Source organism: Saccopteryx leptura, chromosome 5, assembly GCF_036850995.1.
Source record: "Saccopteryx leptura isolate mSacLep1 chromosome 5, mSacLep1_pri_phased_curated, whole genome shotgun sequence".
NCBI lineage: Eukaryota > Metazoa > Chordata > Mammalia > Chiroptera > Emballonuridae > Saccopteryx > Saccopteryx leptura.
Window position 1 is genome coordinate 93,865,120 of NC_089507.1, and position 72,089 is coordinate 93,937,208.

General features: G+C 42.6%; 1 protein-coding gene and 1 long non-coding RNA gene across 3 annotated transcripts; one reads left to right on the top strand and one right to left on the bottom strand.

Annotated features, from left to right (window-relative positions):
• Positions 1 to 17,534: 17,534 nt before the first annotated feature.
• LOC136405514 (uncharacterized) lies at positions 17,535 to 24,493 on the top strand. The gene is made up of 3 exons (XR_010751531.1): positions 17,535 to 18,190; positions 20,768 to 20,970; positions 24,367 to 24,493. It is a non-coding gene; the product is annotated as an uncharacterized lncRNA (long non-coding RNA).
• PITX2 (paired like homeodomain 2) lies at positions 23,756 to 43,302 on the bottom strand. Of its 2 annotated transcripts, XM_066384997.1 has the most exons (4): positions 43,046 to 43,302; positions 39,198 to 39,253; positions 27,478 to 27,683; positions 23,756 to 25,020 (listed from the first exon to the last, which is right to left on the bottom strand). In XM_066384997.1, exons 2-4 carry the CDS (start codon positions 39,241 to 39,243, stop codon positions 24,457 to 24,459), a joined length of 816 nt encoding a protein of 271 aa, XP_066241094.1. In that variant the 5' UTR covers positions 39,244 to 39,253; positions 43,046 to 43,302; the 3' UTR covers positions 23,756 to 24,456. The 2 variants fall into 2 exon arrangements, with proteins under 2 accessions (XP_066241094.1, XP_066241093.1); XM_066384996.1 differs by lacking the exons at positions 39,198 to 39,253; positions 43,046 to 43,302 and adding an exon at positions 28,521 to 29,372.
• Positions 43,303 to 72,089: the final 28,787 nt, after the last annotated feature.

Genomic DNA, 72,089 nt, shown 5'->3' on the forward strand with positions numbered 1-72,089 from the left:
AATCTCTTTTAGTATTATTTTTTTAAACCTAGAAATTCCCCATATCTATTATTAAATTTCAATTGTACCTTCAATTCTGTATACCAGTCCATTAAGATATTTTTGAATTTTGATGCTGTCATATCAACAACACTCTCCAGCTTTGAATTACCAATAAGTATACTAAGTTATGGGTTTTAAAAATCTGGTTTATTGATAAAAAATTTTGCTAAACATTTGTATCTCTAAGTCTATTTATACTTTTAAAGTTGATTAAATAAGTATATGTATACTTACCTACACCATTATAGAAATGACACATGCATTAAGTCATTTTCCATCAAACATAAATAGGGATCTCATTCTCTCATGCACCATCATAATATAGTATGCTATGAAATGGACAATTGTTACTTCCTCAGAAACTCTTAAAACATTTTGAAAGATTGATTCATTAGACAGACAAACCCCTCAATAAGTAAATGGAAAAGATTACAATGTTTAAAATATTCTAACTTTGAAAACTGAAACATATAATGTAATTAATTGCTAGAGCTGTATACAAAATACTAGCCTTTGGAAAAATTATGAGGCAGGCTAAATTCAGTATCCTTTGTTTACTAAATTCCTTAAGAATAGAAACAAGGATTTAGTCATTGTTGTTTTCTCCCATTAAAGTTAGCAAGGTGCCCTATGACCCAGTAGATCCTTAACAAATATTTTTTGGTATTATTGGTGCATAGGTTAATAACTTATTGACAGATTATGAATGCCTTTCCCCTATACTTCTTAGTACCCAATTCCTCTTGTTTGTACTGGCAACCTACCAAAGTCTTCCTTCACTGTTCCAAGATGGAAATCTTTTACAATCTCCTTCTATTTAATAAAAATTTCATTTATTTTGATTAGAAAGAAATTAAACAATCTAATAACATTTAGGGACCTTTTGTTGTTAATGCCTGTGTCCATATTAGGACATCTAATGATGTAGATTATCTAATACAGCTGACAAATGAAAATTTGGAGGTAAGTTTTGGAAGCCTTGCAAACTATAAGTTACCATCAACTTGACTTTTTAGTAAGATCAGTCTTGGCTGAACATGTCAGCTGATAAATTCTTTACCAAGAAAATCTGGACTTTCTGTTATTGGAATTCCAAAACTATATTTCTCAATATCTACCTTACCATAATTCCTTTGTCGTTTACCCAAGTTAAGATATTTTTCAAATAAAAAGCATTTCTCTATTTCTATTAATGGCCTCATCATACAGTCAGTCACATAAACTCAAAAACTTGAAGTTTATAAGAATATGTTCTTTCCTTAAACTACTCACTCAGTGGCCTAACCTGTGGTGGTGCAGTGGATAAAACGTCGACCTGGAAATGCTGAGGTTGCCAGTTCAAAACCCTGGGCTTGCCTGGTCAAGGCACATATGGGAGTTGATGCTTCCAGCTCCTCCCCACCTTCTCTCTCTGTCTCTCTCTCTCCCTTTCTCTCTCTCCTCTCTAAAAAATGAATAAATAAAATTAAAAACAACAACAACAAAAAACTACTCACTCAATATAGTCTTCTGGCTATCATTCTCAGCTCTATCATCTTTTCTTTCTATTATACCTCGTTTTAAACCTTTTATTTTACTTCATGTTGTGGTTTGGTTACACATCCTTGCCACATTAACTTGCTAAAGCACAGCATCTATTCATTCATTATACTGCTCAAATTCTCCTTTTATCCACTCAGTGCCTATACAATGAATTCCAAACTTCCCAGTCTAGCTTTCAATGTCTGCCACATTCCAGCTATAATTTAGATTTATAGCCTTATCTTCTACTACTTCTCCACACTTGATTATTCCTGACTCACCAATATCATTCCTCATCTACCACTGAGACTTTATTGTGCTTTTTCCTCTGCCTGAAATGTTCTCCCTTCACTTCTATTAAAACCCTGCTTATTTTCAAAGCCAAAACCAAAAGGAATCTCAAAAATGACATCTTGATTCTTCCAGCCAGAAGTTTTCCTTTTTCTGAAAATCTAAGATAGTTTGTACCACTTCTAGGTTACTCACTGTATTCTAAATTGGGTTATATGCCTAGGTGATTTATCTCTTCTTGTGTATTTTAAGCTTCCTGAGAACATCGGTTGTATCATTCCATGTGTAGTAGTTAGCACATCTCCTTTACGTAGAGGCTGTTGTTTGAGTTGGAATCATCATGAAATGAATTGGGTAAGTATTGTACATTGATTTTTCAAGTGATGAGTAGAAATACAGCATCATGTGGTTAAGAGGAAAACCTTTGGAAGTCAAACAATTCCACATTTAAATTTAGTTTTACCAGTTTCTATTTAGATGATCTTGAGCAAATTAATTAATCTCTTGGCCCTCAATTTTCTTATCTGTAAACTGGGAAAGTAGTGCCTATTTTGTTGTCATAACTAAATGAGGTGTTGGGTATAAAACACTAATCTTAATAAATTATTATCTTTCTATCTTCTATTGTTCCTAGACAGAGTCTTCCAACAATGTCCAATAACTTTTTATTAAATAAATTAATTATTTAGAAAACAAAAACATATTATGAATTACATTTTATATATATGTATAATTAACAATTAAAAATATTAAGAAGAGTATATAAGATAAAAGTGGAAGAGCAAAGTAAAGAACCAAGATAAAATTTTTTAAAATGAGCAAGAAGAAATTTAATTTTTGACATAGATTTATAGTCTTAAGTCTACAGAATGCATTGAAAATTCTTTATAATTTTCTAATGGAAAAAATGTAATTACCTATTTTTAATTCTAACTGTTCACATCTTAAATTACATATAAAAATGTATAAATACTGTGGATAATGGAAGGCCCAGCCAGGCTCCAGATTCTCATTGGGGAATTTCTGTGTCAGACCACCCACTGTGAAAGTGAAAAGTTGGTGCGTTTGCCAGTGTGGAAATTTCTTCAGAAGAGAGCTCTAAGCTCTTGTAACCATGTTTCCTAAGGAAAGCTGAAGAAGAAGAAGAAGAAAACATGAGAAATTACTGGACAAACATTACTTGTCCAAGTTTCAAAGTAACAATCAAAGGTGGAATTAATACCTTTAACACCACAGTTATCCTGAACTTTAGTCTGTTTATATAGATTTGGACTGACTAGTTTTAGTTAATTTCTTGGGAGGACACAAACTTATATGAATAAAGCTAGAATTTCAAGGCAAGTCACGCTATTTAATTATAGTTTGGTTTGGATCTTTTGTTCCTGTTTTATAATCTTTCTCAAAATATCTTTAGAATCAAGCCACTCAAATAGTAATACCAAAATAACATTGGCACTTGAAATCATATTTCAAATTTCTTGAAATAAACTTTTACTATGGAAGTAAAAAGAGACATTCAAATGGGTTAAACTGGAAAAAGTATGGAAGAATGCACAGGATGATGATCTTTGCTCATTTTGTAGACTAATGTTGAACATATTTTATCATAAATGTATTATCTCACCTGTAATTAGGAACCATCTGAAAATCTAGTTTCTTGAACTAATGCAAGACAGATGTTTGTGAAAGTGTCTTATTTACTCTAGTGTTGGCCCCAAAAAAGCTTAAGAGGTGTGTGTATGAGTGTGTGTGTGTGTGTGTGTGTGTGTGTGTGTGCAATTCTCTTTCACCACCCCCCTCCAATACATCCCAGGCAGTGTTAGGAGAGGATCATTAGAAGACCTTTTTGACTTATACTGAAGTCTTTTATAATCTCAAAGCTCATCTCAAATCATTGCTTCAAATGCACCATCTTCTGCAATCCCCAGAGGAGAAGAAGATTATTTATCGGGATGGGAAAGAAGACATCTTTTAGAAAACTTAAGTATAACTGGTGTACGATATTATATTAGTTCAGGAGTATAATAAAGTGATTTGACATTTATTCTCCTTAAATGTGATCACCACAGTATTGACTATATTCCTTTTTACATTTTTTACCCATTCCACCTCAACCCTTTGGCAGCTATCAGTTTGACCTCTGTTCCTGTGAGGTTCCCTTTGTATTATTTGTTCCTTTGTGGGTTTCTTGTTTGGTTGGTTTGTTTGTTTTCTTTCTTCTTTTTTTAAGGTTCTACATTTAAGTGAAAGCATATAGTATTTGTCATTCTCTGTCTGACTTATTTCACTTAACATAATACCCTCTAGGTCCATTCATGTTGCCACAAATCACAAAATTTTGCTTTTTTTTATTGCATGGAATAAAATATATACAATTTTTTATTGTGTTTGTGTGTAGTCATAACTTTATCTGTTTCTACATTAATAGACACTTAGGTTGCTTCCATATTTGGCTATTGTAAAGAGTACTGCAATGAACATAGAAGTACATATATATTTCTGATTTAGTGTTTCTATTTTCTTCAGATTAATACCCAAAAGTGGAATTGTTGGGTCATATAGGTAGATCTCTTCTTAGTTTTTTGAGGAATCTCCATCTGTTTTCCATAGTGGCTGCACCAATTTGTAGTTCCAACAACACTGCACAAGGGTTCATTTTTCTCCATATCCTTACCAACACATATTATTTGATTTTTTGATGATAGCCATTCTGACTGGTGTAAGGTAGGTAGTATCTCATTGTGGTTTTGATTTGCATTTCCCTGATGGTTTGTGATGTTGAGCATCTTCTTATGTAGCTGTTGGTCATCTATAAATCTTCTTTGGAGAAATATCTCTTCATGTCTTCTGTCCATTTTGTGACTGGATTGTTTATTTGTCTTTTATTGAGTTGTATAAGCACTTACACATTTTGAATGTCAACCTTTATTGGCTATATTATTTGAGAATATATTTTCCCATTCACTGGGTTGTCTTTCTGTCATGTCAATATTTCCTTTCCTGTACAGAAGCTTTTTAGTTTGTTGAAGTCCTATTTGTTTAGTTTTGTCTTTGTTTCCCTTGCTTGAGAGGACATATCCAAAAAGATATTACTAGGACTGGGGTCAAATAGTTTACTACTTATATTTTCTTCTAGGAGTTTTATGATTTTAGGTCATATATTTAAGTTTTCAATTCACTTTGAGTTAATTTTTGCATAAGATGTAAGAGAATCACCCAATTTCATGTTTCTTTTGCATATATCTGTCCAGTTTTCCCAGCACCATTTAATGAATAGACTGTCATTTTCATATTTATATTTTTGCATCCTTTGTTGTCACTCAATTGACCATGTACAGGAGGGTTTATTTCTGAGTTCTTTAGTCTGTTTCATTATGTTTCTGTTTTTGTGCCAGTACACTGGGGAACAATTTTTTTTTTCCTTTTCTGTTGCATGAGGTTTTAGAACTGTTTCTATATATTCCCGCATTGCTGATTCCAAATCTGAAATCCGTTTTTTGGTGCATGCTCTAGTTTTTATGGAATTTTAATTTCTTTTTGTTACAGTTAATGGCATGCACTGGTTTTTAAATTGGAGTTAAAGGGCAATGACTCTTGAATTGAACATAACCACAAGGCAATTAATGTTTTACAAACATCACTTTTACATAATTGTAGCTGTTTTTAAATGTAAAAAAATGTTTATTATCTGATAAAAACACCCTCTTATTTTGTTTTAAGATTGAATCATGGCTTCTTCGAGTAGGCATAAATGTAAGAATAATCTTGACACCTTCTGTTATATATGTGGATGTTACACACTTCAACGTCAAAGGCACAATATTTCATCATTTGTGACATGTGCATATATTGCCTATTTTCATGTTCCCCTTGGCGATCAAGACAAGAATTGGGCTCCTCATATTGTGTGTCATAATTGTGAGGAAATGCTTCGTGACTGGACAAAAGGAAAACGCAAAGGAATGCCTTTGGTATTCCATGGTTTGGCGTGAACCTAAGGACCACAGCAGTGACTGTTATTTCTGCCTGATCCATACAAAGGGCATTGGCAAGAAAAGATGACATATGATTGCATATCCTAATATTCCTTCAACAATATGACCTATCTCACACTCTGAGACACTCCCGGTTCCAGTTTTCAATGGTTATATTTCTTCTAAGGATGAAGAAAGTGAACATGGTGATCAAGTGTATTTTGATAAGATGCATGAGGAAATGGTTGTAGAATCTGAAGAGTCTTCTTCTGATGCCAAGCAGTCATTAACCCCTCAGCAGTTTTGCCAACCCATACTGAATGACTTAGTAAGAATGACATAAAAATTGTCCTCGACTTTCTGAACTATGAGGAGCATAATTGGATCATTTGTGTAGATCTTAAAATGGTAAATTTCCTGCTAGGACAACAGAGAGGTTTTACAAAGTGTCCTTGCTTTCTGTGCTTGTGGGACAGCCGAGCTCAGAAGAAACACTGGACATAGAAAGAGTGGCCGAAATGTGAAGCTCTGGAAGTAGGGATGCAAAATATTGTGAATGAACCTGTAGTTAATCGAGGCAGGATCATTTTCCCCCTACTTCACATCAAGCTTGGCTTAATGAAGCAGTTTATGCAGGCTTTGAATAGAGAAAGTGAATGCTTTCAAAATATTATTTCTGCTTTTCCCGCCTTGTCTTTCGAGAAGACAAAAGCAGGTGTCTTCGATGGACCTCAAATTTGAACCCTCATACGTGACAAAGAATTTGCCAGGAAAATGAATAAGGAGGAGAAAGCAGCATGGCAGTATTTTGTCGCAGTTACAAAGAACTTTCTTGGCAACAAAAAAGCAGAAAACTATGAACTTCTAGTTCGAAGGATGCTGTTGGCTTTCTGCAACATTGGATGTAACATGAGCATTAAGATTCATTTCCTGAACAGTCACCTTGATAAGTTTCCCGAAAATCTTGGAGCTGTTAGTGATGAGCAGACTACTGCTGGAGCATCAAACTAGATTGTCCTCAACAAGTACACAAATGCAAGTGCTACAAACGCAAATTTTTGCCTGAATAGAATTTAAATAGGTTTTATGCAAATTTTATAATTAAAATAAATGTTTTAATATGTTCTATTTCAAAATTGTAGACAAATTCTGATGTAATCATATCTTTTAGTGTATTAGTGTATTTACTGCATTATATAAATTATTATATTTCACAAAAATGATGCCCAAGAAGACATTCTACTTCATTATGTTAAACTAAATGTTGAAAATTTTACAATAAGATGAAAACCTAAAATCTTGAATTCCAAAAAAACTGTAGCTTACAGAGTAAAACTAACGTCAGATTTGAGATCAGCCCACTCGAATTAGGTAAGAACAAGTATTTTTGTGGATGCAACAAAAGTTTTGTTCCCCAGTGTTATTATAGCCTTTACAATCAGGGAACATGATAATTACAGCTTTGTCATTTTTCTTTTCCCAAGACTGCTTTGATTTTTCATGTTCTTTTGTGATTCCATGTAAGTTTTAGGATTATTTGTTCTGATTTCGAGAATGCCATTGGAATTTTGATAGGGGTTGCATTGAATCTATAGATAATATGGTCATTTTTAACAATGTTAATCTTTTCAATCCATGAATACAGTATATCCTTTCATTTATTTGTGTCCTCTTCAATTTATTTCTTTAAGTGTCATAGTTTTCAGAGTACAGCTATTTCACATCTTTGATTAATTTATTTTGATGCAATTTTAAATGAGATTGTTTTCTTTTTAAAAAATGTGTTGATTGATTTTAGAGAGAGAAGGAGGAAGAGAGAGAGAGAGAAACATTGATTTATTGTTCCATTTATTTATGCATTTATTGGTTGATTCTTATATGTGTCCTGACCAGGGACTGAATTCACAACCTTGGTGTAGTGGAATGATACTCTACCCAACTAAGCTACCTGGCTATGACCTGGAATTGTTTTATTAATTTTGTTTTCTGATTGTTTGTTATTAGTGTATAGAAATACAATATATTTTTGTATATTATTGTTGTATCCTGCTACTTTACTCAATTCATTTTTTACTTCTATTAAATTTTTGGTGGAATATTTACTGTTTTCTGTATATAGTATCATATCATCTGCAAATAGTGACAGTTTTACTTCTTCCTTTCTAATCTGGATGCTTTTTATATATTTTTTGTTTAATTGCTGTGGCTAGGTCTTCCAATAGTATACTGAAGAATAGTAGTGAGAGCTGGCATCATTGTTTTGTTCCTGATCTTAGAAAAAAGTGTTCAGCTTTTCATCATTGAGCATGATGTTAGCAGTGGGCTTATTGTATATAGCCTATATCATGTTAATGTAAGTTTTTTAAACACCCATTTTGTTGAGAGTTTTTATCAAAACAGATGTTGAATTCTGTCAAATGTTTTTTCTATGTATATTGAAATGATCATATAATTTTCCCCTTGGTTTTGTTCATGTGATGAGTCATGTTAATTGTTTTGTGGATGTTGAACAACCCTTACAATCCTTATATAAATCCCACTTGATCATGTTATGTATAGGCCATCCCTGGGTTACAAATTATATAGATTCTGTAGGTTTGTTTTTAAGTTGAATCTTTTTTAAGTTGAATCTGTATGTAAGTTGGAACAGTTACATGAGACAGTCAGACTCCCACATGCGCCCGACCGGGATCCACCCAGCACGCCCACCAGGGGCGACGCTCTGCCCACCAGGGAGCGATGCTTTGCCCCTCCGGGGCATCGCTCTGCTGCGACCAGAGCCACTCTAGCACCTGGGGCAGAGGCCAAGGAGCCATCCCCAGCGCCCGGGCCATCTTTGCTCCAATGGAGCCTTGGCTGTGGGAGGGGAAGAGAGAGACAGAAAGGAAGGAGGGGTTGGGGGTGGAGAAGCAAATGGGCGCTTCTCCTATGTGCCCTGGCCGGGAATCGAACCAGGGTCCCCCACACGCCAGGCCGATGCTCTACCGCTGAGCCAACCGGCCAGGGCCAACATATCTTGTTTGTAACCCAAATACTGCCTGTAATCCTTTCAATGTATTAAATTTAGTTTTCTAATATTTTAGGATTTTGTTGAAAATTATCGCATTTATAGTCATCAAGGATATTGGCCCATAATAATTCTCTCTCTCTCTTTTTCTGGTTTACATATCAGAGTAATGCTGGCTGCATTGAATGAGTTTGGAGGTGTTTCTTCCTCTTCAGTTTTTTGAACTAGCTTGAGAAGACAGGTATTAATTCTTCTATTCTTTAAATGTTTGGTAGAATTTATATGTGGAGCCATCTGCTCCTGGGCTTTTGTTTGTTGAAAGTTTTAGGATCACTGCTTCAGCTTCATTAGTAGTTATCACTCTTCAAATTCTCTGTTCATTCCTGGTTTAGTCTTGGAACGTTGTATATTTCTAGAAATTTATTTTTTTCTAGACTGCCCAATCTGTTGGCATATAACTGTTCATACTATTCTGTAACGGCCTTTTGTGTTTCTGTAGTGTCAGCTGTACTTTCTCCTTTTTCATTTCATTGATTTTATTTATTTGAGCTCTTTCTTTTTTCTTTGTGAGCCTTGCTAGAGGTTCGTAAATTTTATTTATCATTTCAAAGAAGCAGCTCTTAAGTTTCATTGATGTTTTCTATTACTTTTTAAGTCTCTATATCATTTTATTGCACTCTGATCTTTATTATTTCCTTCCTTCTATTTTTTGTTGTTGTTGCTGTTGTTCTCTTTTTAGTTCCATTAGCTGGTATAAAGTTAGATTGTTTATTAGGGATATTTCTTGCTTCTTGAGGTAGGCCTGTATAGCTATGAACTTTCTTAGAACTGCTTTTGCTGCCTTCCAAAAATAAGAGGTGTCTTCATTTTTATTTGTATTTTATTCTAATTTCCTGTTTGACTTCCTTTTTGATCCATTGGCTGTTTAGTAGAATTTTGTTCCTTTTTTTTTTCTTTCTTTCTTTTTTTTTTTTTGCTAGAGAGAGTCAGGAAGGGAGAAAGAGATGAGAAGCATCAACTTATAGTGGCATCACTTTAGTTGTTCATTTATTGCTTCTTATTCATCCCTTGACTGAGCGGCTCCAGCTGAGCCAGAGACCCCAGCACCCTTGGGCTCAAGCCAGCAGCTTTTGGGCTCGCACCAGTGACCATGGGATCATGTCAATGATCCCATGATTAAGCTGGTAACCCCACACTCAAGCTGGTGAACCTGCTCTCAAACCAGATGAGCCCACACTCAAAACAGCGACCTTGGAGTTTCAAACCTGAGACCTCAGTATCCCAGGTCGATACTCTATCCACTGTGTTACCACTGGTCAGGCAGAATGTTGTTTAATCTCCATAGATTTGTGGGGGAGGTTTTGTTTTATTCTTTGCTTTTGTTTTCTTTAAGTAGTTAATGTCTAGTTTCAAGCCATTGTGGTCAGAAAATATGCTTAATATCATTTCAGTCTTCTTGAATTTATTAAGGCTTGTTTTGTGGTTTAATATGTCATCTGTCTTGGAAAATGTTCCATATGAACCTGAGGAAAATGTGTAATCTACAGTAGATCTGTTCTAATGTGGCATTTAAGGCCATTATTTTTTTATTAATCTTCTATCTGGATATTATAGCCTTTAAAGTAAGTGGGATACTAAAGTCCCCAACAACCAACTTTATGTCCATTACTATTTGCTTCATATATTTGGGTGCATAGATATTTACAATTGCTTACAAATCTTTGTGGATTGACCTCTATACCATTATATAATGTCCTTCTTTGTCTCTTTATATTCTTCATTTTAAAGTCTATTTTGTCTAATATGAATATTGCTATACCAGCTTCTTTTCATCTCTAATTGCATGAAATATTTTTTCCATCCCTTCATTTTCAGTGTATGCTTCTTTTGATTTAAAAAGTAAGTCTCTCTCTCTCTTTTTTTTTACAGAGACAGAGAGAGAGTCAGAGAGAGGGACAGACAGACAGGAACGGAGAGATGAGAAGCATCAACCATCACTTTTTCGTTGCACTTTGCAACACCTTAATTGTTCATTGATTGCCTTCTCATACGTGCCTTGACCGCGGGCCTTCAGCAGACCAAGTAACCCCTTGCTCAAGCCAGCGACCTTGGGCTCAAGCTGGTGAGCTTTTTTGCTCAAACCAGATGAGCCCTCGCTCAAGCTGGTGACCTCGAGGTTTTCCGCATCCCAGTCCAATGCTCTATCCACTGCGCCACCGCCCGGTCAGGCAAAAGTAAGTCTCTTATAGGCAGCATTTTCCCACCTTTATGTCTTTTGATTAGAGCATTTAGTCCCTTTTTATTTAAAATAATTATTAATAGGTATGTTTTATCGCTATTTTGTTGTTTGTTTTAGTTGTCCTTGTTGTTCTCTCTTCCTTTCTTCCTCTTTTTTTTTTTTTTTTTAGAGAGAGAAAGGAAGAGAGAGAAGGAGAAAGAAGGAGACAGACAGACAGGCTGGAAGGGAGAAAGATGAGCATCAACTCATAGCTGAGACACCTTAGTTGTTCATTGATAGTTTCTCATATGTGCCTTGACCAGCAGGCTCCAGCAGAGCCAGTGACCCCTTGCTCAAGTCAGTAACCATGGTACCATGTTTATAATCCCATGCTCAAGCCAGAAACTTCAGGGTTTTGAACCTGGGTCCTCAGAATCCCAGGCCAATGCTCTATACACTGTGCTACCACCTGGTCAGCCTCCTTTCTTCTTCTTTTGATCTCTTTTTTTTTTTGCTTTGATTGTTTCTTTGGTGTTTTGATTGTGTTCTTTTTCCTTTATTTTTTGTGTATTTTTTGTAGGCTTTTGGTTTAAGATTACCATGAGGTTCATATATTTCCATCCATAACTATAACAGTCTATTTGAAGATTATAAGTTCAAATGCATTTTAAAAGCACTACATTTTTGCTCCCACCTCCAATCTTTGTTTTTTACGTCATATTTTATATCTTTTATTTTGTATGTTCCTTGGCTATTTATTGTAGTGGTTGTTAATTTTACTACTTTCATCTGTTAAGTTGCATATTAACTTTTTAAGTAGTTGGTTCCCTGGGTTTGTACTATATTTGTCTTTACTAATGAGATTTTATTTTCCTCCCTGTATTTTTTTATTTCTTGTTATGACCTTTTCATTTCTGCATAAAGAAGACCATTTCACATTCTTGGAAAGACAGTTTAGTGGTAGGGAATTACTTTAGTTTTTACTTGTCTGAGAAACCCTTTACTTCTCTTTCAGTTCTGAATGATAACCTTACAGGATATAAAATTCTAGGTTGTAGGTTCTTATTTTTTCAGCAAATTGAATATTTCCTGCCACTCCCATCTGACCTCTAAAGTTGCTGCTGAGAAATCAGCTGACTGCCTTGTAGGGTTTCTCTTGTGTGTGATTTGTTGCTTCTTTCCTGCTGCCTTCAAGATTGTCTTTGTATCCTTAACATTTGCCATTTTAACTGAGATATGATTTGGTGTGGGCTTCTTTGTGTCCATTTTGTTTGGAATTCTCTGTGTTTCCTCGACCTGGATGTCTATTTTCTCCTCCATATTAGGAAAGTCTTCACCTTTTATTTATTTTACTATTTTTTTAACTTTTCTGTTGCTTTAAGAGAGAGAGAAAGAAGCATCAACTTGCTGTTACACTTAGTCATTCTATTTAGTTGTGCACTCATTGATTGCTTCCCATAAGTGCCCTGACTGGGAATTAAACTCACAAGTGCAGTGTGCCAAGACAATGCTCTATTCACTGAGCCACCAGGTCAGGGCTTTAAACACTATGGTCATCTCATAAACTCACTAGGCAATATTATTTTCATAGCACTTTTAATATATCTTTCTTTTATTTTACGAATGGTATTTTCTCATGATATCAACAGAAAATGATACTTCTGTATGATTTTTTAGCCAACCTTTTAATAATTCTTATATATCAGGAGAAATGTTTTGTCTTATTATGCTAAAAGATTAACAAACAAATACATCTATGAACAATCAAGGAATGTGGGACTGGAGGCATGGGGGGTTAGAATGAAGTGGGTTTTGCCAGAGGGCTTTTAAAGATTCTAGTCTCCATTGGAGGATCCTTTCACAGTGGTAGTTTGTTTAGTGTTTGGGAGAACAAACCTTAAATCAGATTTTACCTGATATGAGTCCAACTCTAAGCCTGACTCTGTGACTCATCAACCAGGCAGCCTATAGCAAGTCACTCTTGAGCATTAGTTTTCTCATCAGTCTAGTAAAGAAATAATAGTATTAACTTTATAGGGTTGTTGTGAGAACCAATTGAGATGACACATGAAAAACACTTAGCACAGTGCCTGGCTCAGACAGAGTTACTCAGTAAGTTGTCTTCTGCATCACTATGGTTATATTTAGAAAAAGTTACACATAAAATAAAATCAAAGTATTATGGTAAAAGGATATTAAGAGAGCTGTGAAAATAACATTGGCCCATCATTTTATGGGTGTACAGATAATTTTTTAAAATGATGATTGTAGTCCCTAAGTCAATGAAAGATAATTTGTCTACTTTGTCACATTTTGTAAGTTTCAATCATCTTCCCCCTTAATTCTTTGAATCTGAAGCCGTCTAAACCTCCTTAGAGTTTCTCTTAAAAAACAACAAGGCCAGGACTAGTGATCCTCCAATGGAGACTAGAATCTTTAAAAGCCCTCTGGCAAAACCCACTTCATTCTAACCCCCATGCCTCCAGTCCCACATTCCTTGATTGTTCATAGATGTATTTGTTTGTTAATCTTTTAGCATAATAAGACAAAACATTTCTCCTGATATATAAGAATTATTAAAATGCTCTACAGTAATCTCATCAATAATGATACTCTTCCCAGTATTTCTGACATATGTTTGTGGTAGCAGCGGGAAAGTGAGAGTGGATGCGGCAACTGATCCAAGTAATATTTTACCATCAATAAATTAATAAGATATATTTGAGGCTTTTTGGTCAAAAATTAGCAGAAATAAAAATAACTATGGTTTGTTTGGTCTATGACTTTAACCAAAGTCTGATTGGGTTAATACTTTTTGCTGTTGTTTTTGAGTTGACTAGCATTTTAAACTTCTCAAGTTTTCTTGTCTCTAATTATAAAAATGAAAAAAACAACTTTATCCATAGTATATTTTGATGCATTATATTTTATTAAATATTGTGAATAATACAATTTTTCTAAGTATGAAATAATTGTGGGATTGGAGATCATAATCTTTAATTAGTAAAACGATCCTTGGTTCTGATAATTGTAAGCTTGAAACTTCTGTCTTATATGTTATGTGTTCCTCTTATACATATATATCTCCTTTCTGTCTCCCTCACCATACACATTCCCCAAGCTATACGCGGGGTGCAGCAAACGTAGGCCCACAGTTGTGAGTACATGAAACACAGAAGTTATTCTTGTACTATTAATAATTGTATTATTTTCCATACAAAAAAACTGTAAACCTACTTTAGCCCACCCCTGTACTTTTTAAATCTTTATTTTACTATATTATGAAACATTAAAATTTTTTTCAGCAACTTATAAATTCTGATTATCATCCTAAAAATGATGAATGATATGAATCATCACTCTAAAAATACTCTGACATAGCAAAGATGATGGTAGTGATCATAAAAAGTTAACATTTTTGCTACAGAATTATTTTACATGTAATTTGTGAGGAAAAGTTTGGAAATTAATTGTAATTAACCTGAGATTTAATTCATGCCAATTTAATTCATTTTAATATCTTTGAAATTTGTTTTTTGGTCAGCAAAAGTGTTAATTATGTTGTTCAATCAATAGGCTTTTATTGAATATTTACTATTTACCAGGTCTTGTTCCAGGCTCCCACAAAAGCTTAAAAGAAAACGATCGCCCAAATCTTAACTCATTAAAACACCCACATGATACTTGACAAAGGAATAATATGGACAAAGGCACAGTAGTTTTTTCAGGTATGAGAACAATAATTGCCCAGAAATAAAAATTAAATAGGAAAAGAAAGAAAGTTGTGAGATTTAGAATTAGTTCTAAAAGGAGATGTTAAAAGAATTTAGAAAGGAAAATGAATCAAAAGGGTGTAGAAATCAGGCAGCTTTTCTGTGGAGAAAAACGACTTCCCACAATGTTCAAATTTGAAAGAGTTGCAGGACGACAACCGTAAAAGGATGAAAAATGAAAAATCACTATAAAGGTCCCGTTGAGCCAATAACAATTGGATATGGCCCAAGAAAAACAAGTACCTTCACATGGAAAGATGCAGCATATCATCTGTACACAGCCCTATTTCTGTGTTCTCCTGGAACACAAAATTTTGGCAATGTGTGCAAGTTCACAAGTGGTAGTTTCATGTGAAGGAGGAGCTTCCAAGTTGGGAAAAATAAACTAAATTGAGATTTACCACTTTGGTAGCCACAATGTAATGCTGCCTGGGGTGAAGAGTGTGCTGACACTTCAAAGATGCCCAGCGTGCAGTGGGACTTTATAAAGAACTTGCACAGTCCCTCTGTTGTTATGGAAGGACAGGTTCCAATACTACATGCTTTACTTGCTTGCCCTAACACCCTTATGATTCATACAAGCACTTCATATTTATGAATACAAATAGCTTACAGGTACCATATTTCCCTATATATAAGACGCACTTTTTGAAAATTTTGGGGTCTAAAAACTGGGTGCATCTTATATAGTGGTTGAAGTTTTGTTGTTGTTGTTTTTTACTTGCATTTCCCTCTTTTTTGCACTTACTTTTGCACTCATTGTTGAAGACTGATTCACCATCAGACACAGATGAAGATAAGCTAAGGGATAAGAGTTTTGACAGTGATGAGGAGTTGTATGAATTTTATGATGAATAAAACTTGAGTGTAATAACTTTATGTAATATTTTTTTTTTCAAAATTCAGGGCCCAAAATTAAGGTGTGTCTTATACATGGGAACATCTTATACATGGGAAAATACTGTAGGACCTCAATTGGATAAAACAACTTTTCATATCTGGAAAACTAATCTCAAGCCTTAATTCAAAGAAGAGACAGAGAATAATCCAGGAGCAGGCAGAATTCTGAGGAGAGCCTACTGAGGTGGCAGAAGGAGAAAAAAAAAAAGGCAGGAAATAAAAGAAAGGGAAAGAACAGGGATATGGAGAAAGATGTAATTTCTCCCAACTGTGTTGACAGCTCTTCCTAATCCCCTGCTCTCGGATAAAGCATTGCATATGAATGCAGGGTCCAGCAGAGACTTGGGGTTGCCAGGCTGCTCCAGCCACTATGGTCTCATCCTCTCTCCACCTCAACGGTGGCACCCCACCCAGATTCTTTTCTTGTCAAACTTGTTTGCAGTCATCCAAGCCCTCTAGTTGATGACCTCTTGGTCAAACTGTCTGTTAACTAGGACACAAATAGATTGAGGGTGTCAGATAACATGGTAATTTAGTGGGGAGAAGACAGAATGAGTGCTGCAATACCCTTTATAATACACCTTCCCCCAAGTATCCAAACTTTTAAAAGTAAATGTCCTTTCCCTACCTATGTTTCTCTGTGTCTCTCAGTCACTGAAGGGTAACTGAATGTGATTCATACCTTTGTGTTTATTTAGTTGCTTTGATGTGCTCCTGTCTCTCAGGAGGGAACTGGTAGAACATTTGAGTCAATTCTATTTTGGGGGGGAGCGGGGTCACACAAAAGTTGGGTGATAACAAACTTGGGCTGTATGGGAATGACACTGAGCACTGTGTACACTGAAGTTAGAGTGGCAACACTATATGAAGAGATGAACATGCTCTAATATCTTAAATTCAAAGCCATTTTTCCTGGAACTAATTAATGCCTAACTAATACACATACATAGTACTTACCACTCGCTTGATGCCTGCTGAGCCTCTGAAGAACCTGGTTGCCCACATGTTTCTGAGGTCACCCTCCCGGCCCTACCAGTAATTCTCATCATCACTATACAGGTCGTGAGGGAGAAGTGGTGGGCTTTGAAGAAGCTAAGACACGATTGAGAGAGTAATAGAACGATGTAGAGTTCATACCATACACACCACCACAGCCACCCTACTCACACCCCTAAGTACAAAGATTTAGGTAAATCCTCTCAGTAAAAATTATGCTGCTTCAATAAAGACCTCAGAGGTAGGGTCCAAGAGGTGTCCAATGGAGGGATGTTACCTTTTCAAAAATTATTTACTGAGAGGTTATTATGGACCAGGCACTGCATTTTGAGTAAAGCAGCTACTTTGCATAGAAATAACCCAAACTTTTTAAGAGGTACAATTGTTCTACATGTTGGCTGGAAATTCCTGATATAACATCACATCTTTCTCTGGCTTACATACACTTTTATCTCTTTTCTTGAATGGAGGACTAGAGAGGGGGTTTTGATTAAACAGAGAGAAAAGCCAGAGATACAGAAGCAGAATCAACTTTCTATTCAGGGATTTGCTGAGCACCACGAGTTGCTGTTTCCAGATGAAAGCACAAGAACTCAGGGGGTGCACTGTATTGAATTCTTTCTCCAGCTCTGTAATCTTTTTTGTAAGTTCTGTATTTTGACACCGAGCACGTGTGTCTAGTACATAAGTCAGTGCTAAAGTATCATCGTTACTTTCTGTTACTTATGTTGAAAGAAACAAATAGGTCAGGGTCAGAAAATAGCAGGGCCCAGGCCAGGGGCGGGCGGGGTGCGACCGGAGCCAGGGTTTGCCCGTGGTCTCAGGCCCCCATCAGCCAGGCCCAGCTCCAGTTGCGCCGCCCACCGCGCGCACCTCCCCTCCGCTCCACTGCCTCCCCTCTGCCCCAGGCCCTGCCTCCCAGCGTCCACCCCGAGCGTGGTGAGCACCGGGGCTGGTCGCCGGTCCTGAGTCCACTGCTCAGCCTGTTCTCGACCCTGTGGGTAACCTCTCCTCCTAGAACTTCAGCTGCTAACCTTTGTACGAGACGAAAGCTGTTCCAGACCTTTCTGTCTACCTCAAAGGTGAAAGAAAAGGAACCTCGCTTGTGTTAGAAGGCCTCAACCACAGGCTACTCAAGGAGACAGGCTGGTTGGATGGTCCTCACCCCGTCCCGCCCCGACCCGACCTCAGCCACCGGCGGCCGGATGGTCCCGGAGAAGTAGCCGCCAGAAGGGTCGGCGCATTGGGTCGAGGACATGGTCAGGGCAGCTCTGGGCGCAGAGCGCGCTATAGGGCCTCTCTCCCAGGAGCGGATAGATGATTCATTTTTATATGTAACGTTTTACCCCACTCTATAGCTCCGACTGGTTAATGTTCAACCCTAGGGCTTCGGGAGGCAGTTCCCGGGAGGCCAGGCAGGGATGACCCATTTAAGGTATATGGCCGCTCCGGACTGAACACGCACAAGGTAGAGCGAGGGCGAGGAGGGCCGGGAGGGCGACTCCTTCGCCGCCGCTGGGCCCCGCACGCGCCCCGGCAGGCTCAGCCCGGAGGCCGCGCCCCGCTGGGCCCGACCGCCCACGACGACGCGGCGCAGGCCCCGGGCGGCGCGTGCGGGGGCAGCCGGAGGGCGCCGGGGGAGGCGCCTCGCCCAGCTGGACCGGGGCCCTCTGGGTGGCCCGCGCCGGACCGAGGCCCTTCGGACAGCCCCAGGGAAAGGGCCTCCAAGCTCGGCCCGGGCTGCGGGCGGGAACGCGAGTGGGGAGGTGGGGAGAGGGAGCAGTGGCAGCTGCGGCTCGGATTCCGGTTTGGTTGTCCGGAGGGACGTGCCCACACTAGTGCCCGACCCGACAGGGGTTTCCGGAGGTGCGTGGGTGGCCCTCTGGAAATACCGTCAGGGCAGTGACAGGCAGCAGATCTTGCCATTCCCCTTATCCCAGGTCGCCCGCCAGAAGATGAGCGTTAAGGTAAAGCAGCTGTTCTGGTCAACAGAGCGCAGCAGGACTGGGCCGTGCCCGCGCCACGGGCCAGGCTGCCAGAGGCCCAAGGCGAGGGCGTCTGGGGGCCACCTGGGTCCTTCTAAGAGCTGGGCCAATCGGCCCTGCGGAGTCTGTGGGTCCCACAAGGCCCGGCCAGCTGACCATACGGCTGTTCCCGGGCGCTGGACGGCTGACAGGCTGGCGGGCTGCACTAGGAAAGCAGGTTCCCAGCCGGGGCGAGGGGCTTCGCGCCAGGAGGTGCAGCCCAGCTTTCGCAGTCCCCCCGCCTGCCTTCTTGGTCAGAGAAGCAGACAAACAAGACCCCGCCTCATCAGATAAGAGCGGCTCCTACCATTTCACAAATTTTAAGCGGGGCTGTAGGCGCTGAGAGGTCAGTGAGTATCTCCCGAGGCCGGAGCCTGCAAAAGAGGGGACTTATTTTACTTTCATTTGTTTGATATTATATTATTCTAACGAAGTGACCTTGGGCTCTGATAAGCCAACCTCTGCCCCCTTGACATGGGAATACATGCAGGGTCTCCACCTCTGTGCACTTCAGTACCCCACCCCCACCCCACCCCCGCACTCTCCCCCCTCCCCCACCCCACCGGGCTCCAGTACAACGAGCTGAATCTGTCAGAGAGACTCACAGTCAACCAAACGCAGGAAGCCGTGTGAAGTGACATGAGAAGTCCCTGCGGTCCATCCGGGATGCCATCAAACTTCAACTGGGTGCAGCAGCTCCACCCAGATGCCCACTCAGAGAAGCAGAGTTGGGGTTGTTGACATGAGCAGGACAGGGAAAAGCGCCCAAGAACTGGGTTGCCACTAGTCTGGGTCCCAAATCACATTCATAGGCTGCCCTAACCACCTTTTCAGGGACAGCAGAGACGGTTTTAAGTCTCGACATCCTAGATCAACGAGGATAAAGGTTCCAGCCAAAGACTGCGTGCCAGGGGGTCCAGCAATGCTGCAGACTGACAGGCAGAGGCAGAAGGGCTTTGCTACCTGTGGAAGGAAGCATTGGCCGAGGGCGTCCAGGGCTGTAAGGAACCTCCCCAAGCGCTAGTCTGGGTACATCAGGTTTCAGCTGCAGCGGGCCATTTAAAATCTGTTGGGGGGAGGGACAACTGTGGTGTAAAGAAAATAGTACAAAGAGAATATAGGAGAAGAAAGAGAAAGACTAAGGGAAGAAAAATACCCACATTTTTGCAAGAATAGGAGAACTAGGTCTGGAAAGATCCATCAAAGTCAGGAGGTGTAGATACACACACCCTGCCTGGGGAAGGCCCAGTGAGTCTGAACTTCTCTTAGTCCTTCTGAGAGAAGAAAAAAATGCAGTCCTCCACACAACCCCCCAAAAGTAAACACCTTCACTATATATTTATTTTAAAATTTTGCAAATGTTTTAAAAAAGAATTTAGTTGGTTTTTTAAGCCATTTTAAGCTTCACAGAGATATTTTATTTCTTGCAGGGCTTCTGTAATCGCAAACAAAATTTAAAAAGCATAAAATACATAAAATACTCAGCACAGAAGTGAATGAAGTTATGCATCCCAAACAAAATAAATTCTGGTTTCTATCTCTTCAGATGAAGAGTCAACTAGGAGAAGGCCACTCTTCTTGGGGGTCGGGCAGAACAAGGATGATAAATAAACTTTTAAGATCTGAGTAAAATTTCTTTGCTAAAACCAGAAAAGGTAAATTAGTTATGTTTACAATCAGCTTTCTACTTAACCCATTGTTTTGTACTTTAAATCTCATCCTCAATTATCATTTTCTAAAGTTCAGTTAAAATGCAATTCTCAGATTAGGAGGGCTGGGAGAAAAGACAGCTTTTAAAAAAAATCTTTTTGAAAAATCTGCTACAAGAAAATTTTCATGTTTACTTGGAGACTGTCCTCCCTCAGTCCGCCACGTTTCTTCTTCCCTGTGAGCTTAGATCAACTGCAGCCTGCATGTCAATCAGTAGGGATTCTATATTCATAAAGGCCTCTGATCTGATTACACCCACTTCTTCTCCCCCTACCCCCGCCCCCAATTTTTTTTTTTTTTTTCCAATCCAGGAGCCGGGACTCCCTGCGCTGTCCGAGTCGACTGTGGGCGACTGAGAAGCTAGACAACAATACTGAGGGCACCGGTGGATTGGGATGTGGATTGCAGGACAGACCTTTGTTTGGACGCAGTCGTGACGGGGAGGGCGATCCTTCTTTGAGATCGCTCCAGGTTTTTATAGACTCGCCTTAAAAGAGCTCGCCCTCTTTACAAGGTTAATTTATGGGGCTTTCGAGGAGTATCGGGACTTTTAAGACGCTCTTTATTTTTCCCCATTAACTTTTTGGCGGTTGTTGTTACACTCCTACAGAGACTCCCGGATTTCAGCACCTCTCAGGAAGAGGGTGGAGGGGGACGAAAAAGCAGGGCCCGGAGGCGAAGGGGAGGATTTGCCTCCTCATCAAGCCGCCTGCGAGGCCCAGGCTACTCAATTTTTTTATTTTTAATTACATTTCTAACCAAGTTGTGGACTGTAAAACTCAGATTTAGAAACTGGGAAGAAATTGGGGAAAACGTGAGCTCTATACAGCTTTCCCCAGGTCTCTAATAGTTTAGGGGAAGGAAGAGTTTGGGGGGCTTGGACATTTTTTAAAATGGAAAACCTAAGACTGGCCGGTTAGTCACAGGTGGTGGGGGAGGGGAGCCCCTGAACTAGGACTGGTCTCGAAGGTCCCAGCCCAGGCCCAGCCTCGGGCTGCTCGGAGGAGGCTGCTCGGAGGAGGCTGCTGAGGGCGGAGGGCGGAGGGTGAGGCCCGCGGGGCCGGGGCTCCCCGCCGACCTCAGGTTCGCCATCTTCGATCAGAAACGGAGGAGGCTGGTGCTCATGCTATAGATTACCTAAAGATTCGTTTAAGCACTTTAATACACAACTAGCTCAGAAATCATTAAGAGACCTAGAGAAGGAGAAAAATTACCCTCACACTCACCGGTAATAAGTGTTGACATGCAGCAAAAATCGATTGAGTGGAACCGAGTTGGTGGCAGTAGCGATGGCTGGAGGGGGTGTCGTGGGGGCGGGAGGGGCGAGGGGACCCGTTCCCCGGGCTCAGGGACCAGGGATTAGGGGCAGAAACGGGTCAGCGGCCTAGCAGGGACGGTGTGAGGAGGGAAGGAGGTGAGGAGGACCATTCTTGCTTCTGGAAGTCCAGGAAAAGGCGCTTAGGTGGGAGCAAGGGCCTCTCCGCAGGGCCTCGTCTCCGCCCCCAGCCCGCACCACTCAAGTCGGGGATGTGACAACGCTTCCCAAATCTGGACTTCCAGTCTTGTTTCCTGCGGTTTGATTCCCTCGAAAGAAGGGTTTACTTCAGCAGGCAAACTAGGCCGAGATCCACCTCCTGTCCCCAGCGCTCTAGGACCAGCAGGAGAGACAAATCCATTCAGCCAGAGTCTCGTCCTTCCAGCCCCCCGCCCCAGACCCCGTCCTCCAGCCCCCACCGCCCCGTCCTCCAGCCCCCACCGCCCTGCCCCCACTGCCCCTCCCTCAGACCCGGAGGAGGCCCGGGCGGTCGGACTGCGGGCCCCACCGCTCCAGAAGCCAAAGTCCGCCGATGGGGACCGTTTTCCTCTCCAGTGCTCTCAAGTGAACAACAAGGACGGAGGTGACCCTCGTCCAAAGGGCTTTTATCTGCCCCCCGCTGCCGCGTGATCCCTCCACAGGTCGGAGGCAGAGCTTAAAAAAGGAAAGAAAGTTAATGTGCATTGAGCACTGATCTTAAATCGGGGACATTATCTGCGATCTTGTTTAAACGGCAGCAGCAGTTCCATGCAGAACAAAGACTCAGTGTCTGTGCTCCGAAAGCTTATAGGTAAAGTTTCAGTCAGATAAAAGAAAACCTAAGCGTAAAAACACAAGTTTTCTCTGCTCCACAAAACTGACAGCTCCTTTTCGCTCCCGGCCCCCAGAGGGGTTAGTGCTCGCCCACTGGGGGTGCGGCCGGCTTGGACCAGAACAGCAGAAGGCTCCAACTCTGCTCTCCGTCACCGGCCTTCCTAGCGCCACGGGGCTGCGTTCTTTGGGACTGTCATATTTGCTACTATTTGTTACCAAATTAAATTCCACGGTTTTTTTTTTTTTTTAAGCTGAAAAACACCGACAAAGGAAAAGCGGTGTTTAAAGTTTTTTCAAACACTCAGCTCACAGACCCTCACTCCCCATTTAGAAGTCAGAGGGTGGGAGGGAAGGCCAGGGCTGTAATTCATCTTGATTTGAATCATTGTCCCGCAGTTTGCAGACTATAATCCTGTATAATTTCAGGAACAAGCAGGTTTAGAATTAATGGGTCAATATTATTTAAAACAAAACACGGGGAGCATGACCTTTGTCTCAACTACATATTGCTCGACAGGACTCAGGAAACTCCACTCTAACCTCTCAACCCCTGGGTTCTCTGAGCAACCAGGGGGCTGTAGTTATTAGAAACTGTCTTTGTTTCTTTTAATGTCTCGAAAGGATTTGGAAATAGTAATGCAATATAACATGAAGAATCTCTCTACTTAAGCCTAAAAGATAAACGTGGAAGCCTAAATATTTTGAACTGGAGGTGTTTCCTTGTACACTTATTATAGCTTTATTCCTCTTGAGAGGAATGTATATAAACTGTACATATATACATACACACATACCTTTCCAGAACAATTTACTGGAGGTGCAGGTTCCCCACCGCTCTTCCTCAGAAGCAAATGACAGTAATTCCAAGCTGGCATACTTTCTTCTTTCTCTCTTTTACTATTTCTTAGCAATAATGGAATCCTTGGGGTTTAAGCCAAAGAAAAACCTGAGAGACAAGACTAGACTTTGCAACACTTTCGGGGAGTGCCTTTTTGTTTTGTTTCTGATGAATGACTATAATGTATTTCTACCAAATTTAAATAAGTACTGCATATTCAACTTTTAATCTTGTGCCTTTAACTAGCCAGGCAGAGGAACTGCTTGGTTTAGTAGATAGCCACTGAGAAACCCTGGCCAGGAGACAGAGGAGGGCAGAAAAAATTCAGATCAATTTGTATGCGGTATATTTTGTATATTTTTACTCCCATGAAATAAAACACATTTTTTTTCATATTTGCTGAAAAGTAAAACAATAATATTGTACGAAATGTTATACACAGGGTAGGTTGTACATAGCCGTTTCAGAAACATCATTGCATCCACCAAAGAAACTATTCTAAAACTGATATTCACACTTTTTTTTAATAATAATAATAATATGTTAGAAACATACAGTGTGGTATTTAGTATATACATTCCTTTGCTCGAAAGCGAAAATCCTAATTGTTTCTGTATAACATGCTTTATTTTAAAGCCTAACCTTTAAAAAGATTGTTGGGATATTACTAACAACTGCTTTTTATAAAATTAATTTGACATTTCGATATATATACATCCTTTCGTTCATTTTAATGTTAACAATGCTAAACTTAAAAAATAACAAGCTTATAGTAATGTTAAAATGTTATATCCAGTCAAGCATTTGTGTGTCCTTGCAACTGTTGGAAATACTTTTAGTGAAAGATGTCACACACTGAGGAAATTCCTTTGAAATCAAGGGAGCTCCCTCCTTAATTCAGTGGTTTCCTTTTCTGTATCTTCTTTTTCTGTCTTTTTCTTTAGTGTCCACGACCTTCTAGCGTAATTCCCAGTCTTTCCAGGGCAGAGCCGCCCCTCCGCACGGTCCTAGGATCCGAGCCCCGTGGGCGCGGCTCACACCGGCCGGTCCACGGCATACTGGCAAGCGCTCAGGTTGGACGCGGGGTTCTGCACGCTGGCGTAGCCGAAGCTGGAGTGCTGCTTTGCTTTCAGTCTCAGACTGGCCAGGCTCGAGTTACACGTGTCCCTATAAACGTACGGAGGAGTTGGCGGCGCGTACGGACAGGCGGGCGTCGGCACCGCGGAATTCAGAGATGGGCTGCTCAGGTTGTTCAAGTTATTCAGGCTGTTGAGGCTGGAGCCCGGGACGCCGGTCACCGCGGAGGGCACCATGCTGGACGACATGCTCATGGAGGAGATGGAGTTGGGCGGGGAGAACATGCTCTGCGACGACAGGGGGTTGACGTTCATCGAGTTGAAGAAAGGGAAGCTCTTGGTGGATAGGGAGGCTGACGTGAGGCCCTTGGCGGCCCAGTTGTTGTACGAGTAACCCGGGTACATGTCGTCGTAGGGCTGCATAAGCCCATTGAATTGGGGCCCGAAGCCGTTCTTGCACAGCTCGGCCTGCTGGTTGCGCTCCCGCTTTCTCCATTTGGCCCGGCGGTTCTTGAACCAAACCTGTGGAGGGAAGGGAGCGAACAGATGCCACAGACAGGATAAATAAAACCTTGAGCTAAAGAGGCCGCCTCCTCTCCAAAACACACACTCGGACACCCGCTCTGACACACACACTCACACACACACACACACTCACACACACACACACACACACTCGCCACCGTTTCCCAGCCCTCACGGTCCCGCGCCCCCAGCTGCGGGAGCCCGCGCGCAGTCACCAGAGCCCAGATCAAACGCGAGAGGCCCAGAGGCTCAGGCCTGAGCGCCCGGGCTCTGAGCTTCGCCACACACTCCAGCCGAAGGCTTGGCAGCCTGCGGCAGCTTTTTCAATAACCCAGGCCCTCCTCAGGGTCCAAAAACACTTACTGCAAAAATAAACCTGGGTCAGCGGGCTTTCTGCCCAACTCTTCCCAGCCACCTTGCAAGCTGCTTCCATTCCAAAGCCACAGACTCCATAAGGACCACGAGGGACCGAGAGGACACCAGAGTCCGCTCTCTCTCCCACACAGACCCTCCCTTCTTTCTCGGATCTCTACCGCTGCCTCCCCCCTCAGGGAACCTGCGTCCTCCCTTCAACCAAGCCGGGCCGCGGCCCCTTTCTTGCTTAGCAAAATAATCATGCAAGAAGCAAAAGCCACTGCGCGACAGTTCATTAAACTCAACGAACTTGGCGCGTAAATCTCCGAACCCAGCGCGGGTCACGGTGCAGCCTCCCCCTCCCTCTGCTCCCCACCTTCCCACCCTCGGCCCGGCCCGGGCCAGGCTTTCGCGCCCCACGCTCTCCCGCGGGTCCCAGAGCAGTGTCTTGGCTTTGCAGGAGGCCCCCCAGCCCGGCCAGACCCCCACCTGCGTCCCGCGGCCCCGCCGCAACCCTGCTCTCAATCCACATCGGGCCCGCCGGGCGCCCCAGACGGCGGCTTTTGTGTATTGGAGCGAGGCCTGGCCGGAGGTTTCTGAGTTGACACCAGTGATGTTTCACATTACACATCTCAGCCGGGCCCTGCCGACTAATCCTCTTTCTCCCCTTTTATTCCGATTTCCTTTGTATCCCCCTTCCTCTTTGCTCCCGCCTGCTATAAAAAGCACGCCTCACTCCCACTTGGCTGGGCCGGGCGCGGGCCTGGGAGAGGCGGCGGGCGGGAGGGAGGGAGAGAGAGCCCAGAGCGGCCGGCAGGAGGCCGGGGAGGGACCGCGGGAGCCCGAGGGGGGGAGGGCTTCTCCGATGGCTTCCACAGAACGTACAGGTCGTGTTTTCATTTTAATTACGCGCCACTCTACCCTAGGTCGTCTAAACTTTGCCCAGGAGAGAAGAGGACGTGAGAGGCCCGTACTCCTGTTGCGCAGGGGAGCTAATGAAAGGCTGACCTTTCGCGAAACCACGCAGACCGGCCGCAGCGCTAGCTCCATGCAGTTAAACTAAAACCATTTCCAACTCCATCCCGGCTCCTTGACCACCAGCACAGCCTCACGTCTTACACAGATGCCACCCAGAGTGTGCCTGTCGGCTTCCTGCTCTGGGAGTGCGTTTTGGCCTTCTTTTCATCGCTGCTGTTGTTATATGTTTTCTTCTTTCTGCTTCCTCTGTTCTGGCTGTTTTTCTATCCAGAACATTTTTTTTTTTTTTTTTACAGCAAAACCTCTGGATCCTATGTGTATTTTCTGTTTCCAGAATCCTAACAGTTTTGGAGTTTTCCACCGACCAGCATTAAACCAGGATGTTGCTACTGGTAACTGATTTAAGTTCATTTTTGCGAATCCATAAAATACAGATTTGCTACAAAGGTAAGCCCTTTCTTTCATAAAACTATTTTAATTGGGAGGAAGGGTGTAACAATCTCCTGAGAAAAGAAATAAACCAAACGAAAAGTCTTTCTCTTTTTCTTTCTAAGAGAACTAGCAAGTTGTGTATTAAAATGGCTTCCCGAGATCACAAAACCAGGAGGCAGGGTGTGAGAGAGACCTGAAGGGCCACAACCCCGCCAAGACCGTGTGAGGAGGGCGAGCGAGCAGAGCAAGGGCCGGGCCAGGATGGGCGCGAAAGGTTCCCAGGGAGGCCAACCCTTGCGTGTCTCTGGCCGGTTTTCCTTGTCGAAGGCGCACAGGTTGGAGCCTGTTCTCGGCTCCTGGCCTGGGAGGGATTTGATTAGTGCTCGCCTGGCGACTACGAGCCGGGAACACAATACCCTGTGCATGGGGGCGCCACGCGGCCGGGTCTGGGAGGGCGCGGGCTGGCATGGCGGGGAGCCCTGGTCCCCGGGCTCTAGCACCGGCCACGGCGGCCTCGGAAGGGGGAGCTGCAACCTCGCGACTGGGCCGCCGCGAGGCCTCTGCCTTCGCAAAGACACCCACCCGCGCCCTCCGGGGCAGCGCCGCGCCCACACGCCCTCCCTGCCTACACGGCCTGCATCTCTGCAGCGCCCTCCCGCTTGGCCTTCTCGGGCTCCGCGCGGCTCCTACCCGGACTCGGGCTTCCGTAAGGTTGGTCCACACGGCGATTTCTTCGCGCGTGGACATATCCGGGTAGCGATTCCTCTGGAAAGTGGCCTCCAGTTCCTGTAGCTGCTGGCTGGTAAAGTGAGTCCGCTGCCGCCTCTGCCGCTTCTTCTTGGACGGGTCTTCGGCTCCCACGTCCTCATTCTTTCCCTGCTGGCTCTTATCTTTCTCTGAAAACGAAACACACAAAGGTTCCCGTCAGCATGCCAACCGGCCGCCCGCGACCTCCAACCGCGTCTGGAGGCCCCGGCCGGGCAGACCCGGGGCCGCAGGGAGCAGCGTGCGAGCGAGCGTCGCTCGGCGCCGAGAGCCGCGTCTGGGGGGTGCTGGCGGCTGTGGGTGTGCGCGCCCCGTCCACTCCCCTCCCCGGCGCCGCACGTTTATTTACATGTTTATCTGCCTGCGACGGCGGCTCGTTCGTTTTTATAGCCTGTACTTTCGAGCACGTTCACGTGCCTCCGCGCAGACACACCGGGTCTCCAAGGACAGGCGTCTGCGCGCGTTACACGGACCCCCTCGAAGAAAGGTCAGCTTTCTGTGAGGTCTTGCAGGACTAAGTGTACTTTGGGATTCGGTCTGGCACCAAAAGTTCCTCCGCTCTTTCACAAGACTACCTCATCTGAGGCAGTTGCAGAGATACTTTTTTTTTTTTTTTTAAACAAGTGGAGCTTCTGGGGATCTGAAAGCCCCAAAGAGAACAGGACCCAGGTGGGAGTTGGAGAAGGGCCTCTACGGTCCTAGGATGTAAACACTATGACTTTTGTGATCCAAGAAAAAGGAGGGAGGCCGGGGTAGGAATACGGGGGCTCCGGCCGTTCTGGCACGCGCAGTTCGCGCCACCCTAGCTGGGTGGTGGAGGTAGAGCCACAGGGACGGGAAGAGTTCAGCGGAGAGCGAGCCGAACGACCACTCCCACCACTCCTCCCCCAGCAGGGGCCGACTTCCCGGAGGGCTGGGGGGTCGAGCGACGCGGGGCGGCTGGGAGGGGTTACCGCGGGCCGCCTTACCTGCCGCCTCGGGGCTGGAGGTGTCAGAGATGGTGTGGACCTCCAGCCTGTGCTTGGAGGAGTCCAGGGCGCGGGTCTGACCGGGAGCTAGGACCGAAGCCATGACCAGTGGCTGGGGATGGTGACTGGAGAAGGACGAGGAGGGGGCCAGCCGCTTGGTCCCTGCTGCTCGGTGCTCCAAGTGCAGCGGGCCTTTCATGCAGTTCATGGGCGAAGGGACGCACCGCCTCACTAGTCCGGGGCTGCGGTGCGCCCTAGGCGCGGGGGTTCCCCGCGGTGTCCGCCGCGTGCCGAGCCGGGTACACAACCCCCGCCGAGTTCTCCAGCCGCGCCGCCCCGTCCCTTTCAGAAGCTTAAGCGCAGGTTCCGGCGGCCGAAAGTCAGCGGGCAAACGGTGCCATGAGCATGTGGACAGGAGGGTACAGCTCCGAGCGACTTTGGGGAGCAGGCTTGCAAGTTCCAAAGAGAAACGAGAGCGGGCAAAGACCCCTTTCTTCCCCCTCCCTCTCCCAGTACCCCTCCAATAAGGAAAGCTAACGCAGAGCGCGCTCTGCCCGCCCCCGGCGCGCAGCCCTGACAGCAAAGTGTCAAGAGTGACAGGGACAGGTAGCTGATACTGGATCCGGCGGCGGCGGCGGGAGCCTCGGGTCGCACCCTCCGCGGCGCGGACACGCACAGCCCTACGGATCGCGGAGCCCGAGCGCGAGCCCGGCCCCGCCGCAGCTCAGCTCCCGGCACCTGGGCCAGCGGCGGACCAGCACTGCGGCTCCGCGCTTCCCTGTTGGCCTAACATCTTAAAACCAGAGGCGGGCTTCCTGGTGCCCAGACGTCACTCGGTCACAGCCCTCTCGACTCTCCCGCCTCCGCCTCCTCCCAGACCCTTCCCGGGGTCGGAGTGACGCGACTCCGACCCAATCAGGAGGCCCCGAGCCGCGGCGGCGGGACCGTGCTGGCTGCGCCTATCAGCGACGCGGGGCCGGGCCAATGCTCGCTGCGCCCACAGAGTCTACACCGCGGGCTTCAGCCCAGCTAGAGACGAGCGGCTTTCTGCTCGGGCAGGGAGGTGGGAGGATGAGGCTGGGAGCGAAAGGATCAGTGGGAAAGGAGCTGGAAGGTACACGGACCACAGAGCACCCCAAACCCTTCCTTTTGTGTCTCACAACATCCAGTTTCAATTCAGAGGCATTTTTCTCCTATATGGAGAGGAGACTCGCTACTTAAAACCAAAATTATTTAAAAACACCAACAAACCGTCTCTCCAATCTTAAATTTTCCAAACAGCCTGCCAGGTGAATGCTGAGCTAATCTGAAGAAGCTTTATTTTAATTGGGGGGAGGGGGGAGAGCTCGGAGAAAGCAGGCTAATAAATTAGAAATCGAGAAGCAAATGGACCCGTCAAAAGAAAATTACCTTGACTTTAACCGAACAACTGTTTGGTGGTTCACTCTGGATTTATACAAGAATAAAAAGTCGCCTCAGATCACGTTCTCTGTAATGCTTATTAGTCCCCAGACAGAAAACACACAATAGAATAGAAACCCTAACCCAGCATTTTAAAAATGCTGAAAGCTTATCCATTCTACTTAACGTTGATTAAGACACATATCCTAGATCTTTCAAATTCCTTGTACACTGTATTAAGCTAGTCCTAACCCGAGAGAGAACCCAGCTTTAAATTCGACTCTCTTGTTTACTTTATTATCAATCAGATTGAAATCCATAAAGCTTGTAGAATCAACAGCCGTGAGCTAATTATATATAAAATATGCTTTAATGAGTTTCCATACAATTAAGAGTGTTGCCAAATAACCAATTTCAAGGATAATTTTTAAGTCTTGTTTTTCCCCCTTGGAAGCTCAAGGCTGTCTTGAATTGTTAAAGTCCAAGCAGGCAGAGGCGGTAGGGTGTGAGCGAAGGGCAAAGCTTAGGAGAACACGCAGCTAGGAAAAGAAAAACCTTATTCATTTATATTAACAAAAGGAATGAAAACACCTTTAGGGACATCCAACTCCTTGCAGCACTTTTTCCCAAAGACATTTGATTTCCAAAGAAATTAAAGAAAAAAAATGAAAACATAATTTAACATAATTTTTGAAAGTCCTTTTGTCCTCTGGTTTAGGTCAGCCGGAGAGCACAAGCTAATCTCCCTGGGTTCTGCATTGGCGATTGCTTTATTGTGGAGTTAGTGTTATCATCCTTGACTGTGTATTTGTTTGACATTACAGTCAATGATTTGCAACACCAGTATGAGGTATCTTCAAAAAACTCCCTCTTTGTCCTTGTTCACAAGATTGGGAAACTTATTCAGTCTGAGGCAGAGTAGATGAAACAGACTTCAAGAATGTTTGTAACCTATGTATCTCCCCTTTGCTCTGTTCTTCCCCCAAACCCTATCTGCAACTCCTCCCCCGTTTCAAACAGGCTTGAGAGCAGTTCAAGGCACCAAATGAGAATTGTCCTTCAGTCTCTCCTCACAAGCATCATCCCACTTTAAGAAGAATTTAGCTACAAGGGGGAACTTTGCTCATAGTAAGTTTAAACCAGCATTTCTGATTTGAACTTTTTATTCCAGTTCACCCCCATTCCAGGTATAACACACCTAGTCAGAGCAGAAAGCACCCCCATGTGACAGGTCTGCACTGGCTGAGACTCATACATCCAGCCATATTCGGTCCTGCAGTCTTTTCACTAAATTATACATATTATACCAGCAGCCTGTTGGTAAAGAAGGTTAAATTAATTTACATTCTGTTCATTATCTGGTGCTTAAATGACGCATTTTATCCCTGAGATTTGGAAAAGAATCTCCTCAGACCCCACAGCGTTTCACTGAAGACAATGCTCTTACATTTGTAGTGGGTTTTAATCTGATAAGACTTTAATTTGCTTAAGTCTTTTAAAGAAGGGTTTTAGATGTTTCTAGCCATTTTCTTATTGAATTTTCTCTAATTCCCCCAAGATCATAAAGTATATGTGTAAAGTAAATATTTCCTCCCATTGTACTGACAGCCGATGACCTATAACAAAGTCAATATGAATTCAGCTCTTTTCTGCCCAATGTGTTTACTAATCATATTCCAGTTTCTTCTTTTAAACCTCAGCATAGCTGCAATTCCTATAGTACCATGTCCCTAAAGCCCTATTTCACGAAGACACTTCATTATGTCAAAGAATGAAAGATTCTTCATCATAGTGAGCATTCAATTTTTGGTGCAAACTCAGGATGTTTTTCAAAACTCCTTATTCGGGAGAGCTGAGAAGCTTCACAGAGACATGTAGATTTCTAAGCACATCTCTCATTAAACCCGCAGAATTTTTATTTAAGCTCAGATGGCTCTGCTTGACTAACAGAACTTTCATCAGGACAAATACACTCTACGAAGGACCTACACCAGCTCCCAAAGTGGGTAAAAAACCCAAGGGCAAGTGACAGCATCTCATAGTGCCAAAGCATGGAAGATGTTGGACTCGCTGGTGGTCTTCAGGCGGTTTAAAAGCTAAAAAGATGAGGAATCTTAAATTGTGTCAATCCACTGCAAAGTCAAGTGGAGCATAACGACAGTTACATGGAGCTTTCTTGGTAAGAGCAAAAACATGTATACCTATCAACTTATAGATATACACATATATAGTATATTATACACGCCCCCAATCCCAGCTTTCTAAAAAACTGAGCCAGTGCGGCATTTCCTCGCATTGTTTTTCAACCAGAGTTTCAACTCTATCTTAATAAATTCAACACTTCACAAACTGAGTTTCGGTGACACATTCCCCCAACAAGACTCACTCCACGAGTAGTAAGAGTACACTAAAACGAAAAGTGTAAATGTGGAAAAGCAAGTGTGTAGCGGGGAACCAGGAAACACTTTTCAATGAAGTTTGTGGTGGTGGCGAGCAGCTTTGGAGATCTAATTTACAAGAACCTTGTGGGTAGGCACAAAAGTATAGATAAAAAAGAAGTTGGAAAGAAATCTTACTTAGTTTGGTTCAACACTACTGCTCCCTCCTTCCTCCCCTTCCTTGACGTTCTAGAAATGAGAATTTCAGCTTTTCTCACAGACATTTTCAGTCCGGAAAGCTCAGCGTGGCTCTTTCAGGGAAGCCGGAGGTACTCCGCTCCATCCTCCGGGGGAGGACAGGAATCCCGGGGCAGGGCTAGGTTTCGGGTTCGAAGACATCAGGTATCGTCTCAATTGGATTTCCTTGCTTATTCTTTCAAATTATGGCCCTTGAAAAGGAAAATGTGTGAAACGGGCTCAGATAAATTTTGAGCTGGTATTTGCCACCGATTACCAGTCTTAAATTCTTATTTAATTTCACACTCTTTAGTGTTAGTTGCACAAAACCCCTCTGGCCATTGGGGCGAGTTTGGTTGGGCTGCGCCGCCGTCAATCTCTCAGTTGCAGCGGTGGGGGGGGGGGGTACGGATTGGGAACCAACCAAGTAATCCACACAACTAGAAAAAATAGTGTCCTCAACACTCACTCGGGAAATAGTACAATGAGCTATCCCCCTGCACTGTCAGCTCGGAGAGGGTGGGAGTCTCGCTCCGGTTCAATCCAGCTCAAGGACAAGGCCCGCCTGGATTCCACTGGGAGCCACATGACAGGCCTGAGTGTGCCAGGGCAGTGGTGTGAGGCACGGAGGTCAGAAGGAGACCTTGCACTCTGTCCAAGAAGTGGCCCTTCTTCCCCACATTCCTCTGCCCGGTTTTCCTCCACATATTAATCAAGCTGGAAAGAGGACCTTCTCTATCGAAGTCCCCCCAGCATAACTCAGAATTTAAAAGCTTTACTGTGATTAATTTTTTTTTTTTTTTTTTTTTTTTGCGTTCTGCAAATGGAATAAGAAAGTGCTAGATTGTTAAGAACAAAAGAGAGGGTGGTGGTAGATTCCTTTTGAATTAGAAGTCTATAGATGTACTGAACAACACCCAACCTCTCTGGGTCCCTGCAAATGGTCTTCATATTCCTGTCTCCACACACTTTGTCACTGGAACTTTGGCGTGACTAGGTGAGGGAGTTCTGGGGGTGGCAGGTGTAGGTACCCTCACACCGGCCAGAGAAGATGGAGAAACGAGAGGAGGCGCAGGAGCAGAGGGCTGCTGGGATCATTAAACCCAAGCGCTGCAATGCCATTTCACCTTAGCCGGCTAGCCCTACAGGTTTATTAGGTGCTCATTTAATCTCGCAATGGAACTAGTTATGGAAAAGTAAAATAAAGAGAACGTATCAATGTTTATGCTAGGGTTGGGGGAGAGAGAGAAGTGGGAGTAAGATAAACATGGCTATTCAGGTCTCGTGAGAAAGAACCGGCAAGGGACTAACTAAAGTAATTAAAAACAAAAACAAAACAACAGTTGGATTAAAATGCTCCTGTCTCTATGTTCTTCTTTTCTCCCTTTCCAGCTCGTGTTCATCTCCCTTTTCTATTTCTCTTGTTCTTCCTTCTTTCTGTCTTCCCTGTCCCAGACATGCTGGTAGCTAACATTCAGCATTAGTTGTCATGGTGACCATAAATCACATAAATCCAAAAATACCCACCTATAATCTGAGATGAAGCTTTTATTTCCCTAGCGAAATAATATTTTAAAAACTGTCAGCTGACAAAAAAGGAACCCAGCTCATTGTAGTAACCTAAGTAATATATTACTTCTAAAGGTTTAAATTAAAATGTCAGCCTGTTAAAAACATGCTGGGAGAATCTTGGGCAGTCTTCATGTCAGATCCTCACAATGAAGTTGACTCCATCGCTCCTGATCACTCTTTAACACAGATACGCAATTTTGCACGCTCTCTCTCCCATTAATTTATTCCCTCCTCCCCAGCTACCTTAGTCCTCATAGATTCTCTGCCTTGGACTGCAGAAGAATGGACTGTCAAAGAAAGGAGACTTCACTTGGACCAGAAAGGAGCTTGCTCCTTCGCCTGGGTCTTTTGAGGACCTGCGTGTTGATCCCGTTATTGATCACTTCCCCAAATGAAAGATCAGGGCTGGGGGCGGGGAGTGCTGTTCAGAGTTAGGGCGACTTCCCGGAGGAACTGAGCAGAAGGAGATGAAGAGAGGAGGACTGGTGGGGGGAAGATCAACTAGTGGAGGACTAAACGGGGCGGCCAGGTTCTGTGGTGGTTTAGCCCAGGAAAGGTAGTGAATTCTACCACCCCTGCTTTTTTCTTCTGAGAGGACACTCTCCAATTTGGAGCCCCGGTGGAAGTGGCGATGGGGGGTGGGGAGCAGTGACGGGTGGCAGCCACAGTTGGAGCTTTTGTCTTCTAACTTGGGCTTGTTGTCTTTTGCCTATCTTTGGATTACAGGGTATTCGCCTAGATGAAGAGCCATTAATTACCCATTCAGTCAATATTAGGAAGACCACAAAGCTTTTTACATAGGATTAAGAAGACATCAGATTGTTCCATTAGTATATTCCTGCTCACGAATAAGCTTTCGTTATACATTTCCTTTTCCCCCGAGCCGCGCTAACAACTGCTGCATATATTAGCGGCCGGCGGTGCAGAGAGACAGCCGCACCAGCCGGACCAAACTTTGCGCACCCAGTCGGTAGCGAGGAACGCGACCTGTCAAGAGCCTCTGCAAGCGGGGATCCGCAGGGACTGACCACCTTGGACAACTGTTTCCCGATGGGGGGAACACACACACGAGACGGAGTGGCAGCTCCTGACAACCTGCTGGGGAGTCCAACAGAAAAACGGGTCTCGCCCCTCCCCGCCCAGCTCCCTCTCAGAGCGTCTCGCTCACACAGTGTACGGCCGGGTGAGCCCCTGTCTCTGTCCCCGCGCCGGGTGAGCCCCTGTCTCTGTCCCCGCGCCGGGTGAGCCCCTGTCTCTGTCCCCGCGCTGGGTGAGCCCCTGTCTCTGTCCCCGCGCTGGGTGAGCCCTTGTCTCTGTCCCCGCGCCCACTGCCGGCCCTCGACCTTTCTAAACACCCCCTTTTCTTCCGCCACTGCTCAGGGCCCAGGCGCCACCCCGCACACCCTCATTGTGCGTTTTGCTGCCAGGAGTCTGGGCTGTTGTCGCTGGTGTCCCTGTTAGCATTGAAGTCGCTTTATCACGGCGGAGGAAACCGGGGCTGTTTGCTTTCAGGGGTACTTGGTTACCCACGTAACATGTAGCGGCAAACATTTGCTGATTGAATGAATGGGGAGGGTCTGCGGCCACGGAGATGGCGGGGTCAGACGGGGTCTTCCGAGGAAGTCCGAGCCGGAGCTCCTGTCCGGTGAGAGGCCGCGTGAGCTGTGGGGCTCCGCACCGGGCGTTGGAGGCCCCCCCCCCCAAGGGAAAGAAGTTTTCACCTACTTGAAACCTAAGTCAAACATTTTGAACCCAGCCACTGTGCCAAAGCTATTTAAAAATTCATGGCGTCGCTGGGAGAAGGCGGGCAAAGTTCCCCTACCCCAGGTCTGGACGCGAAGCCAGGTGTCAGGACCCAGCGAAGAGAGTTTGGACTGATTTCAGCCAGGTGTCCAGAGACAGCGCCCTGAACCTTCAGGGTTGCTGACGGGGAAGATCAGCCCGTTCTCCTCCTGAAGGTCTCAAGCACTTTTTGAGGTCCGCAAGGAGGTTCCTTTCAGGATTCCAGAACAAGGAAAAACCGAGGACCTCTCTTGCAGGAAAATGTTCCAGAGGCCTCTTCCTCTTACTTTATTTATTTTTTTTTGGGGGGGGGGTACTGCTTAACTTGCCAATTTTTCCTCACTTCACTTGCCATGCCTAACCATGTCTCTCTCCACCCTGTCTCCAAACCCTGGCCGGAAAAGGTCTGCGATCTCAGTCACGCCCCATCTCTTCCTGGGGTTCGAGTCAAGTTGACGGTCAGCCTTCTGATTATCGGGGGGACTGGGACTTGGTGAGAAAGGGGCCTGGTCCCAGGTACTCGGAAGTCCTCTCTGCTCACTCAGAGGTTTTCAGTCTCAAACGAGGACGTGGGGGGGGGGGTGAGGAGAGGATAGTGCTAATAACAGAATATACTGGCTGTTTTTGAAAATCGCACGTCATTGTAAACATTAAAATAAACAAATAAAAACTACTCAAAAGGGAGAAAAAGTCTATTTCTTTTCAAAGCAGGCTATGGCCAGGAATTTGCTAATTACATAAGTTAAAATTGTTTATTCCAGTAAAGGAGACACTGGCGACCTTCCTTCGAGGGTACTGTAGACTTGCCCACTCGTTTTGTGTGACGATTTTTGGTCTACCAGAGCCCTAAAAGCCGACAAAGTCCAGTTTTTAGCATTTCTTACTATCGCATGCTTCTTCTCTATTAACAGCATTAAACATCTTTGGATAGCAATTTTCTTTTTTTTCGGTCCAAAAGGTAGAAAAGAAACTATTGGCATTGCAGAAGAGTTCTTTGCGTGCATTAAAGTAATCTGGGCATGAAAGTAATGGTGATGTCCAGTTCATTATTTGCTAATTATCAAAAGCTTGCGTCTGCCAGGGCTGGGACAGAAGTAGACAGGACTCCCCAGCTACCTGCCTCTTCCCCACTTAGGAAGACCCCATCCCACCCCAGGCTTCTCCCTGAGGGCCCTGCTTCCCTAGTTGGCGAGGAGGCCACCTGTACTCAGAAACAATTCTGAGGTCAAAGGACCTTGTGAGGGGGTGGGAGGTAAAAGGACACATTTGCGTCCCTACAGCTTCCACGAAGCGAGAAGCGTCCGCCTTGGCTTGGCGGCGGCCGGCAGCCTGGTCCAAAGTCAGACTGGGAGCTCCTCCGGGCTGACTGGAGCCAGGGCTCAACGCGCACAAAGTCTTTTCCCCGGGAATCATGGCTGCTCTTGATTTTTAACCGTATCCCAAACATACTCCGGTCTAATAATTTATTTTTACGACCGATTATCAAACAGAAGAAGAATTTAACACAATCTTAATGACAGAAATCACCCGACGTTATCACTGCCTGGCCCCATTTAACCCCATGGGGTTAATCCGAACAAGCGAGCATTAACTGGCCCAGCAGGAGGACTCGCGGGATTGAGCAGTGTGGAAGCCTGTCTGCTCCGCAGCACTTTAGACGTTTAATTTCGACAAATGATGTTTTTCTCTCAGCTTCACTGGGAAGCCCGAATGCAAGGCCTTTGTTTTCTTCTTAGTACAGTAACGTGTCTGTTTACTTGGCCAGGGTCCCGGTTCGCTCCCGTCTGGCACCCATTCCATTTGTAGCCTTAGTCTTTAATCCGGAAAGACGGGGTTAGGGGCCCGGGGTCTGAGGTGGTGGGGGTCGCTCTATCTCCTTACACTATCAAAGGTCAACAACCTCCTAAGGGTAGGCACTTATTTATTAAGAAGCTTGGAAAACTCACAGAATAAAGGAACAGCAAATTTGAGTTTTTCCCTGTATTTCAAAGAAAGCTTGTCCCCCCCCCCCCCCCACATACACCACCGAAGGACAAGTTTCAGTTTAGCAAAGGACCGTGCAAGGGGTTGGAGACGTTTTACGTTTTACCAGGCCTGAAGGCTCTGAACAACAATGTCCCTTGACTGGGACAGAGGAAAACCAACCAATCGAACAACGAGACCACCGAAACTCCCGGCTCTGCAACCAGCACAACAGGTAGGGGCGCACACTCCCTTCCACCCGTGGCTGCTGCGCCCGTTCGCTGCCCTCGGGCTCTGCCGGCCGCTGTCAGCTCCTCGGCTTTCCCGGGCAGGCGCATCTCCGCCAACACCAGCCTCCCCTCCTCGCCTGCGCGGAACACTCCGCGCTCACAAGCCTGGGCGGGGCGCGGCTGGGAGCCGCCGGGACAAGGTGGGCCTGGGCGGCGCTGCCCGCAGTGGGTCGTGGCGAGCGACAGAGGTCGCTGTTGGACCACTTTTCCACGCTAGCTGGAGGCGCTGAGGTAAATTGGGGTGTGCGTAGCTTAGGCCACCAGGAAAGAGGGAGAATGAGAGAGGGAGAGGTATTGGGTCTCAGGAGTGCAGTATGATTTGGGGAAATGAATCAACGACCCTGGGACGGCTGCTCCCCGTTCCACCCAGAAGCCAAGTGTCTCAGTTAGAGGAGCAGGAGCGCCGATCTGGCGGGTCGCCTGCTTGCGCCTCAGCCGAGGCCCAGAGGCCCGGAGGCCAGTGCCCAGCTCGCGGCCTGCGCTTCGCTGCCGGCCTTGCCATTGGCGCCAGGCTGCTGCCGTGGGAAGAGCCTGCTGCTGGCCACCTCTTTCCAGCTCTCGAGAGAGTCCGTGAACTCGACCTTTTTGATTTCGGAGTCTTTGGAGATGAGGCACTCAATGGCCGCGGGCCCCACGCCTGCGCCCTGCGCGCCCGCCCCACGTGCGGGCGGAGAGGTGCCCCCGGCCGCCGCGGAAAGGAGGGGGGGTAGGGGTGTGCGGGAGGCAGGACCCGGGAGGAAGAGGGACAAAGAGCAAAGACCTAGTTAGAAGGAAGAGCGAAAGGCACTCCCCTCTCGCGGACCCTCTGGGCCACCCGGCGCAGGGGCGTCCTCGCTCTGTGCCTCCCGGGCTGCCAGCAGCTCCCATTCCCGGAGGAAGCCGGGGGCTTCGCGGCGAGCGGCTCCCCCGGTTCGGGTTCTGATTTCCTTCCTGCCCGGGTCGGCCCCTCCGGGAAGCGCCCCACGCCGAGGCCTCACCGCGGGGCGGTGCCCTCTCGTCGCCCTCGCGTGGCGCGGTGTCCCGTCGAGGGACCGGGCAGGAGAAGCGGGTCTTACCTAATTGCACACACGCCGACACTAGTTTTCGGCAGTTGGTCTCCATTCCCTGTTATCTGCAAAACAGAAAAGAAGGAGAGCTGTGTGAAGGGGAGGCCCGAGGAGGCGCACGGCTCACAGGAGGCTCCCTGCGGGGAACTTCATCCCCCGCTAGCCGGCACCCACTCGGCGGTAGGTTCCCGTCCTTCACAGCAACTGGCTGCACATCCCCATCCCCACCCTAGGCCGGGGGGTGAGGGGGAGAGCTCCCTCCAGAGCCGCAGCAAACGGGCCTCGGAGCGGGCCTGTAAAGGCACCGCGCTCTGGGGCCCTAGGCTGTGGAACTACTCAGAGGGTATCTATCTGTCAGGGGTAAGAGGTCGTCTGAGCACCACGGTAACCTTAGCAGATGCAAACTTCGGAGGGCGGGTGCAAAGGCCTTTTTATCTTGGGGAGTTGTACGCGAAGGCCAGCACTCAGCACAGTACTCGTCGGTTAGTTGAAACTCAATAAACGTTTGTGGAATGTCAGCGTCAACTTGTTCCTATCCCAGACGAGCAGTTGCCCTCGATTTTCTGTCGTTCTGCAACGAACAGGCCTCTGAGGCTCTCGGCCTCGGGGTCTCCAGGAACAAGCTGGCTTGGGGCCTCTCATCCATCAGGAGCCACTTTTCCATATTTAGCCACACTTCTCCCTGGAAATACTCTCCCGGCCATTTATTTACTGTAAAGTATGATTTAGGATCGCAGGAGAGAGAAACAGGGTGGCCCGAGTGAGACTAAGGAGAGCGGGGTGAATGTCCCCGGAGGGTTTCACGCCCACCAAGGATGGAGAAATGGCTCCGAGAGGCCGGCTTCCTTGGTTCTCCCCCTCTTCCTCGAGGCAAGCCAAATCTTTTTCAAATTTCCAACCACGACGAAGCGAGCCAAACCTTGAGCGCGCTCCCCTCCCCCCGCTTCCCCGCCACAGGCAGTCCCGGAGAAGTGGGTGGCGAGGGGCTTTGTCGAGCTGGGGAGAAGCGAGGCGGCTGCTTGACAGACGGAGAAGTGAAAGAAAGCCCCGGGCTCCCAGGACCGCGGACCTCGGCGCCTGCCTCGCTCCAGGCCAAGCAGGGTACGTCGGCGGCGGCAGGGACCGCTGCGCTCGGCTCGGGGCTGCGTGTGGGCGAGGGCTTTGCCTAGCTGGCCGAGGGGCAGAGGCAGGTAGGTGGCTGTGGGTCTGCCTTTGGCCTCAGGAGCATTTCCCTGGTCCTTGGCCTCTCCTGCAAGGAGCCAGCTCCAGGGCCTCTGGCCAAACTCGCTGACTAGAACAGGGGCTGCTCGAGCACCGGCTTGGGGACCTCAGGGTGGGGACCGCCAAATGGCTCTCCCACCCGCTAGCCAGGAATCGGGCGGGGGCTTCGCGGATCTCTGCGGGCCCGGGAGCCCAGAAGTAGCAGTTTGGCGGCTCCAGATTTAGTGATTCTGCAGTAAAATCGCAGGATTAGTCCCTGATTGAGATGTCTGTTCGTGAGATATTACAAAATTCATTATCACAGCTTTCTACTAACTCGATATGAAGTAACACAGATGGGATTTTATTAGTCCAGACTTCAAATGTTTACTTATGATAATTTCAGGGGAAATTTGCATGTCATCATCATTTCGATAATCTTTTTTTTTTTTTTTTTTTTTTAAGGTCTGAACTGGCTGCATTATTAGCCGGTGGCCAGAGCATTGCAGATAATAACTGCAAATAGTTTTTATTTTTTAGAAGAATGAAATATACAAAGGAAAAAGATCGGGTCAGTTGGTGTAAAGTCAGTCAATTATTACACATTCTCCCCCACTCCCAAGCTTCAGTTTTGAAGACCAAACAAAGTAATACAAAACAAATCTTCAAGAACTCTGCTCTACAGATTGAAAAGAAGGTCAAGGCATGCTCCTCAGCTCACTCCTGTGTGTCCTTGTGACTTAGGGATTTATCTGGCAGTCAAAATGAGCCCTGAAACTTGCACTTATTTATTATTATTATTATTATTGCTTCATATATTAACCAGGCCTATTAGATGAATTGAGTCTGAATAACTGGGAAAGATCATTAAAAATAAAAATAATAATTTTTCAATTTCTGCTGTTGATCCTTAAACTTGTCCTGTCAAGACAAGTCTTACGAGACAAATTTGGCTGCAGGATTTAGGGACTGGCTTTGACAGTTAATCTCACAAATTAAGATGCACAACTTTTCCTGGTAGAAAGTTGTCACCCTTAAAAGTTTATGTCCAGATTGGACGTATATGCCAGACGATCTTGCTCTGTCCGACGTGAGTTTTCTGTTGTGAGCATGCTGTAAAGCGCTACACAGATAATGGAGCACACAGAACCGCAGTGGCCAATGCAGGCAGCCAAACACTAAGAAACCAAACAATTTGCTTTAAAATAATTTCTAATGATTGTCATAAGAAAAAAAAATGCTGAAAACAATGTAGTACTAATAATTCCAAATCCTTTCACATTCTCTCTGCTTTCCTTTCACTTTGATACCGTATCATAGAATCTTCAATGGAAAATTTAAAAATAAACAGCGCGAGGACACATGTTTTAAATGAACTAAATTGGTGAGATTAGCTAGTAAATTAATTCGCAGTAGGTAATTATTTAAAGAAATTAAAATACTGCATAGCACAGCTCTGTATTTTACTAGTTGAAGCCTTCTTTTAAACCAATTAATATTGATGCTTCCGGAACACTTGAAGACAAGCATGCTCGACTTAAGGGACAATGCACCTGAATAATTTAAGTGTAGCTTTGCTGAGATAAAGTAAAATAGTTCATAAATACAGAAGCTATTTAATTTTTAGTGGAAATTTGATTATTGAAGGCTTGTATGATTATTTTAGGTTACATGAACAAAAACCCTCAGTCTATTTTGCTTAATTGCTTTGTTTCCTTGGCATAATTGGTACCTGAGTTTTAGATGAATTTCCTCCAGAATGATATTAAAACCATCTTTAATTCTTAATGAATGGCCTAAAAGGAATTCGAGGAAATCTCTCTTAATTAGGTTAATTTTTCATGAAATTTTTTTTAGAATGTATAAATTCCTGTAATTTTAATTTTTAATAGTAAAAGATTTTTTTTCCATTTAGGTTACTTTGGTAGGACATAGTACTTGCACACAAAAAAGGTAAAAATGAGACTGCCCTATGATGGTTTAATTTTTAAATTGTTTAGGGAAGTAAAGCCATTAAATTGGAGTAAAAAGAGTAACATATTCCTCAGATTTAGAATCACTTTTTTCTTATTTGACATTTGGAAAATAGTTTTCTTCCGTATACCCATTTAAAATATGTCTCCTGCAGCGCAAGGCTGGGGTTGACTGGTGATCAATTTAGAGGATTTATAATCCGCAGTAATTGTGTGAGTTCGGCATCCAGTCCTGGCTCCCAGGTAATTCGTTTGGGCCTGAGAGGTCACTAACTGCCAGTTAAGATGGAATCTCTTTTTCCAGTTGGTAACAATGGAAAGGCGGCTGATCTTCCAGGGGCTGAAACTTTGTACCCAGCCCTTTATCTTGAGAATGCTAATCTTCCGTCTGAGGACTTGTCTGTGCCGTGTGGGCACCGAGATTTAAGGGCAGATACCTCTTTTTAAATGCCAGCTATGGTCTCGCTTCCCGTTCGCCTTGAGCGCCCCACAGACTGTTCGTGCCTGTGACTGGGGGCGAAAGGAACAGGGCTTTGCAAGTTCTGTTTGCCAACTGCGTTACCTCGTGGGGGAAAGTCATCACCAAAAGCAACAAATCACCTACAGTGAAGATTCTCCTAAGTGGAACAAATTTCTAGACTCGCATTATCTCACATCTCTGCGGGGCAGACGGCCTCCACTTACCAGCCACCGGGTGAGAGCTGCTGTCTCCGTGTGCCCCGCTTCCCCGGGAGGCTTCCAGCGGGCCGGGCGCCGGCTGCACCGCACGAGGCGAGGGCTGCGGGGCTCCCGAGGGCGCCAAGTTCCGAGCGGGGGCGCGGGGGTGCGGGGGCTTCCGGGATCCGGCCGCCGCTGGCAGTTTCTTTTCACTCTGCTCCAGCCTCCTCGCCGGGTCTCCCACTCCCTCTCTCCGCCCTCGCTCGCATCGCTCTCTCTTCCCTGCGCTCCGGCTGCGTGTGGGGAGTGACGTGACGTCAGCAGAGATTCCACCAAACTCGCCGCGCAGTGGCGGGCGGGCGGGCGGCGGCCGGGCCGGGCTGGGCGCGCGGGGAGGGCGCGGGGCTCCGGGGAGCCGGGCAAGGGAGGGAGGTGGAGGCCGGCCGGCCGAGGAGGCGGCAGCCGGAGGAAGAGCTCGGGGGAGCGCAGGGGAGAGAGGAGCTGGGCAGGGCTCTCAGCCAGGAGCAGCCCCGCAGCAGCGCCCGCGCTCGCGCTGTGGGAAGGAGGACGCGAAGGGAGGATGGGAGGGAGGAGGAGAGAAAGGAAACTGCGCCAAGCCGGGAGCTCCAAGGAATCGGAGTGGGTGGGCCAGGGCGTCGGGGGACGGGAAGGTGCTCCCGGGGGCAGACCTGCGCGGACAGGGGGAAAGAACTGACCAAGTGGCCCAAGAGGTGGAACAAAGGACGGATACTCCAGGGATTGTTTGGGACGAAGCCTGTAGGGTGTGAGTTTGAACGCGACAGTGTGTGACCTTCTTCCAGGCCTGCGGGGTTGAAGGAAGAGGTCACACGAACCAGAGATGGCGAGGGAGGGGCGGGGGCGGGGCGGAGGGCAGTGGGACTGACGTGAGCCTGGACCTCAGGGATGCGCAGTGGGGGTCAGAAGGGACGACCCAAGTGAAATCTGGAACAGTGAGGCGAACGGGGACCATCGGAAGCGAGCCAGCGAGACTAATCAACCCGGGCAGGCCTGGCCGCTTGGCCGGCACCGAGGGCCGCGACACAGGCCCCCGAGGTCAAGGCGAGGGGACAGGTACGCGGCCGCCAGGGTCCGCGCGCACGTGGCCACTGCTGCTCACTGCCTGGTGTGCACGGAGAGATGGAGCTGGACAAGGCTCAGGCCCTCGTAGAGTCTAGAATTTCTCCTTCTGTACCTACACTCAACGAGTTCGCCCCGGGTCACGGATATCTCATTTTTTAAAATGACGAGGTTAAGGCTCCTGTCGAGCAGGGTATTAAATTGCACGGGGTGATGGTGGGGGTGGGAGGGGACGCTCCCCTAAAACCCACATTTTCTTTTGAAAATCGGAGAACATGTGAAGTTAGCGAACTCATTTTCACCCGAAAGGTGTGACCTACTTCTAAACCCTGCTGTTTTGATTTCTTGACTGGACCGAGGGTGTGTGCTATGGTAGGGGCAGGATACCTGCGCCCTGTCCTACCCGGGGATGGAAGGACCATAAACATGATTTTCCTGGAAGACCAGATGTGAAGGCTTCTACCAGGCATACTGGACAAAGTTCTTCCACTCTCGGTGTCCTGATAATGTCTGGTTTTGGAAAGTGCTGTAAAACAGCCGTAGCTCTCAGTTGGGTTTTCCCACCAATATTAATTCCCATGTAGGAGCATAACTCAGCTAAGCCCGCCATTAAAGAGCCCTCCCTTTTGGCCCTCAAAAGAGAATGAAGTTCTCTCTAAAAGTTGTCCTTCTCCTCTTAAATCAAGGTGGCAATTCTCGCAATTTTAGGAAAATAAAATGACTTGTTGGGAGAACATGTGTAAAATATGTACATTAAGAAGTCCTGTTGCTTAAAATAACTCAGGTCACCACATAGGTGTGGGGTTTTTCCTGCATTTGCGGGCTGTCTGGATCATGTTATGTGTTTTCTTGAATTACTCCGTGTTTTGAATTCATTTGAGTTAGCAGTAAAAACAGGCAAACAAACTTGCTCAATTTGTTTTGAATGCTAAATCCCTTCACTTTGAAATAGCTAACAGTCGACAGATGGACTCATTTTATGGAAAGGGTTAGCCTCTTCAGCCAGAAGAAAATTGAGGAGAGCTACATTTTAAAGCCATTACTAACCTTCACATAACATCCGTGAAAACTCAAACTTTCCCTCTTTACCGGGTGAAAATTCAAGGCAGTTTAATTTAAGGGAAGAGACACGAGGGGGAAATGCCCACGTGCTGTTTTTATTATTATTTCTTCCTTAGTCTCTGGGAATTGTTATTTCCGGTGTCAAAAATCTTGCTGAGGCAAAAATAAATAAATAAAATTTAATCTAAAAGTCTTACAACTGAAATCTAAAGTCACAATGTATCTGGCAAATGTTGTCCAAGAGAGACATTTTCATCTGTTTATCAAGGATTTCTCCCACCCTCCTGAGTAATGAGTTGATGTCCCTGCTTTTTTCTTTTCATTTTATAGAGATTAAGAGATGCTAAGCAGAACAGCCTCGTCTTCATCTGGTGGCAAGGATGGGAAATCTCACGAAAAAGTGGGGAAAGGGTGAGAAAATCAGAGACAGAAAGATTCAGAGACCCGGAGAGACAAGGGAGAGAGAACTGGGCTGTGCTGGGAATACACTCAGCTCTGCGCACGCAGCCCCCTCCCCCTCTGGGTTTAGAGGTTTGCAAAGCAGGACTAGGAGAAGGGGCTTCGCGAAGCTCACGTCTCCTCGCCCCCCTTCTGTCTGGAGTCTTGGCCGCCAGGGGCTGGTTAACCCCAGTCGGGCCGTCGCAGACACCGCGCTGAGGTTTTGGGTCCTCGCCTCGCCCAGCGCCAGTGCAGCTGAAGTGAGCAGCTGGTGGGAAATGCAAATGGCTCCTGGAGAAATGGAAGACACAGAATGATTCTCATTCCTTCCTCGAGTGTGTGGAAGGAGCTGGACATACGTTTCACGCTCCTAATCCTTCTTTTACATTTTTAGTCATACTCCTATTAAACAACTAATTAATGCCCAGAACCACCGGGGAATACATTAGGCAGGCCGCGGAGAGGCAGGGTGCTGGGGGGCTACACGCCACCGAGCTGACGGAAGACGTGGATTGCAGGCTTTTCCTGGCAGAGCAGAAATGGAATAGAGGGCCCTGGCGACGGGCCGTGGCGACTGTATTTAGATTACAATTACTCCAAATTAGAAAGTGGTGGAGAGAGCGTCCAAGCAAAGCAAGCACTCTCCGCCCTGCAATTGTAAACAAGATTGCAGCATCAAAGGTACCACCAGCTCCTTAAGGGCCAGGTCGCCTAAGTTGGGAGCCAGAGTGGGGAGACGCTGACCTCGTGCATCTGTGAATTTCAAGGATGTTACAATTCGACATAAACAACTCTGGTCGGTTCTCCTGGTAATCCTTGATGAGATTCATCGTTCTAGAATATCTTTTAAAAATATCCTTGGATGTATGTATCCTTTTTACTTTTCCAAAAATTTGAACCCAGTCTAAAGATATTAACCTTCCACTGGACCATCTCCCCCAGCCCCTCTTTCTGTCTTTTCGGCTATCTGATTTAATGTGTGGGTGACACAGAGGGTTCAACATAGCATTTCCCCACCCCGAGAAAAATCATCCCAGGAGGAGTGGTACTGGCTGAACGCTGTCAGAGAATTTTTAGTGAAATTCTGAGTTATACCCCTCCCTCTAATATTTTGAAGCAAGTAACAGAACTGTTAGGACAACAATCAGATTGTGAAGCTTCAGGAGGACATAACAGTTTCTGATCAGAGCGAGGCAAGACCGAGGACAAATATGGGGTGACCTCAGCCGTCCCTTCTCACCCCAGAGTCAGGCTTTGGGGAAGGTACAGTATTATTTTACAGCCCGCGCGACGGACTGCGTGCTACCATTTACTTTCTGCACTCTGGATTATGATCTCAACCCTGGCAGGCAATTTCCCCAGCTCCTTATCTGACAACAAGCGAGTATGTAAATACCAATGGCTAGAGATGTTTAACTGCCTCAAACATTATTGATTTGTTGGCTGTTCTAAATTTTCTCGCCAGTTCAGGTCTTGTTTCCGAATTGTCTCTTCAGGCGGTTTGATCCGAATTTTCGATGCCACAATACAATAATTGTTTTGTTTTGTTTTTAAAGGCATTTAAGATGAACCCATTGATTTGCATATAAATTAAAAGTACTAGGCGTTGCTTATTCTGGTATCTTATAATCATTTTGAAATTAGTGCTTAGCCACTAGAGCTATAAGAATATATAAATGTCTGGATTGACTTACTAATGAATTACCTAATTAAAACGTCCCGGGGATGTCGGGTTTTGCGAAGAGTGTTGAATCAAGATATTTTAGGGAGGGATGAGTATTGGAAGGGTAACAGACTAGTATCGGGAACTCAGAAGGGAGTTTCGGTGATTCCGAGCTTCAGTTCTGGAGCGCTGGTTCTTCTCTGTTGTTAATGATTCTGTGCTTGTTTGTAAATAAACTCAGTGGAAGGAGCGCTCTGGCGGCCACGGTCGCTCAGGCCCTTCGCTCTGGCCGAGACCTCCTCGCTGTAACCCAGAAGCGCTGGGTCCTGGAGCAGCTGGGCCGCCCGGAGGTGCGCGGCCGCGGCGGCGTGGCCAGCCCTTCCCTCTCCCGCGGCCTCGCGGGCCGGCTCGGCGCGCAGCGGCCGCGCGCTCTCCGCACCGTCCGAGGGCCGGAACTGGAGCCGGCGTTTCATAGATATGCTAACTGAGCACTTACCTTCGTCCTGAGAATAGGAATGAAAGGGAGTCTGCTTCAGAGAGGCGGTGCAAAGGCACGCCGGGAGTTCAGCAAAGGCTGGCGGCGGGAAATCTGTAGCCCGGGGGCTCGCCAACAGCCCCTTTCATTTCAAGCACTTATTGATTTGCTGTTGTCATCTTTGGCGACGCAGAAGGACACTTGAAAGAATTTCTGATGGGGCTCTGATCTCAGAAAGGAGGTGACCTGCCCAGGCTCTCACCAAATTCTTAATCACCACATCAACTGCTTTTTATCCCCCACCCCACCTCCTTCCCCCATGGCAACTGAGTTGGCTTCTTCTTAACTTTTAAATTATTCAGAAACTTTCTGACCTCCATTAGCTTCCCTTTTGCAGTGGGTTTCTATTGAAATCTTCCTCCCCCCACTCCCTTCCCATCCTATGGTCTGTATGTTGATCCCTCTGACCTTTGGCACACCTGGGCCTTTAAAAATCTCTCAATCTTTGTAGATTTGAGGATGCAAGGCCCACCTTTTCCCCTCTGTGCACACACTTGGAGCTGTGCAGACTTACACTGACTGCCCTCAAACACGGTATTTTGTGGCCATCCCCTTTTCAGCTGTCTCTTGAAATCTGCAATGCCCAACTGATTGTACTCTGACAGTACCCTCCCTTGTCCATTCTGCTTCCAAAGCAGTAGGAACATGTGTGCAAATGTGCCCACAACCTCTCCACCTGCATTCTTTACCAAACTGCAAAGAAAGAGGAACTAAGGCAGTAGATTGGTATATAGATTGCATCAGGAAACAGAACCCCCAATCAAGGATTTCTCAATCAACCCTGGCTGTCATCTACAATGAGTTTATTCCAAGGAGGAGACCCTCAGGAACCTGTATTGTGGGACAACAGGTAAAATCACAGTAAAAAGCAGAATAATTTCAGGATTGTTTTGTTAGAATGAATATTATTTTGGGGGGTTTTGTTTGTAACTACCTAGTTTTATAGTACATGCTGAATTAAACAAGAAAACAAGTGTCAACATGGTTATTGGTATTAGAGAGGAGAAGTACCCAGGGCTCATCAGTGAAAATAAGATCCCCAAAGTCTACATAGCTCTGTCGTTTAACTTCATTTATAATACTGGGAATAAATAGGACACATGCTGCTTTATATATTTTATGTACTTTGACCAACCTGAGCTCCCATTAAAAGTAGCTAAACGGACTTTCTTTTAACTTCTGATAGCAACTTCAGAAAGGAAAACCGGGGAGATACACCTCAACTGAATAAATCTCTTGAGTTGAACATTCCTGTAAATTCAAGAGTAAAATATTGTTTCTGTAATTTTCTTTTTAGACAATCTGTAAGTTTTGCAAATCTTTACCAGACCTGATATCATTGTTTGAGTCTACATTCACTATAGGTCAGTTCAATTACTGTGCTGATTTTAAGATGACCTTTTGCCAGCATAATCTTGGTTTTTAAATAACAAGAAAATTTAGTTTAATATACAAAGCTGTCAGTTTTCACTTCCTACAGAAATTCCATTTCAGTTGTTGCAAGTAATACTAATTTGTCTTACTGTATGTTTTCCTTTTACTTTTTGCGGGGAGGGTGTGGGTTGGGTCCCGCAATCACCACCACCACAAACAAAATCTAAAACCTAAGTTTTCTTGTATAATAATTTATATTTGGAATGCTTCTTACATACTCTACATCATCCTAAAAATGAACCTTGTAAACTTTCTTGGAATTTCTAGCAGGAGTTTGCAGAAACTGGAACAACGTCTCTCTGAAAGGGCTCTCGTTGTCTGGAGGAATGGACTTTGGAGCAATGAAGGAGGAAGGGGACATTGGAGCTTGTCGGCCACTCCAGCTGATACAAGCAGTTCAGTGGAGGGACTGGTGCAGCAGTCGGATTCCTACCCTGGGTTTCTCACTCATGAGGCACTGATTTCCTCACCATGGGATCCTGAAGCGTTTGGTGTGTATGTTCATCCCTCTCATTATCTTTCCCATATGGTTTCATAGAAGATCTCTGGTTCAATGATATTCTGCAGTTATAACTCTCATACTTATTATGATAATCTTAACATTTAGGTTTGATGCATTCAGGTGACAGCTGCTCTGTAAGCAAGCTGTAGCATATAGAATAGGTGAGACAAGTAAAGACTCACCATAACTCCAATTCAGACATGTTTAAATGGCTTTGACTGCGTAAAAAGTCTGGCAATGCTTCCGGTTCCCTGAACTTTGCATTCTAAACTTCACGTGGACCATGAGAGAAAGCCTCTGTTACCATGAGGTACAATGAAGTCTGAATTTTAAAAATAATAGCATTTGCACTGATAAAAAGGTAAAGTCAGAAAGCCTGGTATATACAAAATGGGTTTGGTAAATTCAAGTTAGTAATAATGGTAATAACTAATATTTCTAGAGTGCTTAGTTTATTTAGCCATTGTGCCAAACACTTTTGTAGTGATCATCACATTTATTCCTTAAACCAACATTGAAAAATAGGTACTGTCATTTACAACCAAGGACAGTGAAGTTTGGCATTGTTATGTCACTGGCCCAAGGTCATCCAACTGATAAGAGCACAGGCTTCTAACCACTGAAGTGCAGAGTGAGTAGGAAATTATTTCAGATCAAATAGGTGGTAAGTGGCACAGTGGTAAGTTGCAAATGTTAACTAGTACACTGGAATGGTGGTGAATATAACTGAAGGGTCAGAATCTTCTAGGGGAAAGAAATATAGAATCTCTATGTAGAATATTTCAAAAAATAAAAAGGAAAATGCAAGGATAAGAAAAGCAAATATGTTAGTTGGGGGATGGAGAAAACCAGAAATGTTTTAAGTGCTAGAGAAGAAGAGAGAAGAATGATTGTATTAAACAGAGCAGAAAAACAAACCTTTAGTATTTGCTCTTGGCAGGTCATTCCAGAAAGAGAAAGATAGACTCAGGGACATTTTTGAGCAGTAGGAAAGTGCTGATTGTTGTTAGGGTTGACCTGACCCTACTATAAGCTTTCAGGAATCTAGTTTATAAGAACTCTCTCCCGAAGTTTCCAAGGAAGAATAAAATGTCTAAATTGTGGTTTGAGTAGTGTATCCCAGAATCAAAGAGAAATACAAAGAGTGTAAGAACAGCCATATTGCAGGAACATGCAAGTTGAGTGGGGAATGAAATCCAGAAAAACCTGTTAGGAATCTGGTTACTGTGCCAAACCATGCCAAGCTTAAAGGCGAAATGAGATTTTACTTATCGTTACTTACCTCTATCTCTATAGTTTATGTTCTCACCTCTCTATTACTACAGTAAAGTCATTTGAAATAAGTGAGATTACCTCAATGCTGAAGAAGAAACCTTGTGTGGAAAGGTGTGAGGAAACAAATGAAGGAGAAAAATAATGATTCCAAGGACACAGTATGTGAGAAGCAACTCTGAACCATACATTAGTTGTTGATAGGACAATGTTAGCCTGAGGAGAATGCCAGTAAGCCTTCTAAGAGGTCTGTTTCATCATAGCAGTTTGGTTACAGATCCTGATGGTTATTTGAATTTAAGTTTGTCTTTCTTGTAGAAAATGGACCAAAATTGGTTCCATGTTATCCTTTTCAGAAAGGATAGATAAATATGTGTATGTATGGCTTCCCAGTTTTATGAAGCACAGAAGAAGGGGAAATGGAAGAATCCAGTTTCCTATTTTCTGGCAAAAAAAAAAAAAAAAAAAAGACTCATTTCTTTGTGCTGTGTATAGAATAAGGTATCATGAGGAGAGGGTTCATATAGAGAAAAATGGTAGGTGGGTTCACTTCAAGGGAGATCTTAACTTGTGCTGTCACAGGAATCCAGACTATCTCCTCCAAATGCCACTGGGTTTTAGAAAGCAGAGTTTGAGAGAGCATAGAGTCTTATTTTCCATCTCTTCCTGTGGGTCTCAGAGCCAGTGTTTTTCTAAATGGGAAAGAGAAATTAAGTCCACAGAAAATAAATAAGAACTGGAAAGGATCTAAAGATGCCCCCTCCCTTAGCCTACATTTAAATTACTCCCAGAAAGATAGTTACCTTTCACAGCAAAGTGCCCCCTCCCATCCCTTGGTAATGCATTGAGATGCTTTACAGATACATTGTATAACTGTATATTGACTGAACTGTAATTGTTGAAGAAAATGATGTCATGTCAGATAGTTTCAATTAATAGAGGGTATATCTTTCAGTCTTCCAAATATTTCATGTCTTTTACCCTCAAAAATTATATGCAAATTTTATAGGGTTCATAACAGATGGAAACTATGTCATAGAGACTTTAGAGAGTTATTCCTAAATACAAGTAGTATGACACTAGAAGAAATGAATTAAAAACAAAGTCAGAGAATTCAATGTTGGAGGCTTTCTTAGCAGACATGTCACTTCTTGGGGCTAGCTTTTATTTTTCTGTCTGAGTAAAGTACACATTTGATTGTAACTCTATCTGTCCGTCTCTTTGCCTATGGGTAATTTATACATATTTTAATTTGTCAGTTTATCTCCTTGCTAGTTTTCTAATATACCACATGTTAACTAGTGCTGATAAAATTTTATCCTTACCATGAGTGCTACTTGAGCAAATTGAGATGGTTGTCATATTTTTCAGATTTCACATGTAACTAACAATGCTGCTACTATTTCAGTGAAATAATTTTGTTCTTATTTGGAAATTGTACACATACCACACCTTATCTCATGGGGAGATGCCTCCACTTGTTTGTACTCTTGATATTTACTTCTTTTGGGTTGATGATTTTAATCATTTTGTTCATTTCACTCTTGAGGTTGTAACAACTGCCTTTTGTTTACATGTGTGTTTCCTTACAGGTATATTTAGTTTGATTTCCAAGCCTGACTTAAGAAACTTAAGTCACTGATTCACTGTAAAAGGTTTAAATTTTCTGAAACAAAATGTGGGAGTAATCCTGGAACAATATATATACATTGTTCTTATCTGAGTATAAATTGTTTCTTATTCTTTTAAATTTATGTATAGCAATTCTTTTTTTTTTTTACTGAATGTAATTTATGACTCAAAAACAATAGGATTGTTACTGTTTTATTTGCTGATATTTATTCTCCTAGGCGTCTCCTTTTTTTTTCTTAGAGATATATTCACTGAGAGCATTTTGTATCATCTTCTACAGGAGAAACTACAAACTGTACATGTTAAAGTTGCACCCTTACAGTTCTTTATTCTTTTTGCCACAGTGGTCAATACATCCTTCTTTTTCTAAAGTTTTGTCATTTTACTGGTTTCAGTTTTACAAAAATAAAATAAGATGTATGAAAGTCAATAAAAATAATTTTTCATCTTGAAATATTTGTTTTCTTATATTTTAGAAATGACACTTAAACCATATACTTTTTTCTCACCCTCCCCCCTTTTCAAATCCACAAGGATATGTTAAATATAAAAAAATCAAGAAAGGAAAAGGGATAACTGAACTAAAATGAGAAAAAAGCAGAGGCCAAGTCTAGGGTAGTGGTTAAATAAGATGATTCAGTTAATTTGTAGATTTCTTTTGTGGTAATTTGTCAAATTGAGTTCTGGGTGATGGATAGGATAGATCTAAATCTTTAGTGAGTATAAGCTGAGTTAAAAAAGAGAGACTAATTGAATCTTTTAATTATATACAAGTGATCACAGAAAAAAGAAAGATTGTTAAACTGATGTGGTTGGGTGCAGGGTTGCGGGAAGATGAGATAATATTATAGAAGAATGGTTTGCAGATTGACTTGAGAATGTTTTTTGAATCTTTTCATTCTCACATTGAATTTAAATAACATTACATTTTTATATTGAAAACGTCCTTGTAATTACAGGTGAAGCTAACTTCTCACCTCCTTCCAATTTATTTAAATGTTGCCATTTTAGTGTTTTCCTTAGTGTTTCCTAACATATTGTTTGAAGGTTTGAAAACACTGGAAAAAAGGATATTAAACTTGCATAAAAATTTTTTTAAAAATTACTTCTCCACATATAGGGAGACAGCATTACAGGGGGTCCTTGGGGTCCTCAGGTTAGACACAGTTCCATTTCTACGACAGTGACGTAACCCGAATTTTGGTGTAAGTCAAAACACACCCTAGCCTATGTCACTTACCTACCCTAACACAGTTGCAAAATCATAATCTAGAACAGAAAAACACAACTAAGCCACAGAAACATAAATATACTCTACTGTACACTGTGCTGCATATTCTTCGTCTGTATATACAACCAAACTATTTTCAGGCCATTTTAAGGATTATTTCACTGGAAAGTTTATAACCCAATCAGTTAGCTAGTCTCAATCTCAGAGGGTTGTCAGGGTTGGAAGCAAGGCAAAAACTAGGATTTGGACCAGATTCAATGTTGCTCTCACCTTGCTTTACTACCAAACTAGCAAACCTGAATCTTCCACAGATAAGGGTATTTATGAGAGTTCCTCAAAAGAGGATATGTCCCAGAAGTTCCAAGTTTGGTGGTCACATAGCACATGTGAAATGATGTGTCTGCTAGGACAGAAAGTTTGAGCCAGATGCTGGGGTATGCGCCCTCAAGGTTTCTCTCTGTGATCATGTATAAGAGTACTTGCAGCCTCTGGAACGTATTTCTGCATTAGATTTATTTATTTATTTATTTATTTTAAAATTATTTTTATTTATTCATTTTAGAGAGAGACAGAGAAAGATAGAGAGAGAGAAGGGCGGAAGAGCAGGAAGCATCAACTCCCATATGTGCCTTGACCGGGCAAGCCCAGGGTTTTGAACTGGCGACCTCATGGTTCCAGGTCAATGCTTGATCCACTGCACCACCACAGGTCAGGCTGCATTAGATTTATTAATGCTCATTGTTCTATGCTGGTCTGCTTATGGCTGATAGTGAAATACAAACAGATGATATGTGTCTTTGAAGAGTAGGAAGAAAACAATAAAAACCAACATTTCTTTGTAAAAATTTAAAAAAATTAATTATTTCTAAAATAAGATGAACACTATACAATCTCTTTCTTATATTTGGAACATAACCCCTCCCCCCATCATCCTCCAGAGACCCAAACTCATAGGTATAGAGAACAAATTGGTGGTTACCAGAGGAGCACGAGGAGGTTGGAGGGTGGAAGAAATGAGTAAACTGTTGTTTATCAGTTTAAATAAATATCTTTAAGACACATGTTCACATATGAAGCCTTTTAGATATGATCATGGGTTTAGATATAATATGGATAAATTCATAAAAAGATCTGCCACAAAAAGGGGCTTCTATGAGACTTTAAAAAAAGAATGAAATAGTTTGGCAGTGCCCACATAGCTTGGAATCTACCCCACTGCTTCAAAGATGTGTACATACACGGATGCAGTACCATATCATGATACACTATTGCATCCTATTTAATATGCAGCTCATCTACATTGGCTTGATCTCTTTTGCATGGAATTCAAAGCCCCCAACATGATTCTTGCCCACCTTTTCAGTCATATTTTGTCATTTAGTTTTTGGATTGAAAAGGATAATCCAAAACTGTGTCCAAACATATTTTCCCAAAATTAACATGGAAAACAATTCTGTAATTAACAGTATCACCATAGTTAGAAAATAGTGTGTGGTTACTAAATTTTGTTTATTTTCTTTTTTGTTGTTATTGTTGTCCTTTGATTATTAAATTTTAAATTAAATTTTGCAAGTAAAATGGAACACTGTACTAAAAGGCACAGGAACTCGAGAAAAATGTTTGCCATTAAAATAGAGCTAAAGGACTACTAATATTGATATCTAAGAAGCTTGTATAAATTAACAACAGCAAGAACAAAAAAAACCCCAAAACATGAATGCTCTAATAAAAAAATGCCCCAAAACATGGGTAGACAATCCACAAAAGAAGAAATTAAATGTTTACTAAGCATGAAAAAAATATTTTATCTCATTAGTGATTAAAAAAGCAAGAACAGGAATCATTTGTGGAGAGGTTCTTTTGCTGAATACAATTTTTATGGTTGGTTTCTAAATATTGAATTTTTAACAGGAAACTTTTACCAGCTACCAAAATCTTGAATCTAGTAACCAATCCAAACTTGTAGTGTCACCATCACATTTTAAAATCATTTTGCAGGGCAAATGTAATTTCCTCACTACTAACTTGAAGAAAGGATAATAAACTTGCATAAAATTTTTTAAAAAAATTACTTCTCCACCTATAAGGAGACAGCAAATAGTATCAAACATCTGGGGGGAAGCACTGTGACATTAGACTTTATTACTGAAATCTTTAATAACTTTAGAGTTGTTTTGGAAAATAGACAGGCATTTGAAAAATTAGATTTTCTCATGGGAAGAAGGGTAGTATTTTGTGAAAGAAAAAAAATGATGGGTTACTAATCTGGACAAAATTCTGTGAAATTGATGTAAATCTAGACCTTCAAAACATCTGATAACCAAGAAGACTGTTATAGAATAGCCACATAGTCTTTACTACTGTTAGGTTTTAGTTGATAAACATTAGTGTTGAACTGAAAAATATCTCACTGTTTTGGAAGTCACTGACTGGTTTTTATTATTTTGAATAATGGATTTTTTGGAGGTTTTTTTCTTACCTGATTTTTTTTCTTTGTATTTGACTTCATGCTTACAAAAAAATACAAATAAAAAATTTCAAAGAATGAAATAAGATCTCTATTTTGCTTAGAAATAAAATATTCAACTTTATGATAGTGTTTTGTTTCACTTATTTTTTAGCCCTTTTTAAGTGAAAGAAGTTGAAAAGTCACATAATTATGAATATATTCTTTCTGTATATACTTTTTATTCTATGTATAGAGAAATGAATATGTGTTTAAAAATTCCCAATAGGAGGTCCACATAAAGCATTATGGTTTTAAATAGGCCACCCTGAATAAATGTGTGTATAAATATTTATGCACATATACACATATTTTATATATCAACATTTCTTGTAAATCCTATCTGCTTATAATTTTGACAACAAAAACAAAAAAAGAATAGAATAAATAATAATCAAAATAGGAAAACACTTTGACTCATTTACAGCACTCAAATATAAATTCTTTAAACATTTCTATAAATTCTTTAAAACCTTCCAATTTATTTATCAAAGATGTTGTCTCATTCCCCAGTGAACTCATGTAGTCCTTCCTTATTTAAGATCTAGCACAAAATTTAACTGAACACTTAGTGTTGGATAATGCCTAAAATGTATGCTTTATATTTTTACAAAAGATTCTCAAAGTGTTAATTGTAAAATAATAAGCAGTCCAGTTCTGACTCTCCTTGTCTCTCCTAACCCTAACTTCTTCATTCATAAAGGTGACTTTCCTGTAATAGTAATAGTTAGAATATATTTAAGAAAGTATTGACTCTTAATTTAAAAAAAAGAGTAAAGTCTCCACGGGAAGAATATTATTGTAGTAAGGGTTATGAGGGAGCTTTTTATTTTTCTTCTGCAAGAACACCTCGGCACAATTACGCATAATTAAAACAATATAGGGCTTTATATGAAGCTGACTCTTCTTTGGAATAATGTGGGTGAGAGTTAATGAAAACCTCCTTGTTTCAAATTAATTAAAAAAATAAGTGATAGGGTCTTAGTAGTATAAACTGATAGGTTGAAATACTTTTTATTATTTTTTTCTTAAAAAACTTTTATTGATTGATTTTAGAGAGAGAGGAAGGAAGAGACAGAAAATGAGAGAGAGAGAGAGAGAGAGAGAGAGAGGAAAATAGATCTGTTCCTTTATATGCCTTGACTGAGGATTGAACCATCAGCCTCTGGTCTTCATGATGATGCTCTAACCAGTCAAGCTAACTGGCCAAGGCTGAAATACTTTTTAATGGTGTATCATGCATCAGTTCTAATCCCTAGTTTGTTTTGACACTTTAAAGATAAAAATAAACCCTTTTCATTCACCCCAATACTCTATGTCAAAATGGCTGCATAGTTATGCTATTGTATTGAAACTGTATTGAAAACAACTAATTTAGAATTTATAAATATTTTTTTTCCTTATGAATATAGTGTTCCATATGAACAGTAACTGTTCTGGATTATATTTAGCACCTTTTGTTACTTTTTTTTTTTTTTTTTTTGCACTTTCCGAAGCTGGAAACCAGGAGGCAGTCAGACAGACTCCCGCATGCGCCCGACCGGGATCTGCTCGGCAAGCCCACCAGGGGGCGATGCTCTGCCCATCTGGGGCATTGCTCTGTTGCAACCAGAGCCATTCTAGTGCCTGAAGCAGAAGCCACAGAGCCATCCTCAGCGCCCAGGCCAACTTTGCTCCAATGGAGCCTTGGCTGTGAGAGGGGAAGAGAGAGACAGAGAGGAAGGAGAGGGGTAAGGATGGAGAAGCAGATAGGCGCTTCTCCTGTGTGCCCTGGCTGGGAATCGAACCCGGGACTCCTGCATACCAGGCCGATGCTCTACCACAGAGCCAACCGGCCAGGGCTGTTACTTGTTTTTTTAAATGTACTTATATGAAAGAAGCTAATTTGTTGTACTTTGTCATAATGGAGAGGATACTCCTAAGTGTACCCATAGCTATCCATATCTTGTCAAGCAGGTTATCTCATAAAAAAACAAAAACAAAAACAAAACACACTAGGTAGAGGTATGATAAGGCTTATTAGTGAAAGCCTAAATTAAAGAAAGGCAGTTATTTTTCCCTTCAAGTCTACATATAACCTGGGTCAGGCTTCTAAATGCTGCCTGCTTGAGCTGGTGGTGCTACTCCAGTTTAATTTTTACAATAGAGAAAAAATAAACACATAGTTAAGCAAATAGAGACAAATGAATCCAATTTAAAGCTCTGAGAGTTCACTTGAATTGGTCAAAATTTCCAATCAATTGACTATGTTTGTATTATTTTAAAGTAGTTTTAATATTAATGCAATGTCAAAATAAAAGTAATTAAAATAAACTATGCTTTTATTTGCTGTTTAGTCAAAGATTTAAAGATCTTAGTCAACAAATTCTTTAATTTCAACAATAATCTTGAGAAATAAGAAATTAATGTAATTATTTTCATTATAAAGATAACTGACCAGAATTAGCTAAATTTCTAAATGATTAGACAACGTGCATGATTATGTTGTGCAGGAAACACACACAAACACACACACACAATATACATACATATATATAGGCTAAAATATTATTCACCTTTGTGTCCAATCAAAATTCCTTGTTATCAAAAATTGCTATTTGTTGATTGGAAGAATAAATGGACCAAATTGACAAACTGTCCTTGTGATGAAAATGATCATAACTAAAAATGGCCTATCTGGCAATTTTGATAATAATAAGTTTATTAGATTGACTTGTGAGCAGCCTAGTTCATTTTTGTATGCTTCGCTCAAGTCAAATTTCCATCATGGGTCTATTATGTAGGTCCACAAACACATCTTATTTGTTGGTTAATGGCACAGTCAAGCTCTCCACCAGGCAATAGTGTGGGACTCTTTTATGTTCTTTTTAAAATTATTTTGCAGTTAAATATTCCATTAATTCATATTAATGCTTCTTCCATTCTTCAGACTGAAGTAAAAAGGTTTTGTTTTCATATGTTTATGTTTTAGATGGTGATTCTAGCTTATTTGTAATGAGTATCCATTGGTACTATTATTGTCCTCACTTTGCAGATGAGAAAACTAAGACTTAAAGAGGGGCAATAACTTTTCCAAGTTATCACAAAAACAGAGTGAGCAAATAGTCACCAACTGGGAAACAACCCAGGCCTGCCTGACTTGGGTCCAAACGCTCACACTCACTTCTAACTGCTTCTATTAGTGAGGAAAATAATTCTAGCACATGTATTTTGGAAACTTCATAATTATAGTTAAAAGCCACAGTAGCATTGTTTTGAGGGGTGATAACAGCTGTTAGAAACTTTTGGTTTAAAAAAATAAAATATTAATAATACACAAATTATTTCAGAAAACATTCATTATATATCTTGATATTTGATATATAGGTGGTCATAATAAGTAAATTGGGGAAAGGTGCATGTGACAATGGAATAGACTTATTTAAGAATATGCACTGTCATTATTTTATTTAAATCACTTCTAGCAGCAGATTAGGGTGAAATTCCAGCTTTCATGCTTACTTGGATAACAAACAGGGCTACCAATGCCTATTGCATTCAGTCCTTGCATGTGTTTCTAAAACGTCTAATTAGATTCCTCTTTTGAGTCAGTTGAGGGAACCTAGTTTCATTTCAAGGGACTGAGGAATCAGCTTCTCTTCTTCCACCCCATGATTTTCAGTCATCTTTTTGCTCATATCCAAATATTCTTTGATATACATTCTACAGTTAGAGACACAATAATTGAAACTTTGCTTTCAAAAAGGTAACATTTTGGTATGAATAATTTCAGTTTCACTAATAAACACCTTTAAGTGACAAGTTAACTTCCATAAAAGGGTTATTATCAAGAGGGAAAAGAAAAATACAAGAAAGCAGGTGAATAGTGAACTTTACAACTTTGTGTAACATCAGATCTGTTTACTTTCTCCTGGGCAGGACAAATAGAAAAAATAACACGTGCCAGGCAGCTGCTGCTGAATGCCTATCATACCTTCTCCAGCTGGGTCCTCACCACTTCTCTGTGGAATATGCGTTTTTATGGTTTTCTCATTTTCCACATGAGCAAACAAGTTTTGGGAAGTTAAGTGACTTGCTCAAGATCTCATAGAATTAGGATTAATCTAAGAACCCCTACACTTTCTTTTCCAATACGATGTCTCCCTAGCATAGTACAAAATCAGGTCTGTATAGAGCCAATCAGGCAGCTCTGCTTCAGATTAATTATGTTAGGACTCTTTCTTCTTTCTCTCCTCCTCCTTTTTTTCTTCTTTACGATATAAAACAGTTTAATTTGGTGAGGGCTTGTCGAGTTAGCATCACTGAGAGATCCTGGGGATTTAGATGTAGTTAATGCAATGGCTTATTTATCGGTGTACTGAGGCCTCTTCCTTTTCCTGGCATAAAGAAAGCATTTGCAGTGTTTGCGGAGTGAAAGACTAGCTGTGATAACATTACTTTCGTCTGTTTTCTAACTGTGTGCATGCTGGGCTTTCAAACATGCCTGGAATTTTCTGTAGAATCATAAGATGTTGGGGTTGGAAGAATTCTCCAAGAACATTTGAGCAACTCCTCATTTATAGATAAACGAGGCCCTGAAAGAGTAAATGCATCACTCAAGACCACATTCCTACTTATCAACATTGTTGGGGCAAGTACCCCGATATTTTTGTTTGTTTGTTTTGTTTTTCTGGCATGCTCTTCAGAACATCATTATACAACCTCTCATTTTATCATTTTTCTTGATGGAGTGAGGTAGGTTGGGATTCTAAAACAATGTAGTATTTCATTAATTTCCCATTTTCCCCTCTTGTCCTTTAGATAGAGTATAGGAGATTGAATGGTGATATCCTAATATATATATATTGAAACCTGTGACTGTCAATTCGGAAAAGCATCTTTACAGATACAATGAAGTTAAAGATCGTGAGCTGATGAGATCATCTTAGATTATCTGGGTAGACCAGGGGTCAGGAACCTTTTTGGCTGAGAGAGCCATGAATGCCACATATTTTAAAATGTAATTCCATGAGAGCCATACAATGACCCATGTACATTACACATTATCCAATAAAAATTTGGTGTTGTCCCGGAGGACAACTGTGATTGGCTCCAGCCACCCACAACCATGAACATGAGTGGTAGGAAATGAATAGATTGTAATACATGAGAATGTTTTATACTTTTAATGCTATTATTTTTTTTATTAAAGATTTGTCTGCGAGCCAGATGCAGCCATCAAAAGAGCCACATCTGGCTCACGAGCCATAGGTTTCTGACCTCTGGGGTAGACCCTGAATGCAATGAGAAATGTCTTTATAACAGAAAGACAGAGGGAGATTTGAGTCTGACTGAAGAACAGAGGACATAGAGGAGAAGATGATATGAAGATGGAGGCAGATTAGAGTGGTGTGGCCACAAGCCAAGGAATGCAGGACTGGAAGAGGCAGGGAAGGATTCTCCCCTAAGCCTCTGTAGGTAGTGCAGTACTGCTTGCACCTTCATTTCTGACTTCTGACCTCCAAAATAAATTTCTGTTTTAAGGCATGCAGTCTGTGATAATTTGTTATAGCATTCACAGGAAATTAATCCTAGGAAAAGACTGATATTATAGAACTCATGTAATATCATAGAACTGATGTCCTTTCTATCACCTCATGCACTCTAAGGGCAAATCAGTGTCTGCTAGTGGGAGTGGGCAGTTGAAGAGCTTCAGGGACAGATGAGTGGTCTTTTTGCAATCTAGACAGGCAATAATGATCTTTTGGCAAACGACAGGGGTTTTAAGAGGGAAACCCCCACCAAAAGACTTGGGAACATTAGGTCAAAATGAAGGAGTACAAGAGAGAGAGGCCATTCCCTGTTTTGTGCTCTTGTTCTCTCAGTACTCAGTGCCCTCACATTGCTTCTTGGACACCTGTGAATCCTTCTTACCAAGCCACTCTCCCTGACAACTCCCTTCCCCTTCTTCTCATTTTTCTCCAATCTCTCTCATTTCCTCAGGGCTCCTTATTTTAGGATTAACTGCCACCTCCAAATCAATATGTTGCAAGGAGATAAAGGCTGATTATATAACTCATTGTTACCCTGTTTTAATAACGCTTATCTTTTACAACTGATCTTAGATAACATTAACCCTAAGAGAGATGCCAGTGAGGATTTCATGCAGGTTCCACACCAGCCTAAGGGGAGACATATCTAGAGAGAGAGAAACACTTCTCTTGTCTTTCCAGTCATACCTTATCAAGACCAGCTCAGTGCGCAAGCAGCACAGGTATTTTTCTACAGCCCCAGATGCATTGGGAGAGAGAACCCTAAATAGAAAAGAAAAGAAAATCTTTCATGCAGGCTGGACTATCACTAATTATTTATTTATTTATTCATTTTAGAAAGGAGAGAGAGAGGAGGAGAGAGAGAGAGAGAGGAGAGAGAGAAGGGGGGATGAGCAGGAAGCATCAACTCTCATATGTGCCTTGACCGGGCAAGCCCAGGGTTTCGAACCGGCGACTTCAGCATTTCCAGGTCGACGCTTTATCCACTGCGCCACCACAGGTCAGGCTCTTTTTTTAATTTTTTTAAAAATTTTTATAAGTGATATAATGTTGTCTTGCCTCCTGGTAAGCCTTTTATTTGGATATTTTTTTCTTTTTCTCTCACTCAATTATGTAATCTTTCTGTACCTCAGTTTCCTCATCTGTAAAATAGAGAAAATAATTAAATGAGTTAATCCTGGTAAAGCTTTCAGGGCAGTGCCTGACACATAGTGAGAACTCAATAAATGTTAGCTATTATTGTTCACAAGAAACACCTCCTCTGATTCCTGGTTTCTATGAGGAGAGATCACTCCTACGTATTCCCGAACTTTTGACCAGTTCCTTACTCCTCTTGGTGATGTGTTTTTGCCTAGTGACAGCCATTATTCCAATGTCCTTGATTGTGGGGAGTTATTTTATTAAAAGTCCTGAACATGAGGGGATTTTGTATCTTTTACTTTTTTGTGTTCTCCATTCAAAGAGGTGGACGTAAGTGACCTGGGTAAGTATGTTGCCTTGTGGTCTCAAACTTTCCATCCCTCAGGTAGGCTGTGTCAAGGACTAGGCGGAGGGCTGGGAGTAAGCAAGCCCATTTTGGTGCTCACAGTAAGCCAAGTCCTTTAACTTAGTCTGTCAGTAATAAAGTTGATGTTTTTGTTCATTAGCTGATTCTTTTGCCTTACTTTTTATTGGTTCAGTGCTGACATTGAAGTCTTTAGAAAACACCAACATGATTATTATTGCCAGGGAAAACATATGTTAGGATGTATGGAGTCTTGTTTGAGGGAGGAAGAAAAGGCTTGGTCCAAGTAGATTCAGTGTTCCCAGTGTTTGAAGACAGAGGGCAAGGATGAAGACCCGTGTTCCCCTCTACTGCCAGTTCACCCATTGAACTAACTTGCTCTCCTCCTTTTAAAACTTTTAAGTCAATCAGCAATGAAAGAACATCTGAAGTCACTCTTATGTGTGTGCTCTCCCAGAAGAAGCATTTAAAGACACACAATTCCATGTGTGAAATGAGAAAAAATTGTGCAGTGGAAGGATCATAAACAGAAGATTTTTATCCTTGAGCAAGCAAAATGAAAATTCAGCAAACAAATTGAAGAATCAAAATAAAGACCTGGAAGATGAAATGGAAACATAATCTATATAGCAATGAACATAAAACAAAATCCTCTCAACACTGGCAATTACTCTGGTTCTGTGGCGAGTCAGAGCGAGCAAAAATACTCCTAGAGAAAAGTGTTTATGTTTGTAGAAATATGAACATCTTGCATCAATATATTACTTTGAACTGCATAAAGTGCCCTTATATCTGGTTCTTTATATGGTTTTTTTTTTTTAAGCGAGAGAGAGGAAAGAGAGACAGAGATAGACAGGAAAGGAGAGAGATGAGAAGCATCAACATGTAGTTGTGGCAATTTAGTTGTTCATTGATCCTCAAACATTCCTTGACTGGGGGCTCAGGCTGAGCCAGTGATCCCTAGCTCAAGCCAGCAATCTTGGGCTTAAGCCAGTGATCATGTCTATGATCCTATGCTCAAGCCTGATAAGAGCCCTGTGCTCAAGACTGCAACCTCGGGGTTTCGAACATGGGTCATCAGAGTCCCAGGTTGACACTCTATCCAGTGTGCTACCACCTGGTTAGGCTTATGTGATTTATATATATATAAACTGTATGGTGTTTGTAAGGCATTATAATAGCTGTGGGAAAAAAACATATTCTGGCAGGTAAAAAAAGTCATCTGGTCAGATGATGGGTGTTTGAACCAATAATAAATGGAAGTTCTCTATCTTTTATGACACAATTATTTCTATAACTTTTGGTAGTTGTTGGAGGAGTAATTAAGTACTTTTTCTATTTTGGGTCTTGGGGACCATGACTCTGCCTTTCAAATAATGACAATAAAAAAAAAAATCTTTCATTGTCTATCATTTTGAAAACACATGAATTCTTCCAGCAGTGCCTGAATTCTGATTACTTCTTTTCATAGGTTTATTAATGGGAGATTTGGATTTGCTCTTTTAAGTAGTGATTCAGAATAATATAATTGTCTCTATAATTAGACACAAGGTGTAATAAACAATCGTTTCAATGGTAAGGGTAGAAGATTTATGACTAGGAATAAAAAAACTGAAGGCCTAAAATGAGTTAGCTGTGGGTTATGTCACAAACACAATCTTGTTTTTAAGATTTACATGAAAGCCCTCAGATATGGGTCAACACAGAATGAACATGGTATTTGATATACAAATATGCACATATTTTAGAAAGTAGTGGTCAATTCTTACTTTGGTGGGATTTGACCTCACTGTTGGTAGATGAATTTTACCAGCAGGTTGTGCTGGCACTTCACCTATTAAGTTATTAAGACATGCTTTCCCCACTTACTACTTGGCAAATATTTTCTGTTTGCTTGTTCCTTAGGGCAAGGTTTCAGAAGACACCATATTTTGTGGTTGGCAGCATCTGGCTAGACTAGGAAAAGCTATCTGACAGTCTACTTCCTGTGCCCGGGTCTTCTTTTCATTTCTAGATTTCTTTGTCTTAGCTCTCTGCTCACTAGTAGGGAGTTAGGGGTAACCCACTACTCCATTTGGTTTATTGGGACTTGTTTCCTATAAGCTTTAATTCCTAGCACTGAGTTTTCTCCCCACCTCCTCTATATTATATTAAGCTAACTCTCCTAGTCAGTGTCATAATCTGTAATTGTTTCTGAATGTTACTATTACAGGGATTCCTGAAGCATTTCTTTTTTTCCATCAGCTCAGATGTGATACCCTCTCATCAGGACTTATAAACAGGTCTTAAATTTTTGTTGTTGGTGAATAGTTGTTCTTTTGTCACAGTCTGAGGTGAAATGGACAGTTTATTTCCTGCTAAAGTGGAAGCTGCTGTTTCTTCTCTGCTTTCCTTTTTTCCAAATCTGTTTCCTTCTTCTGACTGCAATCCTCTATTACTCAAAACACGTGCCTTTGCTGGTATGGCACCATTCATTCATGTCACTTTTTACAGTAATCCCAGTTAGATACTAGTATCTTAATTATTAGCAGAAAGAGATTGATAAGACTGTTACAATAGTCAATAAATGTAGTAACTTTTTAACTGGTACATGTGAAGACCAAAGCAATAAATAGATAGTACTATGGAAAAAAAAAGGGAGAAACTATTGTAAAAAGTGTGCATTTCACAGATTAGTTAGGTTCTATGCAGGCAGGGATTCAGGACGTTCACTTCTTCAAAACAATCCTGGAAGGCTATTTTGTTGTTGGGACAAGGTGTTTAGGTATCTTTCAATACGATTATTATTTTTTTCTTCAGTAATAGAATTCTTTACTTTTAGCTGGGTAAATGGCTGCCTGAATCAGAACTATAATTCCCAGCTTCTCTCACAGCTACGTTTGCCATATGTAAATTCTGGCTAATGAGATGTAATTGGTTGTAATGTGGAAAACTTCTAGGAAATTTTGTTAAAAGAAGAGAAGATACTTTTCTCCTATCTTTTTATTTTGCTGGTGGTTGGGATGCAGAAGTGATGGGTGGAGATAGAGCAGTTATCTTGGTCCATGAGGTAAATTTAAGATAGAGGCCATCCTCTTAGAAACAAGATAGAAGCAATTCAGTTCCCTCACAACATGAGGAGTTATAGCAACATTGTCCTCCCTCCTTGAGCTTTACTTTGAGAGAAAAAGAAACCTTTCTTGTTTGAGCCACTATTATTTTGAGATTCTCTTTTGTAGCCGATGATAATATTAACTACAGTACTTACAAGGCCATAGTGAGTTGAGCTGTGTTCTTCAAAAAGATATATCAAAGTTCTACCCCTCATGTGTGAATATGACCTTATTTAAAAACAAGGTTCTTGTAGATATACTTAAAAATCTTGAGATCATTTTGGACTTAGATTGAGCAATCAATCCAGTGATGTGTTCTTATAAGAGAAAAGAGAAGGTGACTTGAGACACAGAAAAGAGGGCCAGGTAAAGACAGAGGTAGAGACTGGAGTTATGCTGCCACGAGAGCAGGAAAGCCAGCTGCCACTGCAAGCTGGGAGAAGCAGGAAGGGAGTCAGTCTAACTCTGCTGATAGGGCGAGAGAACACATTTCTGTTGCTTTAAGCCACTAAGTTTGCAGTTTTTATTATGAAAACTCTGTGAAATTAATTCAAAGATAACACATTTTTTAAATGAACAAATAAGAGATTCACCTAAGTCATAAAATGATAATTATAGCGCAGACCTGATGATTTCTTCTTGGGCACTATGTTTATGCCAGGATTGGAAGAAGTCATTAAAACCATTAATCTGTTACTTAGAAAAAAGTGATTTTTTTTTTCCCCAGAGCATATTTATCTTGCTGGGATTCTCCATAGAACCAATTCTATTAGCATATAAGAAATCCATTGTGCTTATATGGAGGTATAAATTTCTCTTTGAAGATTTATCAACAGTCTAATGTTCATCAATGAAAATCAAATTAACAGCTTTTGCTTAAAATGATACTGCCTTTCCTGGGCAAATGACTAAAGTGTTTTATTCTCTTCAGAGGGAACTCAGGTTCAGTTTTAACAAAGAACAGCCATTCAGTTTGTCAATAAAAGAAAATGATTGCAAACACCCATTTATTAATTTTTCAGAATGACAAACACTGCATCAAAAATCAGTTATTATAAGAAACAGTATAGCTAAGTCTTGATAGCCAATATAAAGTTGAGTTGATTTACCAGTGTAGATAATCTTTAAGTAGTCAGCAGTGCTTTGTGGGTGGGGCAGTGAAATTTGCAGAACAGTACTTTATTTTCATAAACACTTTATTTAATTATTCCACCAACTACTAGACACTCACCAGTTAATGATCATTTTACTCTTACAATGTCACCTGGTGGGTTAAGGAGGACATTCACTCCCTTGTTAACTTGGGATGACTTGGATCTCATTACTCTGCCTCTGTTTTTTTTCTGCTTCTAAATATCTGAATGGCTTCCTACTGTGCTTACAATATAACATATATTGCTTAACGCAACCTTAAGGCCCTAATGATGTGACTTTTGACTCTGAGCTATCTGTTCTCTCTCACCCTGTGCTGCCCCAAATACTGGCATCTTTTTTTTTCTTCAGTCTCCTGAACAAACCCGAGTCCACTTCAGAAGTTCACATGTGCTGTTTTCTTTGCTCTTTATCTGGTGGACTCCCATTTATCCTTCATGTCTCAGCCTCAGACAGGCTTTCTTTCTTTTTCTTTTTTTTTTTTTTTAACTTCATGGTACTTAACTTAATTTATAATATTTTGGTTTACTTTTTATATAGTCTTTACTTGTTTAATGTTTGTTTTTATTCCATTATCTCCCTAAGTACTTGCTCAGTACTTTTTATCTTCCCTCTGAATGTAGCACAGTACCTGGGACATAGCAGACACTCAGCAAAGACTGTTGAATGACTGAAATAAAACAACATTTTTAGTGAGGATACATGATGTATCTTAATATCTCAAAAAAAATGTTAGGCTAATTACAGGTGTAAATGAAGTTATAATAAGGAAAATCTAGGTTGATGTACAGGATGAACAGTGTTTTTCCATCCTGGCTGGCCACTAAAATTACCTAAGAATCTTTTATAAAATGATGATGTCCAGACCCTACTCCAGAAGTTCTGGTTTATTTGGTCTGAGATGTGATCTGAATATCAGTGTTTTTACAAATTCTAATTCTGATACGTAGTCAGGATACAAAGCCACTGGTGTAGATTCTGGGTGATAACTACTAATAGGACATAACCTTCTTTTCTTCCGATATCGTCTTTCATTTTATTACTATTAATAATTTCATTCTAAATCCTATGAACAAAGATGCCAATAATTGGAAGGAAGGACTTTAAAGACACAAATCATAATATGTTGTAAGTTATCTTGACATAAATATCAGCAGCGTATTTTCCATAGTGAAATATATAATGTCTTGTCTTCAATTGAAGTCATATCAGGTAAACATCATTATGCTTTCAGATTAAAAAAGAATAACCCTTGCGACTATTCTTCCAAGCACCAATGTGAATTTACATTCTGGGAAAGCAAGAAAGTATGTTAGAAGGGCCTACATTATCTTTGGTTATTTCTACAAGAAACTGATCTCAATTGGAGATGGAATGTCCACATTTCTATCTTCCCATAAATAAAGCCTAAGAGATTCCTACACAGTCAGATGTTACTGTGCTGGAATTTTTTAGCTCTATCTACACAACTATTCTTGAGGAACAAACACCACGGTTAGGTAGGAAACATGTTATGCTGAGATAGGAGCAGCTTGCCATGGTGGAGAAATGTGAAAAATGAGTACTGACTGTTCTGCTGCTTTTAGGTATTCCAGTTCTTTGCTTTGCCAAATCCTTACTGCTTTGTTATTTTGTAAATATATTTCTCCATAAGGTCACTGGAGATTTTGCAAGCATTTCGTAAGGGAAGTAAAATCCTGATGTTTGTATTGAGCTGTCATTGCAAAATAAAACAATTGACAAAGAAAATAAGACTTTTGGGTGATGTTGGAAATCTAATGCTTTATTATCCTTGTAATTTTAGCAGAGGTGAGATTTAGCGTGGTGGTCTGAGATAATGAATTTTATAGGTAATTTCTCAAGAGCACTAGTTTTGATGAATTTATAGCCAGCTCTGTTAGCAGAATCGTAATAACAGCGAATGTGATAATAAGACTAGGAGGAAGCAAACAAAATATTTGTAGTAAAGCACAAATTGATAAGCAAAGCTTTTAAGACTGAATGCTCCTGCTGCTAAGGTAGATCTAAGTTAGTGTTTCTTTCTCAACATCAGGGATTTCTACAAAGAAGGTACTTGAAATATGAAAATCCAAATACATACGATTGAAGACAAAGATGTGTACTTCCGGGAAAAATTAATGATATTGTTATGGGTCTGATTAACTGAAAACTGGAACTGAAATAAGCCTACAATAAATGGGAGAAAATGAAGGAATTTAAGCGCCAGTAGGATCTTTGGACTATATTGCTGGTTTCACACCAGTTTCTAAAGAAGCCCCACCCACACCAAACTTGCCAACTGTTATTGAAAAACCAGTTCAGTACAAGAGTGTTACATCTTGTATACCAAAGGATAAAGATAATACTTATTTACTGACATTTATAGATAATATAATCCTTAGAGTGCTTAAATTAAATGCTAAAGTTAATCCTCTTTGCATAGTAAACCTCATTAGAATTTGGATGAGAGTAATCAAGGCTAAAGCAAAGGCTGGGGCACTACATTAATATTTTCTAGAATTTCTTAAAAACGAATAACCTGAAAAAGGGAAGCAATTTTCCATATAACATATTCATTTGAGGCTCATTTTAAGTAGAAATTTTTTATTAGCAGCTAGGTAATACAGAGGTATATAAGATGGACTTTTTCCATGTTGGAAACTATAGATACATTTATTTGAATCTTTCTTTTTTCCTGCACAGATCTTAAAACATCTTTTTCTTTTATGTTTATTATGACTCACCACTAGTGCTACTAGCAGTTTAAGCCCTGGTGAGGCAAGGATTCCAGAGTTCTGAGGAGGTAACTTGTAAGAGTTCATGCATAGACATAGTTAGCTGACTAAACGGCATGTTTGTGGAGGGATTGAGTGATTTGGGGGCAGCAACTCCTTGTGAAAATGCCCCAGTACTGAGCACAGAACCTGGCTCTTCTCTCCCCTGCCAAGTAAGCAGTGGTCTGGGGGTCTGCTCATGCTAGGCTTCCAGGAACTGGGGCTGGGTGTGTCCTAAGGTTAGAGGTATGACCCTAGGACACTGGGGTCAAGAGTGGACCAGGAAGTAAAGCCTCCAGCCAAGAAAGCTGGCAGAGAAGGAAAACAGAGCACTGGAGAGAAGTGATGGGTGTGCATCAGACAACAGGCAAAACTGAATGAGCAGGTTTGGGAGGTGGGGGCTTGAAACATTTTGTTAGAGGCTGAATGACTGGCCGAGCCTCCTTCAGACAGTCCGGTCCCGTCAAGCTGGACTTTATACCTTATGCTGGACTGCACGGTTCCGTGTGTTTCCTCGCGCCTTGCTCTCTCTCTCAATCAGTCAAAAAAGGCTCGATAGAAAAGGTGAGGATGTTCCATCAAGAGAACAGTCCTGACTTATGAATCTGCAATATGACCCATCCACAGTCCATCGAGACACTTGCATTGGGAGATCCTTTCAAGGTAGCAGAAACAAATGTTTTGAAATAAAAGTAAAAAAAAGTTTTTACATTTGAACTCTAAAATTTGTGACTTTTATATATTTTTCCCCAAAGCCACTGTGTGCTCCTTCGAAAGCTTGCTTTAACAGAAGAAAGGCCGCAGTCTGGTGGCCACGGCACTACCTGGTTAGGAGATGAGAGAAGCAGGGTGGGCGTAACATCAGTACCGTGGTCACCCTGACTGCCACCACAATGGCCACTGCTGACACTGCTGATGCCAGTGCTACTAGTAGAAACAGGGCCCTGTCTGCTGGAATATAACCCCACATTTGAAAACATAAGTATGTTTAAGGGCATTTCCCCTCAGAACAAAAGCATATGGCGTTAAACTAAGAAGTTAAATATATTTAGTAATTTGTTACTGTTGGGCAAATGAGTTTGTAAAATTTGTATTTTTCATTTGCTCATGTTTATTACTAAAAAATGGCGCTGGGCAGCCTTGTGTGTGCTTGCCCTCAGAGCAGGGTGGTTTGATTGCAAATTGTGGATTGCATTCCTGCTTGGGAGGGGCCATTGTTCTGCTGTTTGCTGGAGGAGGGGTCTTTGTGGGTCCAGCCATTTTTGCAGGAAGAGAAGAAGATGTGCTGATGGGGAACCAGAGCTGAGGGGCTTTGAAAGCTTCACTGAGACTGGTGGGTCCTTTGATCCTAGGAGGAACCAGAGAAGATTCTTCTGGTTGTGGAACCGGAGAATGCATCCGGGCTTTAGGAGCCCTGAATGAAAGGGAAGTGTTTTCCCTGCCTGTTTGCTTGTTGGCTGGTGTGAGACTTTAATAAAGGAATGGCCCACCAGTTTTTGGCTCCACTGTTTCTTTACCGTCTGCCCGAATCCAACAAGAACCTGCATGGCCACGACGGCGGCAGCCTCTGGCCCTACAGTTACATCACTTGAAATTTATTTCATTTATTTTGGAGTCATTTTAAGGCCTAAATGGATACAGGTGT

Excerpts from the sequence above, each read along its gene's own strand:
- PITX2 (XM_066384996.1), bottom strand. The coding sequence starts at position 28,728 with ATGAACTGCATGAAAGGCCCGCTGCACTTGGAGCACCGAGCAGCAGGG. Across the intron at positions 27,684-28,520 it reads CTCCAGCCCCGAGGCGGCAG|AGAAAGATAAGAGCCAGCAG; the intron begins GTAAGGCGGCCC and ends TTTCGTTTTCAG. Across the intron at positions 25,021-27,477 it reads TTACGGAAGCCCGAGTCCGG|GTTTGGTTCAAGAACCGCCG; the intron begins GTAGGAGCCGCG and ends TTCCCTCCACAG.